At 45.2% G+C, this 67,839-nt stretch overlaps 1 protein-coding gene across 1 annotated transcript; it reads right to left on the reverse strand.

Annotated features, from left to right (window-relative positions):
- Positions 1–2,068: 2,068 nt before the first annotated feature.
- LOC143933711 (uncharacterized) lies at positions 2,069–39,127 on the reverse strand. The gene is made up of 3 exons (XM_077456702.1): positions 39,074–39,127; positions 13,239–13,337; positions 2,069–11,795 (listed from the first exon to the last, which is right to left on the reverse strand). The coding sequence occupies exons 2-3, from the start codon at positions 13,327–13,329 to the stop codon at positions 8,344–8,346; spliced, it is 3,543 nt and encodes a 1,180-aa protein (XP_077312828.1). The 5' UTR covers positions 13,330–13,337; positions 39,074–39,127; the 3' UTR covers positions 2,069–8,343.
- Positions 39,128–67,839: the final 28,712 nt, after the last annotated feature.

The raw sequence follows: 67,839 nt of genomic DNA on the forward strand, positions 1-67,839 counted from the left end.
AAAGGGGGAGGGGGTAACTGGGGGATGGACACTGATGTCATCAGCTTACCATTCTCCTCTTCATGCAATATAGAACCAACCAATTATCGAACCAACCAATTATCGACCACTGCGAGTGGAAGTATCTTGTAAATGGTAAAATTTCATATTATTATTTGCTCATAATCAATTCCAAACCTGGTTAAGGGGCCATATAAGGACATACTGTATACCTTAACTGAACTAATGCTATAGGAATGTCATTACAAACAAAGACGAGGAACCCTTGATGAAAAGGCATCTATAGCGAAGTATTCTTGTTACATTTTATAATCATATTCATTTGTTTATCTGTATCTGTCATTACTTAATGAAATGTTATACCTACAAGTGTTGTATGTGATCTCTCGGAACATTTAAAAAAATGTAAACTATCACGTAACCGCGATAAAACACTTGTGAAGGTCAAATATTGATTTTTTTCAGTCTCTTGTGGAACACATAGCTTACAAACCCTTCTCTAAGCTAAAGCACCTTATAGTTAAGAAGAGTCACAATAAACTCACCAGTGCCCTTGCCGCAGCTTGTGTGTGGGCACCAACATATTATACCAGGCATGTCCATTAACAGGAGGAACTAGTCTGTCACCCATCCCTCCATTTCACTTGCACATGCATGCTCTGTACAGGTGAGTTTTTGCATGTGTTGGATGGGGGTAACAGGGGCAATAGATCATCTAGGGTTCAGAGAGTAACACTGGAGTAAAGCACTTTTAACATGCAGTTATCAGCATTGCTATTCCAACCTACCGCAATGCTAAGGGAAAGGGGTGTGTAGGAGCTCTTGAGTTAATGTGAGATGGAAAGGGTCACCTTAAAATAATACATTTAATTTATTTTTTTTAAAAATAACTACCACCCCATGTCCTTTGGTAACATTCACCATATGGCCAAAAGTATGTGGACACCTTTCCAAATGATTACGTTACCATGTTTTCGGTGAAGGGTATTGTCAATGCTTCATTATACATGGGCACTGTGAGCTTCCAAACTTATGGCAACAGTTTGGGGAAGGATCTTTTCTGTTCCAGGAGGACTGTGCCCCTGTGCACAAAGCCAGCTCCATAAAGACATGGTTTGATGGGTTGGGTGTGGAAGAACTCAAGTAGCCTGCAAAGAGCCCTGACCTCAACCCTACTGAACATCTCTGGAATTAATTTAAACGCCAACTTTAGGCCAGGTCTTCATTGCCAACATTGGCACCGGATGTTACAAATGTTTTTTTTAGCTGAATGGGGAATGCAGAGAGGGAGATTTATCATAGGAAATCACTTAAATTCATTGAAAGAGCACCTTGCTCGATTTCAGCTACTCAGCATTCCCCAGGATCCCGTGTGATGTCATCCTGTCCTAGGGACCACAATTGGATGAGGCAAGTATAAACCTGACCTTTTTACTTTACAGGTAAATTTTACACCTATTAATGGCAGATATGTGAAGGGAGAGGGATCCAGGTAGCGTTAGCCCCTGTACACACGGTCGGAGATTTCGACAACCAAATCCGTCAGATCTTGTCCGTCGGATATATTGCCCGTCTGTTGCATACACACGGTCGGACTAAGTTGTCGAAAAATCCGATCATTCAGAACGTGATGACGTAATTTCGTTACGATGGGACTACGTTCAGGCTAGTAGCCAATAGCTTTGATGTAGGAATTTGATCTGAGCATGCGTGGCACTTGGTCCGATCAAAATTCTCTACACATGATCGGAGTATGTCCGATCGAACCAGTTGGTCGGAAAATATTTCCAACAAGTTGGAAAATTGGGTCCGACGGATATTCCGACGGAATCAGTCCGATGCATACCACACACAGTCGGATTATCCGACAACACGGTCAGAGAATCTGTCGGAGTGTGTCCTATCGGACCGTGTTGTCGGATAGTCCGACTGTGTGTGGTATGCATCGGACTGATTCCGTCGGAATATCCGTCGGACCCAATTTTCCAACTTGTTGGAAATATTTTTTTTAATATGTGTACAAGGGCTAAGTGGACTTTGCAAGGTCCCTTTTAAAGCAACGGGGGGGGGGGGGGGGGGGGGGTGCCATATTAACGCCCATGATTTTGGAATAGGATGTCCAACATGCTCATATAGGTGAGATGGCAACGTTTGGCCACATAGTGTACCAAAGCACACAAAAAGCCCCTCTAAAACTTTTTATGAGAAACTAGTTGTCAAAATTAGGGATAAATATATAAATCTTTCTTTTTCAGAAAACATTTCCAGCATTAACGCACATTAAAAGTGGCAAAATACTTCTTAAATCTTGAGGTGCAAACCGCGCTGTGTACATGTACTGATTCCTATACTATAATACCGATTTTTATAATATTTGAATTTCTTCCGTCTCTGATAGCCTCCATTATATTTTTTGCCCTTTTTCTGTCTACATGTAAAAAAAAATGCTTACTGTCAGATGTAATTTTGCCTTTGTTTTGTATGTAACTTCAGCTTTTATGCTAACATTACATTTATGTGGTCTGCAAACCATGTGACCACACTTTGCTCCTCTAGTATTGCACTGCTTCTCTGCCATTTGCATACGTGCCAACATATTCATCCCAGTTCCCAGGGACACTGTCTCCTCCCTGCCCACAGCCCATGCTTAAAATGCTTCAGAGTGGTCCTGCCCATATGACAAGCACTTTCCAGGTGGTCCTCCCAGATCATGCCAGCTTTCCAGCAGTCTTGACCATAATGATGTGGGTCAGCTTACTTGCAGCCATGATCCCCATGGTTATTACACTCGGGACACAGCATCCTCAGGACATATTACCTAAATGCCGAACTGTCCTACCAAATCTGGGGACAGTTGGCTTCTAAGCACTTTGTGAGCACGCCGCTGATGGCTATTTAAGGATAAGTTAAACTTTTCATTAAAAAATGAAAAGGTGAACTAACTCCAACACCCCTCTATACATAGCGGCCGTGATGCCCCACGTTACCAGTGTAACGGTCCATACACAGCCCTGGAAAGAGTATCCATCATAATGGGAAATGTTCATTGATGAGCGCATCAATGTGACCACGCTGACCAAAGAGTAGGGCATCTGAGGCTGCTACTTCGTCCAGTAAGGAGCCCCCAGAAGAAAGATGCACTTCTCACATGACTGCACTGGCCAATGAGTGCTCGCCATTGCGAACATCATGATAGATACTAACTCCGGGGCTGCGTTTTAGGTTGTAAGGTGAACAGACCAGAGTATCATGACCACTACGTGCAGTACGGGTTCAGAGGGGTGGACAGAATATTTGGAGTTAGTTCACCTTTTTTTTCGTGAAAAGGTGAATTTACCCTTTAATTCCTTCTGTAAGCTAATGCCAGACTTGAAAATTTCGGCAAAGACAGAAGTTGTGCGAAAAGGGGAAAGGAGTTTTGCAAAAAAAGACAGAGTTTGTAATTTAAATTTTATAAAGAACCAGAATCTTACAGTAAAACGATTATGAAATTTACTAAAAGGAGGTATTTATGAAAAAAAAAAAAGGGGGGGGGGAGGGGGTACCAAAAGTGACGCTTAGTTTTTAACAAACACAATACATGAAATATCATCTCTATCTTATTTTTATCACTTCAGATATAGATACAGAGAAATGCATGGACGCTATGCACAGTGTAGGCACGTATTTATAATATTCATTTTCTAAACAAGGGTACCAATACTACAGATGTACTTTCCTCAATCTCTTTATAATGAGAGATGTTCTGCACCTCCGTGGCCACCATCATAGTGGAAAGAAAGATCTAAACAAGCCCAGGTCCATCCAAAACTTTTTATTTAGGTTTTTGATAGAGCAGAAACGTTTTTTTTTTATGTCATCTGGGTTTTGGGGAAACTTCCCATTACTTCAGGACAGGAAGTGGTGAGAAATCTCTGGGATGTAGACCCTTGCAAGGATGTTTTAGTGCTGTCTGAGCCTTCCTGTCACAGTGACAAGCGCCACCTCCACCAATTTGTGGCCTTGGTATCTTGGGGACATGAAGTGAGAGATAATCTTCCTAAGGAGGTCATAGAGAGCAGTTGCTAAGCAAGAAGCAGAGCGAAATCAATGAGAGTTCCCTCTAGTGGCTCATCTACAACTCTCTATGTTTATTGCAATATACAGAGAATAGGGATACGACGTAATAGAAAATCTCCCTAATGGGGTACCAAGCAGGTATTAAAGCTGAACTCTAGCCTTCCCCTTCAGTCATACACAGCTGTACAGGCTCCTCTCCTCTACTAAAGCCTCTCACAGTGTGCACTAGAAGCTGCAAGCCAGTAAGATTTGCTGGCTCAAGGATGCCCAGAATTATCAAGCTTTTTTCCTCCCCATCCAGAATGTCCCTGGTGCACGCCCTTCATGCATTGGATTTAATTTTTTTTAATCATAGAGGCTCAGCATCACACGTGGGCCATGGCAGCCGATCCATATGGGGCGCCCGCCCCCCTAATCCATGTGCCTCACCCTAATCTACATGCAGGGGCCGGACGCAGGGATTCCAAGGGGATTTTTTTTTTAGAAGCACATGTTTAGAGCCTGAGGCTCTAGTTGGCTTAAAAAAAGGGTGGGCTTGGGGTGCCAAGCACCCCGTAAGTGGATGTGGGTGACCTGACTGACTGGGGGGTGGCTGTGAGTGCACTGTTTGCTGCCTCCCCCAATAAAATATATACCCTCGGCCGCCACTGCATTTGGGCATTACTTAAGGGCAGTCTGCATGACAAATGCAGCCTGCTTAGGAACTCCCATGCCTGCAGACCAATATCCACTCGTCAAGGCATTTTTATATTCATAAAACACCTCCCAAGAGCCTCCCCCACCCCCCCATTGCCTGCATCAGGACTGCCTAGGAACGTCCATGCCTGCAGACCGATATCCATCCATCAGGGCTTTTTTATATTCATATAACTCCTCCCAAGAGCCCCCCACTGCCTGCATCAGGACTTAGTTTTGTTGAGAGGAGTACTGAGACAGGGTGCTGTAATGTTTTCAGCAAGCTATGTAAGCTAATCTGCCTGCATTGCACAAAGAAGATCAAAGATCCAGTAATGACTTCACTAGGTCTACAATAAGGAATGTAATGAAAACAGAAAGTTTTTTTTGTTATATAATTTTATTAGGAGGTTGATAGGAGGGAGGGGAGGGAGGAGGAATCAGGGAAGGCAAAATATAAGCAGATTAAACTTCAGCTTTTAAAGCCCAATAAAAACTTCAATACTTTCTTGCTCTATCCAAAACTTAAAAAAAAAAAAGTCTGGAGTTGGGCAGTAAAAGGAACTTGTCAAAATGGCAGCTGCAGTTGCTAGCTTATCTTTGAAGTTGCAGGTTTCACGGCACTGTCAATAGTGCGCCACAGACCCAGAACAAGTATGTGCATGTAGGGTTTTCCAACAAAACACTAAGCGCATGTGTGTCCTGGGTCAGTGACTTTGAAGTAGAAAGGGAAGTGTCAGTATAACAGCCCTGGAGTCTGCACCTTAAAAAACAGATCAGCAATGGCAGCTTCCTTATATCCGATAGGTTCCCTTCAACTTTTTTTTTAGCAGCAATGTAGAAGCATCGCTCATCTTGTCCTTAGGCGGTACAGGGCAGCGAGAGATGATATTATGGTAATGCTACTTTGTCGAGTAATTACTGTAAACTGCAAGTGATCACAAGCAGGAGGCCAATAAGTCTAAGCTCTCAAACTCTTTGTTATCACCTTGGCCCGCCCATAGATGCTAGACGTTGGCTGGGGCCTGCCTACAGACGTGAGATGCTGGGTGGAACTTAACAACTGCCTCACCACCATCCTTCCAAAATGTATGACCATTTTCGCAAAGCTTATCTTATATATATCTATATGGTGAAGAGCACAAATCAGAAGGGACCATTTTGGCCAAATCTTTCAGCACTAGGCAGACACCCCCTGGCCTCCACCTTATATATGATGAAGAACAGAAATCAGAAGGGATCATTTTGGCCAAACCTTTCATCACTGGGCAGACGCAGACACCCCTGGCCCCAATCTTATGTGTTATGAAGAACAGAAGTTAAGAGAGATTATTTTGGCCAAGCCTTTGGGGACTGGGCAGACAACCCTGGTCCCCACCTTATACCTATGGTAAGGAACAGAAATACGAAGGATCATTTGGCCAAGCCTTTTCGGCACTGGTAAGACACCCCTGGCCCCACCTTATATACGATGAAGAATAGAAATCAGGAGAGACAATCCATTTTGGAAGATTGATTCTTCTTTTAGAGATCATCTGACCATGGGGTCATAATAGACCAGGTGAAAATAATCTCATGTCTACAGGCACCTTCAATAACAGCCTGATTAACTAAAATATATGCATACATGTGTATGAACAAACACATGCAGAGGAGCAGTTATTTAAAGGAGAATTCCAGGTAGAACAAAAAATTGCCAGTAACTTGACTTATCGTTGGGTGTAGGGGTATTTGTTTAAGTTACTTTTTAAGACCATCAGCTTTTTTTCTAAAAAACTGTCAGCAAAGTGCCTTTGCTGAAGGTTTCAATGTAGTTTCCAGTAAATAAAGGTGATTTTACAATTCAGCATTTTCTGGATGAGGGTAGAGGCCAATGTTGGGTTGAAGAGTGAAGGCAAAATAGTTTGTTGTCTGTAACAGACAAGCACCAAGTTATCTGAGATAGGGTTCATTGCCTGCTGCAAGCTCAGAACTTTTTGAAGCTATGAGACTTTATTTACAACTGAATATTATGTATGGCCTGGAAGTCCTCTTTCAATTACAAATGTCGATCTATAGTATTGGAAGGCCTTGGTCTACCATTAGCGGTCAAAAAAAGAAGTTGTGAAGGCAACGTGAAAGGTTAAAAGATAGAGCTGCCGATTCATCCCTACGAATGCTAAACAGAATGTAACAAATGCACACAAAAGAATAAATAGTTATATGGTCATTAGCATAAAACAAACACAGAGTATTATAAAAATAAATACCACTTTGAAGTCATTTTCAGTCTATAGACTCAATACAACAGTTGACATTAGGAGTTACAGAAACTGTTGCCAAAGATTAAAGAAATCCTCCAAGTTTGGCTAAACTTGACCCCTGCAGAAGGCCACGCCATGCAGAGAAGCCTTTTGCTTCTCACACAGGCCTGGTTTTTCCTGGATTAGAACCTGCACTCTTGGATTGTGCCTAGAACACCACCTGCTGACAATGCCCCATACTACCGCCAAACCATACTGGTATCATGGACCTTCTATGATCACTACAAGAGAAGGATCAGTGTTATTACTTACGAAGGGTGGTGCCAGGATGGGGATCTCTTCAGTATAAAGTACAGATTAATTTTTAAAGTAGAGAATCCCTTTAAACTTTGTTGGGCACCTAAGTAGCAACAAAGTAGCTATAGTGTGGCATGAGGCAATTGTTCATCCATCCAGCACGAAGTTTAATGGATTAGGAACTAGCGACCTTGCTAGATTCTAATGTCATTCATTTCTTTATTTTGCTGATGACTGGTTCTCTGGCTGCATTCTCTGCTGGGGCAGCGTACAAAATGACTGCCAAATCGAGGACAAAAACTACATTTACTTTCATCGGCCATCCAAATGCTTCCATTCTGTTCCATTCTGTGCAGGCGTGCCTTTAGGCAAGAGCTAAAAAACCACCAAAGTGCTTCTCATTTTATAACACCATTTTGGACTCCATCCCCCCAATGTTCCAAAACAAACCCACCATGGAATCCATGAAAGTGTTAAGATACTTAACCTCTGCTGCCTGAGGTTCTCAGCAACAATGTGCTGAAGTTGCCCCATGATCAGCTGGTGTCAAGCCCTTCAAGATCAGTGGGCTTGATACCGAATCATGTAGCATCCTGCACCAGCTGATCATCAGAGAAGCTTTACAACCGAGATAGGAGAGGCATCACTCTATGTATTTTCTGTTATGTGTATTGTGCGCTCAAAACCTAAAAAATGGTTTTGGGTTGAGGTCTTGCTCAGCTTATCTGCATACCTAGGGCCACAAACTATTTATGGCAACAGCTTGAAAAAAAAATGAAGAACAGGTGGTCCTTTACAGTTTTTTGTATTGGGCCACCTCTTTTCAGAGAATTCTTACTCTTTCTACAGTAATATTGTCCATCACCATTGTAACAGAACACATATATAGCCCATGTTGGCTACCAGTGACGTCAACTGGATTGTTCAGTTACTACCTGAAAAGCACAAAGCACATTTCCTAAGGTAGCATCTTCAGAAACACAATTTTGGAAGGTCTACTACTGGTCAAGTATTGCTCTTTTGCCACATTGTTTGGCCCTACCATATGTGTGGCAGATCTTGTTTGTCACTACTTCTCCTGCTGTGTATATACAGCACTTCTCTCGGGCTCTGTACCTGGGCTTCGAGCATCCATCAACTCATGGTTTGGTCTCCAGCAGAACTGCACTCCATGATGAGGAGTGCTAACCTTGGAGTGCTGCTTCTTGTGGACAGAAAGGTAACCCTGATGAAGGAAGCTGTCTCCACATTCCAAGCAGCTGTACAAAGGCTGTAGGTCATGTGACTTCTGGTGAGCAACCAGATTAGACATAAGGTTATAGCGCCTGGGGCATTCTGTGCACTTGTATGTACGCTTGCCACGGGGTGCAACTCCTTTTTCTCTTGCCGTGTCACTCGAGTCGGTTTTACGGGGACGGCCTCTTGCCCTGGGCACTGCATACTCTGCAGTTTGATCAGCGTCAATGGAAATGCCCTGCCCTACGTGGCTTTTCAAATGATACAAAAGGTTTGACTGCTGGCGAAACCGTTTTCCACAACACTGGCAGGAATAGGGCATTTCCCCAGTATGGGTACGCAAGTGGATCATTAGGCTGGTACGCTGACTGAACTGGCGGTTGCACTCATGGCAGTGGTAAGTACGCTCTCCGGAATGGATCCTCTGGTGAACTAGGAGGTTTGATTGATGAGTAAAAACTTTGTCACAAGCAGGACAGTGGTAATCGGCTTTTCCGACCTCTAATGATGTGGTATCATTTTTAGGACTGGCTTCCAAATGCACCCAGGAAGGTGGAGGGCCGGGGGAAGCCTCCATGTTGGAACTCATACTAGCTTCAACCACTGGCTCCAGCCTAGGAATCATCGGGGAACCTGGCAGATTTTCTGGTGTGCAATTTAGCTGCCCTTGAACTGTGTTTGTCTTTATATGATAAAGCAAATTAGACTGCTGACGGAAACGTCTCCGGCATTGAAGGCAAGAGTACGGCATCTCACCTGTATGAGTTCTTAAATGTACCATCAGGCTGGTGCGCTGGCTAAAGTGCTTGCCACACTCCAGGCAACGGTAAGTCTTATCTCCTGAGTGGATACGCTCATGGACCAAAAGATTGGATTTGTGATTAAATGTTTTAAAGCAGCTGCTGCATTTGTATGTCCTGTCAGCCGATGTTGGGGAGTTACTGCCGTCTAAATTGTTAGATATACACTCTGTACTAGCTGCTATATCACCTAGGTGTATGGTTTGAGGGGCCTCGTAGAGCTGACCGTTGTGATGCATGGGGCTTCTATCGTAAGGAAGGAAACCCAAATGAGGCTGAGGAGAGCCCGAGGCCTGAAGCAAGCCTAAACCCTGAACATTTTTTCCATTTGGATGTTCCTTATTTAAGATTTTCCTTGGACGTGGTATAAGATCGTCTCCAAGAACATCTTCGTGATTCTTGAGGTGCTGAATCAGATTTGACTGCTGTCTAAATCTCTTCTCGCAGAGCCAACACTGAAAAGGTTTTTCCCCAGTATGAATACGCAAGTGAACAATTAAATTTGACTTGTTGTTAAAATAACGAGGGCACTTCCAACACCTGTGTACTGCTTTGCCACCCAAAAATGCTCCCATCTGGCCATGGCCCTGTCCTAGCAATGTGATTTTCCTTGGTCTTCCCCTTCCTAGAACATGGTAAGGACCTTTACCAGATGTTCCCTCTGAACTGTGACTCGTGACTCTCTGAAAACTAGAGCTATGTCCAGTTTGTGGAATAAGGTTGGATTCTAGATTGTTCAATGTCCCCACAACACAGTTGCTTTCTGCTCGGGGAGATAGCTTGAAATGTGATGGATAGCTATCATGCTCTTGGCGAGGAGGTAACAGCAAATTTTCAGTGTAATTATGTGGAAGGCTCCTATTAATAGGACATGGGACCTGTATTTCTCTACGATGCATGACAGTGCTAGGTTGTTCCACATGAAGTTTTTGGTGCAACAGAAGGCTGTGTGAACTCGGGAACCATTTAGCACAGTGGGTACACTGAAAAGCTCTCAGTTGGCTTTCTTCAACTCTCTCCCCACTAGTATTTATTAATTGTGGATTCTCTCGATCTACATACTGTCCAGATGGCCCTATCAGCTGGCCAGAGAGCTTCCCAGGCTGTTCATGTTCTGCAGAGGTGTCCACTTTGGGCTCAACTGACATCACATGACTTTTCATATGGTAGAGGAGATTCGACTGTTGGCGAAAACTTTTTCCACACTGTACACAGGAATAAGGCATCTCTCCTGTATGGCCCCGGAGATGCACCATCAAGCTGGTTCTACGAGTAAAATGTTTGCCACATTCTTGGCAGCGGTAAGATCGGTCTCCTGTGTGAATGCGTTGGTGGACCAGCAGGTTGGACTGATGCGTAAATCGTTTGAAACAATGGCCGCAAACATAGGGCCTTTTACAAGAACCAGGATCTTCTCCCTTATCGTTCTTAATAAAGGGAACCTTGCCGCCCCATACTTCGCTGTTATTGTCATCTGCTTCAGATATCAGATACATGAATGGGATACCAGGAGCTGTGTTCTCTTCGCTCCACTCAGCTCCATCAACATCTTCAGATCTCTGATGACTCTTCATGTGGTGGGTGAGATTGGACTGTTGTCGAAAACTTCTGTTACACCTGTTACAGGGAAATGGTGCCTCCCCTGTATGGGTGCGTAAATGGACAGTGAGGCTTGTACGCTGGTTAAATTTTCGTCTACATACGTGACAAGAAAATGGTTTCTCGCCAGTATGTATGCGTAAGTGTGTGACCAGCGAGGACTGTTTGCAGAAAGTCTTATCGCACACTATGCAGCGGTACCTTCTCCACTCCAACACAGGCTGTTGCTGTTGAGAATCAGGACGGGCCACTTCATTTCCAATGCCTTGGAACTTCTCCTGATTATGGGTTTCTTGATGTTGAAGAAGTTCAGAAAGATCTTGAAAAACAAAATTGCAGAAGGAGCACTGAAAGAGACCCCAGAATCTCTGGTTTGGCTGATCTGCTGGTTCATTATCTTTTCTTCTACCTGTCTCCATGGTCTTGCTTTGATGGCCAACGTTAGACCATCCGTGAGGTCTGGAAGCTACCGCATCTCCTTTTTCAGGTTTACTAAAACTGCTTGGCATTGAAGAAACCCCATGAAGCACCATTGGTGCACTAGCATCCTCTCCTGTTCCAGTAATTTTTGCACCTTGTGCTGCTTGCTCCACAATGTCCTCTTCTCTGCTTCCTGCCTTTTCCATTAGAGGCAGTGATGTCGGTGTACTTTGTTCAGCCGGGAAACTATATGCGACTGGACCACTGTCTGTCTGGCACACTGGTTCATGGGAAATGATTGGATGGACTGTCTTTTCCCTCCAATGGTTGTCTTGGTTGTCTATTTCATTCACAATAAGTGTGGTTTGCTTGTTTTGTGAAGTGGATTGTTCTTCAGGGATCTTTCCAACAAGGGGAGCAAATGATCTTGGTTCTTCTGTCCTTCCACTGGGCCAACATTCTGAAACTAAATGCAAATAATTAGCTATAATTGAAAATGGCTTGCTTCTAACAACAGGCAGATAATACAATAAATAAATTAAAAGTGTTTAGCACTGTCAAGAAGAAATGGTGGATACCCTCTACAATGGTGCAGATTCTAAGCAGTTCATCCTGTCCTTTTCTTCTTGGAAAGAACCAGGAACATCCCCATTAACACAGAGAAGTTCGAACTTCCAATAGCCAAGTTGCTCATTTTTGCCCTCTATGGAGGTCAGGGACAACTCTAATATCCCAAGCAGTGCTCAATGTGTAATCACTACTTCTATTTATTGGGCTTTGTCCACTTTAGGAAGATTATTATGGAAAGATCTCTAAAAGAAAACCCACTTTCATGACAAGCTAGGCTCTTGCCGACCGTATAACATAGATATACGAAGGCAAGGTGGCCCTGCTGACCAGATCACGTACCTAGTATGTGATATGGCACTTCCGGGTAGGGGGGCGCACACACCGCTGGCGACCCGGCTCTGCTGTGATTTTATATTAGATTACCGCCGATCGTCCGGGAACTCGTATAGGACAGAGCTCTGCCTGTGTAAACAAGGCAGAACTCTGTCCTGTCAGCGGGGAAGTAATGGATTTACTTTCCCTGCACAGCAGGGAATTAAATCCTTTACTTCCCCTAGTAAAAGCACCTCGAACTGTACACATAAACACTGGCTAGGCACATATTTAACTCTTTGATCCCCCTAGATGTTTAACTCCTTCCCAGCCATTATCATTCATACAGTGACTGTGCACATTTTTAACACTTATCACTGTATTAGTGTCAAAGGTGTCAGTTAGTGTCCGATTGACCGCCGCAATATCGCAGTCCCGCTATAAGTCGCTGATTGCTGCCATTACTAGTAAAAAAAAAAAATATCCATCAGTTTGTAGATGCTATAACTTTTGCGCAAACCAATCAATATACGCTTTTTGGGATTTTTTTAAATTTTTTATTTTTACCAAAAATATGTAGCAAAATAAATACTGACCTACTTGTATGAAGAAACTTATTTTTTTTTTTTCAATCTAATCAGGATATGTTTTATAGCAGAAAGAAAAAAGATATTGTTTTTTTGTTTTTTTTTCAAAATTCTCTGACTTTTTTCTTTATAGCGCAAAAAATAAAAAAAACACAGAGGTGGTCAAATACCACCAAAATAAAAGCTCTATTTATGGGGGAAAAAAGGATATAAATGTTAATTGGGTACAGCGTCGCACGAGCACGCAATTATGAATTTAAAGTTACACAGTGCCGTATCACAAAAAATGGCCTGGTATTAAAGCGTGCGCGTGTGTGTGTGTGTGTGTGTATGTGTGGGGGGGGGGTAAATCTTCCAGAGATCAAGTGGTTAAAAACAGCATTACATATTAACATAGGAAACACAGGACATTTTTATAACTTTTTAGGAGAAATCCTTACTTTCCACACGACTTGCTCTAGCTTGATTGTTTTCCTGACCGAACGGCTCATCTACATTTTCCATTATCGATAAAACATCCGGTTTAGACATCTGGAAACCTGAGGGACAAGTAACACAAGCTGGGTAAGTTAGGAACTGTTCCTCAAGGGAGTATTTGGCTTTGACTTTTTCTTCTATTTTAGTCTGTTAGCAGCGCATTGTAGTAAATTATTTTTGCCCTATACAGATGACAGACAACAGCACATTAGATCTGTATGGATCGAGAACAGCTGTGTAGCTCAAACGCAAAAGTCCACCCAAAAATGATATTGGTTAAAGATGGTGGTGGAGAAGAGTAATGAAGAAAGTACTTAAGCTTCAAGCAAGACCACACTTGACTCCATGGTCTAGTACAGTGATGGAGAACCTTGGCACCCCAGATGTTTTGGAACTACATTTCCCATGATGCTCCTGCACTCTGCAGGGTAGTTGAGCATCATGGGAAATGGAGTTTCAATGCATGTGGGGTGCCAAGGTTCACCATCACTGGTCTAGTAGGTATGTTTTGGGAGAAGTTTAGGTCGGGTTAAAAAACATGTTCTATTTCTAGGTCCGTCAGAATTTCCGAAAGAAAAAGTCAGATGCAGCCAACACACGATCAAACTATCCGATGGAATGATTCCGTCTGACCTTTTCTGCCGGAAAGTCCGATCGTGTGTGTACACGGCATTAGGGATGGGAGAAGGTTAGGCCTGGTTAAAGTGACTATAAACTATATTCTTCTTCTCCAAAAATAGTCCATACACATCCACTACTTAAAGTAAACCTCAGACATGAAATATGAACAAAGCATATCCCTCTATAGTGTTGTCTCAATGCTATCAGCATAAGTCATTTCTGACATGTTTTCCTGACACCAAGAGATAAAAAGGTGACAGGGGGCGGGACCTCCAGCTGATTGACAGCCTTAGCTCTGTTCTTGTATGAAGGAGGGGGGTCACTTTCATCCAATCAGAACTCAGAGCTCATGCTTTCATGCTGTTAGAAATGGCACCACATGGAAGAGAAATGTCGCCAGGCCTGAAAAAAAAAAAAATTCTTAACACAAGAAAGGTGAAGGCTACAAGAAGATCAGCATCAGATCCGGCTTTACTTATTAGTCAGAATACTGTAGCAAAAGTGATACAAAAATGTAACAAAGATGGAACTGCAACCATCTCACAGAGACGTCCAGGCCGTCCACGGAAGTTATCACCTCTGAGAGGAGTCATCTCTCGCCTCAACTACTACAACTCCCTCCTCGTTGGATTACCTTTACATAGACTATCCCTCCTTCAGTCCATAATGAATGCCGCTGCCAGACTCATCCACCTTACCAGCCATTCAGTGTCCTCCACCCCTCTCTGCCAATCCCTCCACTGGCTTCCACTCAACCAACGAATAAAATTCAAAGTACTAACAATAATTTACAAAGCCATCCATAACTCTTCCCCCAGCTACATCACTAACCTAGTCCCAAAATACCAACCAAGCCGCTCTCTTCGGTCATCCCAAGACCTCCTGCTCTCTAGCTCCCTTGTCACCTCCTCCCATGCTCGCCTACAGGATTTCTGCAGAGCTTCTCCCATCCTTTGGAACTCCCTACCCCAATCTGTGGTTTCAATATCCTGACTGGACGTCATCAGGATATCAAGCCGCTGCGCGCCCCCGGGGTCAGTCTGACAAACCGCAACTCTGATCTAGGTAAAGATGCTCTGATGGAGACTCTTTACCACGTGATCAGCCGTGTTCAATCACGGCTAATCATGGTGTAGACAAGAAGAGCCATTGATCGGCTTTTCCTCACTAGAGGAGGGCCGATCGGCTGCTCTCCTGACGGGGGGGGACTGTGCTGATTATCAGCGCAGCCCTCCAGAAGATGCCCACACTGGACCACCAGGGATGCCACTAGGACCACTGGGGAAGTCACAGCCAGGTATGCCACCCTAGACCACCAGGGATGCCAATCAGTGCCCACAATGGATGGCAATCAGTGCCCACAATGGGCATCACTGCTTGGCAGACATTGTTTGGCACTGATTGGCATCCACCCGTACCATCAATTAGTGTACTTCAGTGCCACCTATCAGTGCCCATCCATGTCCATCCGTGTCATCTATCAGTGCCCATCCGTGCCGCCTATCAGTGCCACCTATGTGTACCCATCAGTGCTGCATATCAGTGCCACCTCTTAGTGCCACCTCATCGGTGCCCATCAGTGCAGCCGAAAACATACTTAATTACAACGTTTTGTAACAGAAGCAACAGAAAAATGTTTTCCCAATTTTTTTTTTTTTTTTAAATTTGCTTAGCAGAAAATAAAAATCCCAGAGGTCATCAAATTCCACCAAAATAAAGCTCTATTTGTGGGAACAAAATTATGTAGTTTGGATAAAGTGTTGCATGACCGCGCAATTGTCATTCAAAGTGCGACGGTGCTGAAAGCTGAAAATTGGACTGGGCAGGAAGGTGTATAAGTGGCCCGGTATTGAAGTTAAAATCTTACTTTTCAAAAGAGGTGTACTTATTTATGCTGAGCACTGTATGTAAGAGTTTATAATCACTTTAATGACCTGTAATATATATATTTTTAAATAGTTTATTACTGTGTTTCTCTGCCTCCTTGTAATGTCCACCATGAACCTCTCCCTTTCTCCTGCACTTGTTTGGAAGGAGCAGTGTACATTATTTTCTGTCACGTGTCCTGTGCGCACTACACATCCCATCATCCATATTCCATCTCAGGAGCGAGCAAGAGAGGATGGCTACAATGTAACATTGGGACTGGGGTTGCACCGATACCAAGTATTTAACTAAGTACTTGTATTGGGCAAATGCTCCGAAGCTTAATGCTAATTAGGGCTGAAACGATTAATCAATATTATCGATAATGAAAATCTTTTTCATTATCGATTAGTTGGTCCGCACCTTCCTCCCTATCAGTCCCGCCTCCACTCCCTCCCACTGTTAGAATCCTCCTGTGTACAAGGCGGCGGCGCCAGCGTATTCTCATGAGAATACAGTGGCGCTCATGTGACCAGGCACGCCCACGCCTCTCCTCCTCGCGGACGTCAGCTCCCCCCCTGATATTCTCAGCCCCGCTCGCTGTTGCCTCGAGGGAATAGACAGAGAGAGGCGAGAAGCAGCCATGAGAGCTGAATGAGTGATAAGTGAACGATAAGGTAGCGGCTAATGGCTATACAATACTCAGTCAGTACAGTACATTCATTTCTGTGATGACAAGTGCCCCATCATCCTAAGTATTTCTGGGGGGGAGGGGGGGCGTGTCCCATCATTGGTGTTCCCACAAGGAATAGTGCCCCATCATTGGTGTTCCTGGGAGGAACAGTGCTGTCCCATTATTGGTGTTCCCATGAGGAATAGCCCCCCATCATTGGTGTTCCCTGGAGGAATAGTGCTGCCCCATCATTGGTGTCCCCAGGAGGACTAGTGCTACCCCATCATTGGTGTCCCCAGGAGGATTAGTGCTACCCCATCATTGGTGTTCCCAGGAGGACTAGTGCTACCCCATCATTGGTGTTCCCGGAAGGAATAGCGCCCCATCATTGGTGTTCCTGGGAGGAACAGTGCTGCCCCATCGTTGGTGTTCCCACGAGGAATAGTGCCCCATCGTTTGTGTTCCCTGGAGGAATAGTGCCCCATCATTGGTGTTCCCGGGAGGAACAGTGCTGTCCCATTATTGGTGTTCCCATGAGGAATAGTGCCCCATCGTTTGTGTTCCCTGGAGGAATAGTGCTGCCCCATCATTGGTGTCCCCAGGAGGACTAGTGCTACCCCATCATTGGTGTTCCCGGGAGGAATAGTGCCCCATCATTGGTGTTCCCAGAAGGAATAGTGCCCCATCATTGGTGTTCCTGGGAGGAATAGTGCCGCATCATTGGTTTTCATGGGAGGAATATTGCCCCATCATTGGTGTTCCTGGGAGGAATAGTGCCCCATCATTGATGTTCCCAGGAGGAATAGTGCTGCCCTATCATTGGTATTCCCGGGAGGAATAGTGCCCCATCATTGGTTTTCACTGGAGGAATAGTGCTGCCTCATCATTGGCATTCCCGGGAGGAATAGTGCACCCATCATTGGTTTTCATGGGAGGAATATTGCCCCATCATTGATGTCCCCGAGAGGAATAGTGCCCCATCATTGGTGTTCCCGTGAGGAATAGTGCCCCATTATTGGTTTTCACAGGAGGAATATTGCCCCATCATTGATGTTCCCGGGAGGAATATTGCCCCATAATTGGCGTTCCCGTGAGGAATAGTGCTGCCCCATCATTGGCGTTCCTGGGAGGAGTAGTGCCCCATCATTGGTGTTTCCGGGAGGAATAGTGCTGCCCCATCATTGGTGTTCCCGGGAGGAATAGCGTCCCATCATCGGTGTTCCCGGGAGGAATAGTGCCCCATCATCGGTGTTCCCGGGAGGAATAGCGTCCCATCATCGGTGTTCCCGGGAGGAATAGTGCCCCATCATCGGTGTTCCCGGGAGGAATAGTGTCCCATCATCGGTGTTCCCGGGAGGAATAGTGCCCCATCATCGGTGTTCCCGGGAGGAATAGTGCCCCATCATCGGTGTTCCTGGGAGGAATAGTGCCCCATGATTGGTGTTCCCGGGAGGAATAGTGCCCCATCATCGGTGTTCCCGGGAGGAATAGTGCCCCATGATTGGTGTTCCCGGGAGGAATAGTGCCCCATCATCGGTGTTCCCGGGAGGAATAGTGCCCCATCATTGGTGTTCCCGGGAGGAATAGTGCCCCATCATTGGTGTTCCCGGGAGGAATAGTGCCCCATCATTGGTGTTCCCGGGAGGAATAGTGCCCCATCATTGGTGTTCCCGGGAGGAATAGTGCCCCGTCATTGGTGTTCCCGGGAGGAATAGTGCCCCGTCATTTTCATTATTACTTTAAATAAACGAAAAAATTGCATATTATGTTTTTTTATGATTTTATGCGATTAATCGAAACAATAATCGGCCAACTAATCGATTATGAAAATAATCGTTAGTTGCAGCCCTAATCCTAATCGTGGTCATTCAGGGACTTTAAGTTCAGTTTCTAAGAGATATATAAAGATAAAGTATAAATTATTTGGTTTCACAAAAACTGATCAGTCAGCAAAACATGGACCAGCAATGGAGGCCCCTCCCCCAAGCCATGTATTCCATTTACATTTGCAGTCTTAACCTCTCTTCAATACGGAACTCATTCAAAAGAAAAACAAACCCAAAAAAAAAAAAAGCAGTTTCTGTAATATTCAAAGAAGGCGTCATATTGAATTAAAGCCATACTCATGTAATATTATCTAAGCGCTGAAACATATGCTTGCAATTAGTCTCTTTTTGTAGAATATCCCTCCGCCTCGCCAATTCCTAGAGGCCAAAATCTGAAACGGGTTTTTATTTGGGTTCTCATGTTTCCGTCCTTTTGATTTTTGGATTCGCTTTCATTTGTGCCGGAACAGATGATCATTTTGAGTCTATCGCGTGGCTAATGGGAGACGGGGCCTTAAGTATGGAGGAGAACCAAAGAATAGGTAAAAACATTACCGCAGTATCTGGACTTGTGTTGTTGTCCACTGTCACCCTCTAAAAGAGCGAAACTCGCTTATATATTATTAATGGTTCCAAAAATGTGTCCAAACTGTCCAATTTGTCCGCAGCAATATCGCAGTTCCAATACAAAATCGCAGATCACCGCCATCACTAGTTAACCACTTCCCATCAAGGCCAATTCTGACATTTCTCTCCTACATGTAAAATTCATCATTTTTTTTTGCTAGAAAATGACATAGAACCCCCAAACATTATATATGTTTTTTTTAGCAAAGACCCTAGAGAATGCAATGGCGGTTGTTGCAACTTTTTATCTCGCACGGTATTTGCGCAGCAATTTTTCGAACGCTTAAATGCTTTTTTTTTCGAACGTTTCATGCTTAAAAAAAAAAAAACTGTAAAGTTAGCCCAATTTTTTTACATAATGTGATAGATGAAGATACGCCGAGTAAATAGATACCCAACATGTCACGCTTCAAAATTGCATGCACTTATTATTTTAAAATGTAAAAATCCCCATAGGCGACGCTTTAAATTTTCTTTACTGGTTACATGTTTTGCGTTACAGAGGAGGTCTAGTGTTAGAATTATTGCTCTCGCTCTAACGTTCGCGGCGATACCTCACATGTGTGGTTTGCACACCGTTTTCATATGTGGGCGGGACTTGTACATATGGGTGCGCATATGTGCGAGCACGGAGGGATGGGGCGCTTTACATTTTTTTTTCTTATTTATTTGACTTTTTATTTTTACACTTTCCCTTTTTTTATCACTTTAAAGCTCAGTTCACATTGGTGCAATGTGGGAAACCCTGCAAATCCACTGCGAGTTCCCGCATCGCACCTGACTCACAGGCAATTCACACTGACCGTGACCATGCCCCGTGGAACCGGCTTCAAAATTGCATGCGCTCGTGGAATGGCGCCAAACTTTGGTATTTAAAAATCCCCATAGGCGACGCTTTAATTTTTTTTACTGGTTACATGTTTTGCGTTAGAGGAGGTCTAGTGCTAGAATTATTGCTCTCACTCTAACGTTCGCGGCGATACCTCACGTGTGGTTTGCACACCGTTTTCATATGTGGGCGGGACTTGCGTATGCATTCGCTTCTGCGTACGAGCTCACGGGGACAGGGGCGCTTTATTTTTTTTTATTTTTTTATTGTTCATTTTACTTTTTTTTTTTTTGTTTGATACTTAAAAAAAAATAATAATAATTGATTACTTTCATTCTTATTACAAGGAATGTAAACATCCCTTGTAATAGAAATATGGCACGATCAGACCTATTTACAGTGAGATCTCACCTCTAGGCTGGGAAGCCTAAAATAAAAAAAAATAAAAAAAACGATCCTGGCTTCCTAGCCAAATCGGCGCCGTTATTTTGAATGCAGAGGCCGGGCGTGACGTCATAACATCACACCCGGCCTCCGAACAATCATAGAGACTCCGGGGACGATCTGGTCCGCTGGAAATCTCTATGGCAGGGCTTGACAAATTTGCTTGGAATCTAGGAGCCAGCTTAAAAAGTTAGGAGCCAGGTCGGTAACGGCGATCCGGACCTGTCCCTGGCCTGACATGGAGACGAGTGAGGGGAAGATAGCGCCGCAGCCCCCCCCCCCCCTTTTTTTTCCTTAATTAAAATAATTTTTTTTTTTTACTTTTTACAAAAAAAAATTATATATATATATATATATATATATATATATATATATATATATATATATATATATATATATAATTAAATTAATAAATAAATAAATTAATAATATATATATAATATAATGAGAAGCCATTTACCAGCCACCACACTCACCGTTGGGCAAAAGGCGCCAGATGACGCCCGCAATCACTTCCTTCTCTTCACTTTGGGAAGGAAATGGGCGGGCAGGGGAGCTTCACTCCATTAGGAATTAGCATTATTGGAATAGGGTGTAATTTCTACATCCACCACAAGATGGCGCCAGACTACCGAAAGATTTTAGAAGGCCGCAAAGCCGCGGCCTCAATTACTGGCCGGCGCGGCCCGATGCAATTGCGCGGCGGAGTTCGGGGTCCAAATGGAGACGGGATACCCCAGCAGCTTTGCCCCAGTCGCCAGGACACGAATTCTAGGCGCAAATGCGACCAGGCGCCCGGGGTTTGTCGAGCCCTGCTCTATGGTATTATCCGGGGCCCGGCGGATCCTGTGACCGACTCACCGATGGAAGCGGTGAGTCGGTAGAAGCACCGGAGGGCGGCGGGAGGGGGGGGATGTCCCCTCCTGCAAGAACGATCAAGTGGTGGAACAGCTGCTATGATTGTTCTTATGGTGCAGGGAATCGCCGGCTGAAAACGCAGATATCTGAATGATGTCTGTGGCCTCAGGCATCATCCAGATATACCCCCAGAAAGTCAAGGACGTCCCTGGACGTACCTTGGGCGGGAAGTGGTTAAAAAAAAAAAATATATATATATATATATATATATATATATATATATATATATATATATATATATATATATATAAAACAATAAAAATGCCATCTATCCCCTATTTTGTAGACGCTATAACTTTTGCGCAAACCAATCAATATACGCTTATTGCAATTTTATTTTACCAAAAATACGTGGAAGAATATATATCGGCCTAAACTGAGAAAAAAAATAGTTTTTTTTATATATTTTTGGGGGGATATTTATTATAGCAAAAAGTAAAAAATATAGCTTTTTTTTTTTTCAAACTTGTCACTGCTTTTTTGTTTATAGAGCAAAAAAATAAAAATCGCAGAGGGGATCAAATACCACCAAAAGAAAGCTCTATTTGTGGGAAAAAAAAGGACGTCAATTTTGTTTGGGTGCCATGTCGCGAGACCGCACAATTGTCAGTTAAAGCGACGCAGTGCCGTATCGCAAAAAGTGCTCTGGTCAGAGAGGGGGTAAATCCTTCCGGGGCTGAAGTGGTTAAAGTTTGACATGTTAGGTATCTATTTACTTGCCGCAGCATCATGTTTCACATTATACAAAAAAACTGCGCTCTCTTTAGTGTTTTTTTTCTTCTTTTTTTTTAATTCATGAAAGTGTTAAATACTGCGTGACATACAAAAAATTGCAACACCCATTTTATTTAGCCTCTGCTAAAATATATATATATACACACACACACATATATATATATATATATATATATATATATATTAGAGCTGCCACGACGAGTCGTCGTAATCGATTACGTCGACGTGCGTGCATGGCGTCGATGCGTCACACAGTGAGAGTTGCAGGTCCACACCCCCACCACGGCTTTCAGCACAGTGCTTCTCTCATCCTGCTCCGTGTCTCCCGCTCTCCTCCGTGCTGCCGCCCCCCTCTCTTCTCCTCCTCCGTGCTGCCGTCCCTCTCTCTTCTCCCCCTCCGTGCTGCCGTCCCCCTCTCTTCTCCCCCTCCGTGCTGCCGTCCCCCTCTCTTCCCCCCCTCCGTGCTGCCGCCCCCCTCTCTTCTCCCCCTCCGTGCTGCCGTCCCCCTCTCTTCCCCCCCTCCGTGCTGCCGTCCCCCTCTCTTCTCCCCCTCCGTGCTGCCGTCCCCCTCTCTTCTCCCCCTCCGTGCTGCCGTCCCCCTCTCTTCTCCCCCTCCGTGCTGCCGTCCCCTTCTCTTCTCCCCCTCCGTGCTGCCGTCCCCCTCTCTTCTCCCTCTCCGTGCTGCCGTCCCCCTCTCTTCTCCCCCTCCGTGCTGCCGTCCCCCTCCGTGCTGCCGTCCCCCTCTCTTCTCCCTCTCCGTGCTGCCGTCCCCCTCTCTTCTCCCCCTCCGTGCTGCCGTCCCCCTCTCTTCTCCTCCTCCGTGCTGCCGTCCCTCTCTCTTCTCCCCCTCCGTGCTGCCGCCCCCCTCTCTTCTCCCCCTCCGTGCTGCCGCCCCCCTCTCTTCTCCCCCTCCGTGCTGTCGTCCCCCTCTCTTCTCCCCCTCTGTGCTGCCATCCCCCTCTCTTCTCCCCCTCCGTGCTTCCGTCCCCCTCCGTGCATCTGCCCCCCTCTCTTCTTCCCCTCCGTGCTGCCGTCCCCCTCTCCTTTTATCTTAACTTTACAAAAAATAAAAAAAAAGGTAAGATAAAAGAATATAACTACATACTTATATATATATATATATATATATATATGTACTAGTTTTATTCTTTTATCTTACTTTCCCGGCCCCTTACCATGTGATGAGCTGTCAGCCAATGAGAGTTGATCACATGATCTAAACAAAAGCTCGATAATCGTTCTTTTTTTCTCCTAATGCTGACAGCGTGAGGAGAAAAAAAAGCCGGTCACTGTCTTATCTGCAAGGGACATCGGTCCCGAAGACGAAGAAGCAATTCTGCCTCATCTGTGCCACCCGTACCCCCTGCCAGTGCCACCTGACAGTGCCGCCTATCAATGCCCACAAGTGCCATCTATCAATGCCCACCAGTGGTGCCAATCAGTGCCACCTAGCAGTGCTTGCCTATTATTGTAACCAACCAGTGCCGATCAGTGCCCATTATTGACCCCATCAGTGCCCATCACTGGCACCTATCGGTGCCCATCACTGCCGCCTCATCAGTGTACATCAACGAAGGAGAAAAATAACGTGTTTGCAAAATTTTATAACAAAATATAAAAAAAAATTTAAAAAACATTTGGTCTTTTTAAATAAAAAAAAATACAGCAGAGGTGATCAAATACCACCAAAATAAAGCTCTATTTGTGGGGAAAAAATGATAAAAATTTCATTTGGGTACAGTGTTGTATGACTGCGCAATTGTCATTCAAAGTGCATCAGCGCTGAAAATTGGTCTGGACAGGAGGGGGGTTTAAGTGCCCAGTAAGCAAGTGGTTAAAGAATCAGTGCACTGTCAGGCAAATGATGCGAAAAGGCCGGCTGGGTGCCGTGTCCCTGCTAAGTATAGAAGAAGATTTGTTACACCAAAGACTTTGAAATAAAAACAAAAAAGGTAAACTTTTTAAAATTGAAATAAATGTTGAGCCATACGGTAAAGTCAATAATATGCTGCTGGGGACGAGTGAAAAACGATTAACATCAAGGTGAGAATTTTTGGAATTTTAACTTTTTTGTTAACATGAAAGTACGAATTTCTGAACATCAAAGTCAGAGTGAAAACAAATATACAGTAAAAGAAAAATTCTTTATCAATCAAAGAGATTATTTCCATCACCATTTATAAATAAAAGGCTTCTATTCTGATGTTTGATTTTGATCCAAGTCCGGTAAATTAATAAAATATAAAGATATTTCTACTATATGATTGTTGGCTCCGGCTTGGCAGAAAACTGAAGAAAGTTTCAGTATCATTTTTTTTTTTACTTTTATTTCACTTTTAATCCAAGGACTCGCTCCCATGCGTAGCCAGGAAAGTGGTAAACGCACGTGGTTGAGCTGTGGATTTACTGCCCCTCCCACTGACCGCCCACCTAAACTAGGGGCATGCAGCCGCTCAGGGGAAAAAAAATTAAGTGGCATATCGAATTTGGCAATGCTGCCGCCAAATGTGACCCATACGAGTAAATGGGGGGCATGGCTGTGGTGTGGTAGGTTGGCATTTTAATGGCTCAAACAGATGGTGGGGAGGCGAAATATCAGTAACTGAACTGTGCCACTACTTTTAATATTAAATATATATATTTTTTTTATTTTATGGTACTTTACATAGTTAGTAGGTTTAAAAAAAGACACAAATCCATCAAGTGCAACCAAAAAAAATAAAAAAATGCTCCCGTATACCCAATCCAATACCCACAGTTGATCCAGAGGAAGGTGAAAAACGCCAGCAGAGCATGATCCAATTTGCTACAGCAGGGGAGAAAATTCCTTCCTGATCCCCCGAGAGGCAATCATATTTTCCCCGGATCAACTTTACCTATAAATGTCAGTATCCAGTTATATTTTGTACATTTAGGAAATAATCCAGGCCTTTCTTAAAGCAATCCACTGAGCTGGCCAGAACCACCTCTGGAGGGAGTCTAGTCCACATTTTCACAGCTCTTATGCCCTATACGCGCAGTCGGACTTTCCGATGGAAAATGTGCGATCGGATCGCGTTGTCGGAAAATCCAATCGTGTGTGGGCTCCATCTGACTTTCCGACACACAAAGTAAGAGAGCAGGATCTAAAATATTCCGACAACAAAATCCAATCGTTTAAATTCCGATCGTGTGTAGACAATTCCGACGGACAAAGTGCCACGCATGCTCAGCATAAATTACGAGACAAAAGCTATTGGCTACCGGCCTCTTTATAGTCCCGTCGTACGTGATTTATGTCACCAAGTTCTGAACGTTGTCGGATTTTCCGACAACCTTGTGCGACCGTGTGCACAAGTCTGGGCCAAAATCCGTCGGAAAAAAATCAGACGGATTTTGTCGTCGGAGTGTCCGACCGCGTGTACGGGGCATCACTGTGAAGACACCTTTCCATATTTGGAAACCTCTCTTTTCCTCTAGACGTAAAGTAGGGGGTGCAGCGGATCGTCACCGATCCGTGATCCGAACGAGTCACCCCGCTCGGATCGGAACATGCCGCGATCTGCGGTCTCGGCCTTAGGAAAGGCCGTGGCTTCGGCCTAGCTCCGAAGCGGCGGCCATCTTTCTAGCCCATTATGTTGCACTTACCTGCAAATGAAGCCTGCAATGTCCCCGCTGGTGGCGGCATCCATCTTCGCTCCTCTTCCTTCCGGGGCCGCGGACTCTGGCTCTACGACTAGCCAGGGGCCGCGGACTCCGGCTCTATGACTAGCCAGGGGCCACGTGGGAGTCATCAGTCATGGCACTTGTGAGTAAAGAAATGGCACAGAGGCCCGTTTCTTCACAGCGCATTCACGCCAACTACATAATCGGCGCACTACAAGGTAAATATTGCCACTTTTACCTATAGGTAAGCCTAGAATAGGACTTACCTATAGGTAGTGGAAATACACGTTTAGGAGATATTTCCACTACCTATAGGTAAGTCCTATTCTAGGCTTACCTATAGGTAAAAGTGGTAATCAGAGGTTTACAACCATCTAAGGGCACTTTCGCACTGAGGCGCGGAGGTGTCATCTTAGCAGCGCTTTTCGGCCGCTAGTGGGGGTGCGTTTAACCCCCGTTAGCTGCCGTATAAAGGGTTAAAAGCGGCGCTTCCAGGCGCTGCACATTGATTTCAATGGCAGGGGCGCTTTAGGAGCGGGGTAATGGTCAGGAAGGGGGTAAATCCTTCCAGGGCTGAAGTGGTTAAAACAAGGCACAGCAGCGCACTCATACCATGCACATGCTTTATGCGCACAGCAATGCACGCTGTATGGTGACATACGTGTATTCTTTCCCCCAAAAAGCAATTTTTTCTTCTCAAACCACATTCACTTCCAACCTTTATACTGCATATACAGTATATAAATAAAACATTTTAAAAAAAGGGCAGACTTAATGGATCACTTGGTCTTTTTTTTCTGCCCTCACTTTTCTCTCTATATTTTTCTGGGTAAATAATAAGCATTATTATTATTTATTTATTTTTGCAAAGCCATCTCTTTAATTTTTTTAGCTTGCTCCAGATTTATGTTTAAAAAAAAAATAAATAAATAAAAAAAAGAAAAAAAAAAAAAAGGGCAGACTCGATGGATCACTTGGTCTTTTTCTCTGCCCTTTTCTGTTTCTATTTTTCTGGGTAAACATTAAGCATTTTTCAATTTTTTTTGCAAAGCCATCTCCTGATTTTTTTAGCTTGGTCTTTTTTTCTGCCCTCACTTTCTTCTGTTTCTGTTTTTCTGGGTAAATAATAAGCATTATTATTATTATTTTGCAAAGCCATCTCTTGAATTTTTTAGCTTGCTCCAGATTTATGTTTAAAAAAAAAAAAAAAGAAAAATAAATAAAAAAATGAAAAAAAAAAAAAGGGGCAAACTTAATGGATCACTTGGCCTTTTTCTCTGCCCTTTTCTGTTTCTATTTTTCTGGGTAAACATTAAGCATTTTTCAATTTTTTTTGCAAAGCCATCTCCTGATTTTTTTAGCTTGGTCTTTTTTTCTGCCCTCACTTTCTTCTGTTTCTGTTTTTCTGGGTAAATAATAAGCATTATTATTATTATTTTGCAAAGCCATCTCTTCAATTGTTTAGCTTGCTCCAGATTTATGTTTAAAAAAAAAAAAAAAAAAAAAAAAAGAAGAAAAAAAAAATGAAAAATAAATAAAAAAAAGGGCAGACTCAATGGATCACTTGGCCTTTTTTTCTGCCCTCACTTTTCTGTTTCTATTTTTCTGGGAAAATATTAAGCATTTTTCTATTTTTTTGCAAAGCCATCCCTTAATTTTTTTAGCTTGGTCTTTTTTTCTGCCCTCACTTTTCTCTGTTTCTATTTTACTGGGTAAATAATAAGCATTATTATTTTTATTTTTTTTTGCAAAGCCATCTCTTGAATTTTTTAGCTTGCTCCAGATTTATGTTTAAAAAAAAAAGAAAGAAAAAATAGAAATAAATTAAAAAAAGAAAAAAAGGGCAGACTCATTGGATCACTTGGTCTTTTTTTCTGCCCTTTTCTGTTTCTATTTTTCTGGGTAAACATTAAGCATTTTTAATTATTTTTTTTTTGCAAAGCCATCTCGTGAATTTTTTAGCTTGCTCCAAAATTATGTTTAAAAAATAAAATAAAAAAAGAAAGAGAAATAAATAAAAAAAAAAAGAAAAAGGGCAGACTCATTGGATCACTTGGTCTTTTTTCTGCCCTTTTCTGTTTCTATTTTTCTGGGTAAACATTAAGCATTTGCAATTTTTTTGCAAAGCCATCTCTTGAATTTTTTAGCTTGCTCCAAAATTATGTTTAAAAAAGAAAATAAAAAAAGAAAGAGAAATAAATAAAAAAAAAAGAAAAAGGGCAGACTCATTGGATCACTTGGTCTTTTTTCTGCCCTTTTCTGTTTCTATTTTTCTGGGTAAACATTAAGCATTTGCAATTTTTTTGCAAAGCCATCTCTTGAATTTTTTAGCTTGCTCCAGATTTAAAAAACAAAACAAAAAAAAAAACAACCTCCTTTGTGCTGCATTATTGTGGCCTAAAAGACAAACAGCCGCTACACTGGGAACGCATTGGTATGTTAAAAAAAAACAAAAAAAAAAAACAACATCTAAATAAAACATAAGCCTAAATCAAATGATATTAGAGCTGCAAAAATAAATGAGCGGCGGCAGTTTGTCCCACGTCTGAGGCTCGGAGAGGGATATTTACGGCCTCAATATAAAAATAACACTTCCACACCATAACACATTGCACATCCCACAGCCTTTTTAACTGCTTCGCTCCCAAATTTCCTCCGGCAGCCCACTTTAATCAATGACAGATCCAGACCCCCAGGCTGGAGCTCTTCCTGTCTCTGTTAGGTTTCTCTTGTTTAATGGAAAAACATTTTTTTTTTTCTTTCCCTTTTTCTGAGGCCGGGCTGAAATATTAAGGGTCCAACAGGTCAAAATGGATTCTCTCCCAAAGCCCAGGCCCAGCTAGGGTTGCCGCAGCAACGCGAGTCACGTGAACATAAGAAAACAATGGTTTTAATGCTAGCAAAACAAATAAAAAAAGCAAAGCAGGAAGTTTGCGAAGTAGATACTGGGGCTGCTATGGAGAAAATCCGCCTGAAAATGTGTTGTGGAAGAACAATGCGTGTTTTGTATAGATTGTGGTAAAAATAGGAACGTGAAAAGCATCGCTCGACAAATGCTTAAAGCGACTGCTTCGAAAAACAAAAAATAAATCCAAAAAATAAAAATAAAAAAAAGCAAAAATATGTTTGAAAATCCTGCTCCCGGGGGACTCCTTTGCACCATGTATATTGAGCTGCATAAAATAAATCAACACAAGGGCATATAGAAAACAATTGCTTCCTAGGAGTCCTGTTCACAGCATAACACTGCATTGAGGTGCACAGCATGCCTGCATATTTACCCAGAGCAACGCATGGCACTGCAACGCCTATGGATGTTTCTTTGTTTTTTTTTTAAAATTCTATTGGTTAAACTAGACGGATTTGTGCCTTTAGGTCTATTTTGTGACATTTGAATAAAGTTAAAAAGAATAAAAAAAAAAAAGAAAAACAATATGATGTTTTGTCAAAACCCATTGTACTGCCCTACACTGCTCTCTTGCAAAGTTGGAATGGTCTGGAGCACCCTTTACCAACATTTTACCCAATGGAACTCGGGTAGATCAGAAAACAAATTCATCAACGTTCAATGGGAAGAATGGCCCTTACATTGGTGGTCAGTGAGAAGAATGCTCCTTACATTTACGGCCAGTGGGAAGAATGCTTACATTGGTGGACAGTGGAAAGAATGCCCCTGGTGGTTAGTGACAAGAATGCTCCTTACATTGGCAGCCAGTTGGAAGAATGCACCTTATATTGGCAGCCAGTTGGAAGAATGCTCCTTACATTGGCGGGAAGAATGCGCCTTACATTGGTGACCATGGAAAGAATGCTCCTTACATTGGCAGCCAGTTGGAAGAATGCTCCTTACATTGGTGGCCAATGGGAAGAATGCGCCTTACATTGGTGGCCAATGGGAAGAATGCGCCTTACATTGGTGGCCAATGGGAAGAATGCGCCTTACATTGGCGACCATGGAAAGAATGCTCCTTACATTGGCAGCCAGTTGGAAGAATTCTCCTTACATTTACGGCCAGTGGAAAGAATTCCCCTGGTGGTCAGTAACAAAAATGCTCCTTACATTGGCGACCAGTTGGAAGAATGCTCCCTACATTGGTGGCCAGTTTGAAGAGTGCTCCTTACACTGGCGACCAGTTGAAAGAATGCTCCTTACATTGGCGGCCATTTGAAAGAATGCTCCTTACATTGGCGGCCAATGGGAAGAATGCTCCTTACATTAGCAGCCAATGGGAAGAATGCTCCTTACATTGAGGGCCAGTTGGAAGAATGCTCCCTACACTGGTGGTCAGTGGGAAGAATATCCCTCTTACAACAGTGGTCATTATAAGAATGCCCCCTTTACATTAATGGTCAATAGGAAGAATGCCCCTCTTATAGTGGTGATCAGAATGCCCACCTTATAGTGGTAATCAGAAGGCCCTCCTTACAGACAGCTAAAAAGATTGTTGGTGTCATGTTGCTGGCTCTCCAAGTAGAGCCAGGCCCAGAACTACTCAGGCACCATCAGATGGGAGGTCAATCAACCAAAGTTTAAGAAACCCCTAGACATCTCTGGAAGAAACCTAGGGTTTCATGGAACCTTGGTCGAGAATGACTGGTCTAGAGAATTTCAGCCTCCAAATCTTCTGAGTGTGTGAGATTCCCGTGTCACCCACCGGTGCTGCATCTTTAACGTATCTGCAGAGCCACATGGACACAGCAGGAATGTAGCTGTAAGCCTGATTTCAGATTTAAGGCCGTTTTGCGCTCATGTTTTTGAATGTTCCGCATGGCACATTTTTGACAGCCTATACATATCAGTGGGCTACCAACCATGTGGGAATGTTTTAAAAGTACAACAGGCAAGACTTTTTAAATCATGCCCCACCAAATCGCCTGTTACTTTGGTGGCCACAAACATGTGCACGTTTTGGGTACCATTAACAATTATTGGGACCCAGGAATGTCTAAAAAGGGCGGCACGTTCCATGGGCCCTCACTCTTGACTGGAGAGACTGTTAGCCCGGGTTCACACTGCTGCGATCTCAGAGATCGCATGTGATTCGCACCCGCACTGCAGGTGCCGATCACATGCGATCTCTGAGCAATGCGAGTTCGACTCGCATTGGACTCGCACAGAAAATAGTGCAGGGACTTGTTTTTCCACACACTAGAATCGGATCGCATGGGTGTTCTCACCTATGCGATCTGATTCCTGTGCGAGTTCACAGTTCGCACTGCGATCTGTGAATTAAACTGGGGGTGTCATTAACCACTTAAGGTCTGAGACTCTTTTTGAGATTTGTTGTTTACAAGTTAAAAACAGTTTTTTTTTTGCTAGAAAATTACTTAGAACCCCCAAACATTATACATTTATTTTTTCTAACACCCTAGAGAATAAAATGTCGTTGCAATACTTTGTCACAGCATATTTGTGCAGCAGTCTTACAAGCGCACTTTTTTTGGAAAAAAATATACTTTTTTTTTAAATTAAAAAGTAAGACAACAGTTAAATTAGACCAATTATTTTTATATTGTGAAAGATAATGTTACGCCGAGTAAACTGATACCCAACATATCACACTTTAAAATTGCGCCCGCTCGTGGAATGGCAACAAATTTTAACCTTATAAATCTCCATAGGCGATGTTTAAAAAATTCTACAGGTTGCATGTTTTGAGCTGCAGAGGAGGTCTAGAGCTAGAATTATTGCTCTCGCTCTACCGATACCTCACGTGTGGTTTGAACACCGTTTTCATAGGCGGTCGCTAGTCACGTATGTGTTCGCCTTCTGCACGCGAGCTCGGCGGGACGGGGCGTGTTAAAAAGAATATTTTTTTTCTTATTTATTTTACCTTTTATTTTTACACTGTTCTTTTTATAAAAAAAAATGTGTCATGTTTATTTATAATGTAAACATCCCTTGTAATAGAAAAAAAGCACGACAGGACCTCTTAAATATGAGATCTGGGGTCAAAAAGACCTCACATCTCACATTTACATTTACAAATTGTCATTTCAAATTTTTTTTTTTTTTAATGGCCCTTTAAGAGTTATGGGCGGAAGTGATGTTTTGAAGTCGCTTTCGCCCTGCAATGATATGGAGACAGGTGGGGGCCATCTTGCCCTCACTCGTCTTCATGTCACACAAGAGACACCATCCGATCATTCAGCAGCTGCCAACGGCTCCGATAAGTGGCAGAGGGCACCAGAGAGAAGCAGGAGTGGCCTTCTCCGACCACCAATAAAAGCAATCTTGCGGCGAATCTGCTGCAAAGACCACTATGATTGTAAACTGGACCGCCGGCTGAAGAAGAGGATACCGGCGTTATGGCAGCTAGCTGCTGCCATAACAACGATATTCCTCTTGAAAGTTAAGACGTATATCTGCGTGCGGCGGTCCGGAAGTGGTTAACTTTGTTAATGCCACCCGCAGCAATTTACACAAGGCGGTGTGAACTGCCTGCGGGAGAGGAGCGATGTGTGAGCCGGCGCTGTAATCGCGCTGCTTCCCGCATCGCTCTAGTGTGAACCCAGGATAAGAGATCACTGTCAATAACCACTTTAGCTCCAGGCCTTTTCTGGCACTCTTTGTTTACATGTAACAATCAGTATTTTTTGCAAGAAAATTTCTTAGAAACCTCCAAACATTATTTTTTTTTAAACAGAGGCCCTAGACCAGTGATGGTGAACCTTGGCACCCCAGATGTTTTGGAACTACATTTCCCATGATGCTCCACTACACTGCAGGAGTACATGAGCATCATGGGAAATGTAGTTCCAAAACATCTGGGGTGCCAAGGTTTCGCCATCACTGCCCTAGAGAATAAATTGGTGGGTTTTGCAATTTATTTATTACATAACATTTTCACAGTGGTTTTTCAAATGCAATTTTTTGGTAAATAATACACTTTTTTTGAATTTTAATGCATAAAAACACAACACATAACCCAATTTTTGGTCAAATATAAAAGATGATGTTACGCCAAGTAAATATAGATACCTCATATGTCACGCTTTAAAATTGCGCATGCCCGTGCACAACGTAAATCTTACTATCCATAGGCGATGATTTAAAAGCCTTTACAGGTTACCACTTTAGATTTACACAGCAGGTCTGGCACTAGAATTACTGCCTATGACCTGGCGTTCGCTGTGATACCCCACATGTGCGTGAAAATTGCTGTTTGCGTGCGTGCAGGACCGTTGTGTGTGGTGGAGGCTCTTTGATTTCTTTTTTTTTTTTTTTTTTACATGGTTCCTTTACATTTTTTTATTATTATCATTTAATGCTGTCACAAGGAATGTAAACATCCTTTGTGACAGCAATAGACACGTGACAGGTGCTCTTTATGGAGAAATCTGGGGTCTACAAGACCCCAGATCCCTCCTCTCCCCTTAACAGCATTTGATCACACCAAGATCGGTGTGTTTGAATGCTTTAGATTTTTGAAAATGGTGCCGTTTACGCCTGAGTGAACAGGAAATGATGTCATTGCTTCTGGGTTACCATAGCCCAGAGCCAAACAAAGCTGATCCGGTCTTTATTTGGCTCTCCGATCAGCCAGCCAAAAAGCACCAGCTGGTCTATGGGGACTCCTGATGGGAGAGGGAGAGACGTTCTCTTACCACTGCTTATAAAAGCAATCCAACAGCTAGTTAGCCGATAGGATTGCTTTCACAAGGGAGCTGACCGTTGGCTCTAAAAAAAAAACGGTAACGGGGTGATGCCTGCAGCTTTCATCCTGGTATAACCACCCGAAGTCCAGCGACATATCAGGTACATGACTGGTCCACAAGTGGTTAATGCCTCTTTCTTTCTCTTCTTGCAACCACTTCCCATTTACATTGCACTCCAGTGATGGCAGCACTGAGCACACCATTCTTCAGAAAGGGTTTCCCGATGGTGACAACAGTGGACCATGCCTTTGAAATGAGTGTTCGGGTTTAAAGGGGTGAGTTGGCAACTCCAACCAAGAGGCCCACAGCAATTCTAAAGCAGTTGCAGGAATTTATGGCAAAGAGTGGTCATTGTGTGCATGTGACAACAATATCACAAATTCTCCACAAGTGTGGCTTGTGTCCTCATGGAAGGCCACATGAAGTCACCACTGAGCTTTGCTAAAATGCACCTTGAAGACCCCGAGACCACATAGAAAAAGGTGTTAGGGCCGGTTCACACAGCGAGGCGATGCGAGGCGACACGACTCGCCTCGCTCCCGCAAGTCGCCCCCGTTCTGTACAATGGAACCGTTCTGAGAGGAGCGACTCGAGTCGCTCCGACTCAGAAAAAAGGTTCCTGTACTACTTCTGGGCGACTTCGGGGGCGACTTGCATTGACTTCTATACAGAAGTCCTCTGCAAGTCGCCGCTGAGGTCCCCGCAGGTCGCGGCGAGGCAAGTCGGAGACGCCTCGCCGCGCCTCGCTGTGTGAACCGGCCCTTATGGTCAGATGAGACTAAAATTGTATTATTTGACCTCAACACCAAACGATATGTCTGGCAGAAATCCAAATAACGCCATTCCTACAGTAAAGCACGGAGGCGGTAATATCCTGTTATGGAGGCGTTTCTCTGCAGAAGGGACTGAAGCACTTGTCAGGATAGAAGGAAAAAATAGATGGGGGCAAAATACCGTCAAATTCTTGAGGAAAATTCACTGCCCTCTGCCAGAAAGTTGTCAATGGGAAGAAGGTTTACCTTCCAACATAATGACCCAAAGCACACAGCAAAAATGACCACACAGTGGTTGAAGGAGAAAGAGATGAATGTCCACGCATGGCCTAATCAGAGCCCAGACTTAAACCCCATTGCAAATCTGTGGAGTATTTCGAAGACTGCAGTCCACAAACGGTCACCATCAAATTTAACTAAACTTGAGCAGTTCTGCAAAGAAGAATGGGAAAATATTGCAAAGTCTAGCTGAGCAAAGATAGTAGAGACAAATCCCAACAGACGAAAGGCTGGAATTAAAGCAAAAGGTGGTTTTCTGACATGTTGGGTTTATATCTCTCACTTGGATGTTATCGGTTGTGCTGAGCAAATACAGCTGAATAAAACAAACAAAAAAATGGTGTCTGTCTTTATTTCAGTCTGCAAAGCATCAAAATGTCATAATTTTAAAGGGGAGACGATTCTTTTCTCTACCCACTACATAAGAGCAAGAGACTCTTTGGACTTGATAAAACACAGTGGACCAACACCAGCAGGTGACACGGCTCCCCAAATCATCACTGACTGTGGAAGCGGCACACTGGACCTCATGCAACTTGGATTCTGTTCCTCTCCACTCTTCCTCCAGACTCTGGGACCTTGATTTCCAAATTAAATGAAAACTGTTCCTCAGTCAGTGATGATTTGGGGAGCCACGTCATCTGCTGGTGGTTGTCCACTGTGTTTTATCAAGTCCAAAGTCAGTGCAGCCGTCTACCAGGAAATTCTCGAGCACTTCATGCTTCCCTCTGCTGACCAGCTTTATGGAGATGCTGATTTCATTTTCCAGAAGGACTTGGCACCTGCCCACCCTGCCAAAAGTACCAATACCTGGTTTAATGATCGTGGTATCACTGTGCTTGATTGGCCATCAAACTAGCCTGACCTAAACCCCATAGAGAATCTGTGGGGTATTGCCAAGAGCAGGGTTTCTCATCCAGGGTTCCATGGAACCTTAGAGTTCCTCCAGAGGTTGCTTAACCAACGAGCAATTTCTATCCCTCAGATAAGTTCCCACTGATACCATTGATCTTTTTTACTATCTGTTAGCCCATGTACACACGGTCGGAGATTTCGACAACCAAATCCGTCGGATTTTGTCCGAAACTGTTGCATACACACGGTCGGACTAAGTTGTCCAAAAATCCGATCATTCAGAACGTGATGACGTAATTTCGTTACGATGGGACTACGTTCAGGCTAGTAGCCAATAGCTTTGATGTAGGAATTTTGATCTGCGTGGCACTTGGTCCGATCAAAATTCTCTACACATGATCGGAGTATGTCCGATCGAACCAGTTGGTCGGAAAATATTTCCAACAAGTTGGAAAATTGGGTCCGACGAATATTCCGACAGAATCAGTCCAATGCATACCGCATCCAACAACACGGTCCGATAGGACACATTCCGACGGATTCTCCGACCGTGTGTACAAGGGCTAAGGCCCCTTTCACACGGACGGCTGTTCTGCCGCAGTTTAGCATGTTTATTTTTTTCTGTGAAATTCAAGACTCCAGGCACAGCGATCAGCTGCATTTGTACAGTGCAATTACCTGCGTTTATGTGCGTTTCTGTGCAGTTGCGTTCAGCTGCAGTTATCAAACATAGTCGTTACCATAGCAACCCTTTTATTTTATTTTATTTTTTTGGTCCCTTGAATCCCTTCTCACGCTAATGTATCATCTGTTTTAGATATAGTCATTTTTAACAGGGGTTCCCTGAGACTGTAAAGTTATTTCAAGGGTCCCTCCATGTTGAAAAGGTTGAGAAAGGCTTGTCAAGAGGAAGATAAGAGACACCAGACCCAACAATGCGGACGAGCTGAAGGCCGCTATTAAAGCAACCTGGGCTCCCATAACACCTCAGCAGTGCCACAGGGTGATCGCCTCCATGCCACGCCGCATTGATGCAGTAATTAATGCAAAAGGAGCCCCGACCAAATACTGAGTGCATACTATACTCTACATGGACATAGTTTTCAGTTAAAAAAGTCTGTATTAAAAATCCTTTTTTTTTCATTGGTCTTATGTAATATTTCAATTTTCTGAGATACTGAATTTTGGGTTTTCATTAGCTGTAAGCCATAATCATCAAAATTACAAGAAAGAAATGCTTGAAATAGATCACTCTGTGTGTAACGCGTCTATATAAAATATACGAGTTTCACTTCTTGAATTGAAATACTGAAATAAATTTACTTTTTGATGCTATTCTAATTCTATGAGATGCACCTGTATATACACACACACACACACACACACACACACACACACACACTCCTTCGGCCTGCAAAGGGTGAAGGGGTAGTAAGGGGTGGGCGCAGAGGGTGAAGGGGTAGTAAAGGGTGGGTGTAGAGGGGGGACGGATGGGGTACAGGGGTGATAAAAGGGGTCAGAGATGCAGGTAAGGTGTGAAGGACTGACGGGATGGGAGGGGAACAGAATGCAGAGTGCATTACCAGGGTGACAGAAGTGTTATATGGGCAGACAGGCAGGGTGATGTAGGTAGTACGGTGTGAGCAGATGGGATGAAGGAAGTGGTATGGGTGCAAGCTGGATGACAGTGATTGTAGAATGGGCAGGTAGGCAGGATGAAGGAGCTGGTTGGGCTGCAAGCAGGATAACAGAGGTGGCCGGGGTGCAGACAGGATGACGGAGGGGGTTGGGGTGAAAGCAGTAAGGATTACGGAGGTGGTCGGGGTGCATACAGGATGACGGAGGGGGTTCAGGATGCAAGCAGGCAGGATAACAGAGGTGGTTGGGGTGCAGGCAGGATAACTGAGGTGGTCGGGTGCAGGCAGGATAACGGAGGTGGTCGGGGTGCAGGCAGGATAACGGAGGTGGTCGGGGTGCAGGCAGGATAACGGAGGTGGTCGGGGTGCAGGCAGGATAACGGAGGTGGTCGGGGTGCAGGCAGGATAACAGAGGTAGTCGGGTGCAGGTAGGATAACGGAGGGGGTCGGGTGACAGCAGGCAAGATTACGGAGGTGGTTGGGGTGCATACAAGATGACAGAGGGGGGTCAGGGTACAAGCAGGCAGGATTACGGAGGGGGTTGGGGTGCATACAGGATGACAGATGGGGTCAAGGTTCAGGCATAATGATGGAGGGGGTTGGGGTGCAGGCAAGATAATGGAGGTGGTCGGGGTGCAGGCAGGATGACGGAAAAGGTCAGGGTGTAAACAGGCAGGATTACGGAGGTGGTTGGGGTGCAAGCTGGCAGGATTACGGGGGTGGTCAGGGTGCAAGCAGGCAGGATTACGGGGGTGGTCGGGGTGCATACAGAATGACGGGGGGGGGGGGCGGGGTGCAAGCAGGCAGACTTACGGAGGTGGTCGGGGTGCATACAGGATTACGGAGGTGGTCGGGTGCATACAGGATTACGGAGGTGGTCGGGTGCATACAGGATTACGGTTACGGAGGTAGTCGGGTGCATACAGGATGATGGAGGGGGCCGGGGAGCAGGAAGAATGACGGAGGGGGTCGGGGAGCAGGAAGAATGACGGAGTGGTCGGGGTGCAGGCAGGATGATGGAGGGGGTCAAAGTGCAAGCAGGCAGGATTATGGAGGTGGTCGGGTGCATGCAGGATGATGGAGGGGGTCGGGTGCATACAGGATGATGGAGGGGTCGGGGTGCAGGCAGGATGACGGAGGGGGTCAAAGTGCAAGCAGGCAGGATTACGGAGGTGGTCGGGTGCATGCAGGATGACAGGGGGGTCGGGTGCATACAGGATGATGGAGGGGGTCGGGGTGCATACAGGATGACGGAGGGGCTCGAGGTGCAAGCAGGATGATGGAGGGGTTTAAGCAGGCAGGATTACAGAGATGGTCGGGGTGCATACAGGATGATGGAGGGGGTCGGGGTGCAGGCAGAATGATGGAGGGGGTTGGGGTGCAGGCAGGATGATGGAGGGGTCAGGGTGCAGGCAGGATGATGGAGGGGGTCAGGGTGCAGGCAGGATGACGGAGGGGGTCTGGGTGAAGGCAGGGCTTGGTAGCAGGATGCTGGGGCCCATGTATGAGGTGATAGGGGTGCAGGCAGGGTGTTGGGGTCCATGTATGAGGTGATAGGGGTGCAGGTAGGGTGTCTGGGGGAATGTATGAGGTGATAGGGGTGCAGACAGGGTGTTGGGGTCCAGATATGAGGTGATAGGGGTGCAGGCAGGGTGTTGGGGTGCACGTATGAGGTGATAGGGGTGCAGGCAGGGTGTCTGGGGGAATGTATGAGGTGATAGGGGTGCAGACAGGGTGTTGGGGTCCAGATATGAGGTGATAGGGGTGCAGGCAGGGTGTCGGGTGCATGTATGAGGTGATAGGGGTGTAGGCAGGGTGTCAGGGTGCATGTATGAGGTGATAGGGGTGCAGGCAGGGTGTCGGGGTGCATGTATGAGGTGATAGGGGTGCAGGCAGGGTGTCGGGGTGCATGTATGAGGTGATAGGGGTGCAGGCAGGGTGTCTGGGTGCATGTATGAGGTGATAGGGGTGCAGGCAGGGTGTCGGGGTGCATGTATGAGGTGATAGGGGTGCAGGCAGGGTGTCGGGGTGCATGTATGAGGTGATGGGGTGCAGGCAGGGTGTTGGGGTGCATGTATGAGGTGATAGGGGTGCAGGTAGGGTGTTGGGGTGCATGTATGAGGTGATAGGGGTGCAGGCAGGGTGTTGGGGTGCATGTATGAGGTGATAGGGGTGCAGGCAGGGAGTGGTGTGGAAGAATAAAAGCCTGTGTATAGGGTGTTGGGGTACATGCATGTCGGGGTGCAGGTAGGGGTAGTATAGGGGGTGCAGGCTGAGGGTAATAATCATCAGAACACTGGGCACCATGACGTCACTTGGCGTCCGGCCTCTTAACCCTTCCCCTGCCAGAGAGCGGCCTAGGTGCTCCGTCCGGCACGCAGGGAGTTAATCGGGGCCCGCCGGGGACTCACCTGGCTCCGGGCTGACCGGACATCGGTGGGGGCAGAAGACACGGGGGAGGGGCCACAGCGCCGCTGCTCGGGGGGGCGGGGGGGAGACGGAACTGCCCTACACTGACTACGGCATCCCGGGCGGACCACACTGCCTGAGATCGCGATCCTGAGAGAGGAGGGGGAGAGTGTATATAGTACAGTATATAGTGATCCTGAGAGAGGAGGAGGGGTGTATATAGTACAGTATATAGTGATCCTGAGAGAGGGGAAGGGGTGTATATAGTACAGTATATAGTGATCCTGAGAGAGGGGAAGGGGTGTATATAGTACAGTATATAGTGATCCTGAGAGAGGGGAAGGGGTGTATATAGTACAGTATATAGTGATCCTGAGAGAGGAGGAGGGGTGTATATAGTACAGTATATAGTGATCCTGAGAGAGGAGGAGGGGTGTATATAGTACAGTATATAGTGATCCTGAGAGAGGAGAAGGGGTGTATATAGTACAGTATATAGTGATCCTGAGAGAGGGGGGGTGTATATAGTACAGTATATAGTGATCCTGAGAGAGGAGAAGGGGTGTATATAGTACAGTATATAGTGATCCTGAGAGAGGAGAAGGGGTGTATATAGTACAGTATATAGTGATCCTGAGAGAGGAGGAGGGGTGTATATAGTACAGTATATAGTGATCCTGAGAGAGGAGGTTGTATATAGTACAGTATATAGTGATCCTGAGAGAGGAGGGGTGTATATAGTACAGTATATAGATAGTATATAGTGTGCAGATCATAGAGAAGACTCATCCATATACACTGCAGTAGATTTCTTTCCATGTGTCCTGCCTGCAGACTCCCATCCTTCTGTGCCCCATGTGATGGGAGGGGGAGATCTGCTATAATAAATGTATACTGTCTATAAAAGTTTTTAAAAAGTAATAAATAAAAGGAATTAATAAATAAAAGTACACTCTCTATAGTGGGGCTTATTCACTAAACCCAATAAGGAGGGGAGAATTTGCGGCCGTACGCTTGCATCAGAAAACAACGTAAGTGTCTCTGAATCTGAGCGACCGAAGGGGGGGGGGGGCAATTCAAATCTAGGACCTGTGCTTTTTTATCTTCTATCCTTAGGCTATATGCACACAGGCGTAAAAAAAACGCTGCTTTGATTGGCCCTCCTTTACACAGGCACACTACAGCGCACACCTCCCGTCCACGGGCCGTTCCCATGCATTCCTATGCAGGCAGTCCCATTCATGTCAGTTGTGATGCAGCGGCTGCATGGACACAGCTGCTGCTCCCAATCCAGCATCCATACGGGTACATGGCCCCAAACGCACATTTGGAAGTCATGCACCTGCACTCAAATCGGGAGCAGCAGCCGTGTCCGTGCAGCCGCTGCTTCCCAATTGACAGCAATGGGCCTGCCTGTATGGGAATGCATGGAACACCTGTGTATCCCCATGCAAGTGAATACAAAGCTCGTACAGGTGTGCACTCTACTACGCTGTAATACGCCGGGAGGACTATCCAAACGCAAAAACGTTCGTACTATTTTCGGTTTAATCAGTACAGATGTGGTCTGAAAATACAATAGAAATACACCACAACACATGACATCGCTTATGATTTTTTATTCTGTCGTACGAAAATTTTCATAACTTTAGTAACCTCTCCATTTTCGACATGCGACTAGCATGCAAAAAATAAATGGACGATCTGTCATCCAATTTTCAGATCGTGTGTATGGCCATTAGCAATCACATTCAAATTTGTGTTAAATAGGAGTCAGTACACACCGGCCATCATTTAACCACTTCAATACCGGGCACTTAGACACCTTCTTGCCTGGGCCAATTTTCAGCTTTCAGCGCTGTAGCAATTTGAATGACAATTGTTCGGTCATACAACACTGTACCCAAACAAATTTTTTATCATTTTGTTCCCACAAATAGAGCTTTCTTTTGGTGGCACTGACGGGTACTGATAGGTATTAATGATGGTCACTGATAGGTGGCACTGATAGGTGGCACTCATAGGCAGCATCGATTGGTACTTATGGGTGGCACTGATGGGTACTTAGGGGTGGCACTGATAGGTGGCGCTGCTGGACACTGATGGGTGGCACTGATGACACTGATGGGTGGCATTGCAGGGCATCATTGATTTTATTTTGTACATGATGGTGCCAGTTAGTGCCCATTTGTGGGCTGTCATTTGCACATGTGGATGGCCTTTGGTTACATACCTGGCCATCCACATGTAACCCATATCCCTGGTGGTCCTGGGGGCTTCCCTGGTGGTCCAGTGTGGGCATCCAAGGGGGGGCTGCACTGATAAGCAATCAGCGTAGACCCCCCTGTCAGGAGAGCCACCGAACGGCTCTCCTCTACTTGCATCTATCAGACGCGAGTGAGGAAAAGCCGATCAGCGGCTTTTCCTGTTTACATCGCGATTAGCCGTGATTGGACACGGCTGATCACGTGGTAAAGAGCCTCTGCCGGAGACTCTTTACCGAGATCGGTGTAGCGGTGTGTCAGACTGACACACCGCACCACCGATCGCCGCGATGTGCGGCCCCACGGGCACAAGGCAGCATGTTATCCTGAAGCATATCATATGACGCCCAGTCAGGATAACAGAACCACTTCCCGGACGTCAATCTGCTATTGGCCTGTGCCAAAGGTTAAAGGGCCTCTGATTAACCCCATATAAAGTTCAGCTGTTCTAGTAGGTCTTTCCTGACATTTTCTTAGGCTGGCCATACATGGTCAAATTTCAAAAGAATTTTCTTTTGAAAATCAGAAGTTTTGTGCTCCGTTGATGCCACCATTGATTTAGAAATTCGGCCAACCAAGCCTTCAATTTCACCTCATGTTGCAACAGAAAATTATTTTCGTGGCTGGGAATCTTCTTTTCTTTCTGGGAAATTTCTTTTCTTGCATTTCTTTTTCAAATACATTTCTCGCACGATTCTCCTATCATTGATTACAAAATCGTTTGTTTTTCAAAAAGTTTCCAACATGTCCAATTACTCAAATTTGATTGCCGGCACGACACTTGGCTGTTGCTGCAGCCCACCAATGGTGCGAAATCGAACAAAAATTCTTATATAAGACTTTCGAGAGAAATTTCTTTTGAAATTCGACCCATGTATGGCCTGCCTAAGTCGCTTCCTACAGCAAAAGCCATGGTCCTCAGAGAGCTTCCAAAGCATCAGAGGGATCTCATTGTTAAAAGGTATCAGTCAGAAGGGTACAAAAGAATTTCCAAGGCATTATATCTACCATGGAACGCGGTGAAGACAGTCATCATCAAGTGGAGATGGAAATATGTGGAAATATGGCACAACGGTCACATTACCAAGAACTGGACGTCCCTTCAAATCTGATGAAAAGACGAGAAGACATTTGGTCAGGGAGGCTTCCAAGATGCCTACAGCAGCATTAAAGGAGCGGCAGGAATATCTGGAAAGTACTAACTGTGTAGTACATAGTTTCATAGTTTCATAATTAGTTAGGTTGAATAAAGACACCAGTCCATCCAGTTTAACCCGAGTGAGTGTCTACAATTGTCCCTGTCCCTGTACATTGCACACTCTCCTTGGTCCCTACCCTCAAGGAGCCCACAATCCAAGGTCCCCATTCATATATTAGGGCCAATTTTGGACAGAAGCCAATTAACCTACCTACATGTGACAACAATCTCCTGTATTCTTCATATATCTAGGCTATGGAGTAGAGTGGCAAGAAGGAAGCCTTTTCCTACCAAGAAAAACATCCAAGCCCAGCTAAATTTTTCAGAAACACATCTGAAGTCTTCCAAGAGCATGTGGGAAAATGTGTTATGGTCTAATGAAACCAAGGTTGAACTTTTTGGCCATAATTCCAAAAGATATGTTTGGTGCAAAAACAACACTGAACATCACCAAAAGTTCCCCATACCCACTGTGAAGCATGGTGGTGGCATCATCATGCTTTAGGGCTGTTTTTCTTCCACTGGAACAGGGTCTTAGTCAAGGTAGAGGGAATTATGAACAGTTGCACGAGCGTGGTGTCTTCAGCCAGACAAGTAGATATTGTTGGATTTGTTTTTTTTTTCATTTAGGGCTTGTCTTGCCAGGCGACACACAGGGCAGTTTGAAGGGCAGTTTTACTGCCCCTGAAATGCCCAATGATTACCTCGCAACAGTGCAGTGGATAGGTGCATTTATAGCAGCGATGTAGAGGACCTTCCTAACCCAAGGGCAGTCACACGTGTTCTAAAACGGCTTGCAAATGATTAATAAATGTATAAAATTCACATTTTCAAAACTTTTGCAAGCATTAAATATGGGGAGCTAAAAGCTCTGCTTTATGCGCCAGGGCAAAACACGCATGGCAGCACGCCCATGTGTGTTGTGCGCATTGGGGTACCAGAATTCACAATGCCACAGCGTGAATCCAGCCTAAAGAAAACCTTGGGGGACTCCTGCAGGGTCTGTGTTGCGTTAACACATGCACATTAATGCTACGTGTTTTCAGGCCTTAGGGCACACTCCATTAGACAGCTCTTTTGTTTTGAATGAGCGGACATGGCACCGTATCGCAGTAAGGCTGCATTCACTCCTGAGCGTCGTGTTTTGTAGCGTTTTTTTTCTGGCATTTTTTTGAGCATTTGTGGACAGCATTTTTTAAAGCATTTTTGAGCTTTGACCTTTTTTAATTACAGGCAGTTCTCGAGTTACGAACAGGTTAGGGACTGCCTGTTTGATCTTAAGTCGCCATTTTCCGCTATTTTCCAATGTCGTTTTTACGATGTTTTCCGATGTGCCCGCCGGCGCCACCTGCCGTTTGGAAGTAGGAGTTCGTAAGTCGGAGGTTTGTAACTCGGGGACCTCCTGTAGCCAACAGAGAAAAATAACCTCTGTTTCATCACCTATTGTTATGTTTTCCAGCTTTTTCATCCGCATTTATTCATTATTTGCTAAGGGTTTTAGGGTTAGGGTTTAAAGCCGAGGGCCAACCTAAAATAAATAAATAAATAAATAAATAAATGACATAAAATTGTTCCTAAAAATCTGAAAAAAAAGAAAATGAAAAAAAAATTATTTTTTTTAACTTACCAGAAATGGCTGTTGCTAGGCAGATCATCCTAATCTGCCACTTCCTACACCGCGGTGATTTCCAGTCTTCTCTTCCACGCGTTGTCTTCTGGGGAATGGGGCGCGCTGTGTTCTGGGAACTGTGTGTGTCCCAGAACACAGCCGGCCATTCACAAAGCTCTGCGCGATTTGCACATGCGCGGTAGGAAACGTTTCCCTTAGTTAGAATGGGGGTGCCGGGACCCAAAAGCCAAGGGACGGGTCGGCCTCGGGTGGACAGGACCTGGACAGGTAAGTGTGCTTATTAAAAGTCAGCAGCTACAGTGTTTGTAGCTGCTGACTTTTAAAAAATGTATTTTTCAGCTGGCCCACCGCTTTAACCACTTCCCGCCAGCAGGGCATACATGGACGTCCTGCCGTTTCAGTGGTTATACCGGGAAGATGTCTGAACCTACAGGCATCAATCCGGTACTGTTCTCTTTAGCCGGCGATTCCCTTCATAGTAAGAACAATCACAGCAGCAGTTCAGCAGATTTGGAAGTCCCCCTCACTTCCGCCACCCTCCGGTGCTTCTCCCGGTGCGATCCGCGAGCCTGAGAAGGAATCCACCGGCGCCGGAAGTTGACCATAGAGATTTCCGGGAAACAGATGGTTCCCGGTCTTGGAGGCCCGGGCACAACGTTATGACGTCATGCCCAGCCTAACATTTGTAAATACTGCCATATACTTGGCTGGAAAGCCAAGATCGTCCTGTTTTTTTTTTTTCTTTTTAATCTTAGGCTTTCCAGCCTGGAGGAGAGATGTGGGGTCTTATTGACCCCCCATCTCTCCATAAAGAGGACCTGTCACGCATTTTTCCTATTACAAGGAATAGAGCGAGAGCAATAATTCTATATCAAGACCTCCTGTGTACCTCTAAACATGTAACCTGTACAATTTTTGAAAGAGTTGCCTGTGGAGAAGTTTGGCACCATTCCACAAGTGTGCGCAATTTTCAAACATGATAGGTTAGGTATATATTTACTCAACGTAACATCATCTTTCACATTATACAAAATTATTGGGCTAACTTAAAGCGGAGGTCCACCCTAAAGTGGACCTTCCGCTTATTGGAATCCTCCCCCCCCTCCGGCGCCACAATTGGCACCTTTCAGGGGGGAGAGGGGTGCAGGTACCTGTACAGTACAGGTATCTGCACCCACTTCCGGGATAGCTCTCTGCGGAAAGGGGCGTAGATTACGCCCCTTTCCGAAAGTCCCCCGCTGCCTGCTGGGAAACACACAGATCCCAGAGGCAGCGGGTCCATCCTTATTGCGCAGCGCGACTCGCGCATGCGCAGTAGGGAACCGGGAAATGAAGCCGAAAGGCTCCACTTCCTGATTCCCATACCCAAGATGGCGGCGGCAGCACCCGAGAGACGATCGAGAGATCGGCTTCGGGTGCCGACATCGCGGGCGCGCTGGACAGGTAAGTGTCACTATTTTAAAAGTCAGCAGCTGCAGTATTTGTAGCTGCTGGCTTTAAATTAAAAAAAAAACGCGGACTCCCGGCGGACTCCCTCTTTAACCACTTTCAGACCGGACCATTTTGCTGGTAAATGACCAGAGGTCTTTTTACACTTTGGCACTGCGCTGCTTTAACTGGTAATTGCGCGGTCATGCAATGTTGTACCCAAACAAAATTTGCGTCCTTTTCTTCCCACAAATAGAGCTTTCTTTTGATGGTATTTGATGGCCTCTGCGATTTTTATTTTTTGCGATATAAACGTAAAAAGACCGCAAATTTTGAAAAAAAATGATATTTTCTACTTTTTGTTATTAGAAAAATCCAATAAACTCAATTTTAGTCATACATTTAGGCCAAAATGTATTCAGCCACATGTCTTTGGTAAAAAAAAAGTCAATAATTGTATATTTATTGGTTTGCGCAAAAGTTGTCACATCTACAAACTAAGGTACGTTTTCTGCAATTTACGCAGCTTTTAGTTTACGACTGCCTATCTCATTTCTTGAGGTGCTAAAATGGCAGGGCAGTACAAAACCCCCCCAAATGACCCCATTTTGGAAAGTAGACCCCCTAAGGAAATTGATAAGAGGCATGTTGAGCCCATTGAATATTTTATTTTTTTGCCTCAAGCGATTGAATAATGACAAAAAAAAAAATTTTTTTTTTTTTTTACACAAAGTTGTCACTAAATGATATATTGCTCACACATGCTATGGGCGTATGTGAAATAACACCCCAAAATAAATTCTGCTGCTTCTCCTGAGTACGGGGATACCACATATGTGGGACTTTTTGGGAGCCTAGCCGCGTACGGGGCCCCGAAAACCAAGCACCGCCTTCAGGCTTTCTAAGGGCGTACATTTTTGAGTTCACTTCTCACTACCTATTACAGTTTTGAAGGCCATAAAATGCCAAGATGGCACAAAACCCCCACAAATGACCCCATTTTAGAAAGTAGACACCCCAAGCTATTTGCTGAGAGGCATGTTGAGTTCATGGAATATTTTATATTTTGCCACAAGTTGCGGGAAAATTACAAACTTTTTTTTTTTTTTTTTTTTTTCACAAAGTTGTCACTAAATGATATATTGCTCACACATGCCATGGGCATATGTGAAATGACACCCCAAAATAAATTCTGCTGCTTCTCCTGAGTACGGGGATACCACATATGTGGGACTTTTTGGGAGCCTAGCCGCGTACGGGGCCCCGAAAACCAAGCACCGCCTTCAGGCTTTCTAAGGGCGTAAATTTTTGAGTTCACTTCTCACTACCTATTACAGTTTTGAAGGCCATAAAATGCCAAGATGGCACAAAACCCCCACAAATGACCCCATTTTAGAAAGTAGACACCCCAAGCTATTTGCTGAGAGGCATGTTGAGTCCATGGAATATTTTATATTTTGCCACAAGTTGCGGGAAAATTACAAACTTTTATTTTTTTTTTTTTTTTTTCACAAAGTTGTCACTAAATGATATATTGCTCACGCATGCCATGGGCATATGTGAAATGACACCCCAAAATAAATTCTGCTGCTTCTCCTGAGTACGGGGATACCACATATGTGGGACTTTTTGGGAGCCTAGCCGCGTACGGGGCCCCGAAAACCAAGCACCGCCTTCAGGCTTTCTAAGGGCGTTACAGTTTTGAAGGCCATAAAATGCCAAGATGGCACAAACCCCCCCCCAAATGACCCCATTTTGGAAAGTAGACACCCCTAAATTTAGGGGTACACTAGTGAGACTAGGTAATAAATGGCGGGTGCCCTGAAACTATAAAAAAATAACTAACCAACCAGCGTCACCTGTAACAGTTATATGGTGATCACTGGTGAAAGGGTTAACTAGGGGGCAATCAGGGGGCTTTATGCGGTAGTATATGGGGGTCCCTGGCGCTATAAAAAGCTGCGGCGAACCTAAATACCTACCTGCCTAACTAGCGTCACCTGTGACACTAATACAGCGATCAGAAAAACGATCGCTTATTAGGCTGGGTTCACACTGGAGCGATGCGGGAACGCCACGAATGCGCGGCGGGTTCCCGCATCGCATGCCTCCCGGCGGCAGTTCACACTGCCCTATGCGAACTGCTGGGAGTGTCAGTGAAATGTTACTGACACCCCCAGATCAGTTCGCATATCGCAGTGCGATCTGCAAACTCGGATCGCATGGTGTGAACACCCATGCGATCCGATTCTGCTGCGGGCCAAAAAAAGGGTCCCGTGCGAATTTGCGGCGGGTGCGGCGGGTGCGGCGGGTGCGGCGAATGGCTGAACTCGAATCGCACAGAGATCGGATGTGATTTGCACTGCAGTGCGGTGCGAATCACATCCGTTCTCATAAACCGCTGCAATGTGAACCCAGCCTTAGTGACACTGGCGACGGGGGGTGATCACGGGGTTAAACCTTTATTGGGGGGGTTAGGGGGGTACCTTAGAACTAAAGGGGGCTAACCCTAACTGCCCTAACAGTTATTAGTCACAAATGACACCCGCCGGGTGATCAGGGGGTTAAACCTTTATTAGGTAATAAATGGCGGGTGCCCTGAAACTATAAAAAATAACTAACCAACCAGCGTCACCTGTAACAGTTATATGGTGATCACTGGTGAAAGGGTTAACTAGGGGGCAATCAGGGGGCTTTATGCGGTAGTATATGGGGGTCCCTGGCGCTATAAAAAGCTGCGGCGAACCTAAATACCTACCTGCCTAACTAGCGTCACCTGTGACACTAATACGGCGATCAGAAAAATGATCGCTTATTAGGCTGGGTTCACACTGGAGCGATGCGGAAACGCCACGAATGCGCGGCGGGTTCCCGCATCGCATGCCTCCCGGCGGCAGTTCACACTGCCCTATGCGAACTGCTGGGAGTGTCAGTGAAATGTTACTGACACCCCCAGATCAGTTCGCATATCGCAGTGCGATCTGCAAACTCGGATCGCATGGTGTGAACACCCATGCGATCCGATTCTGCTGCGGGCCAAAAAAAGGGTCCCGTGCGAATTTGCGGTGGGTGCGGCGGGTGTGGCGGGTGCGGCGGGTGCGGCGAATGGCTGAACTCGAATCGCACAGAGATCGGATGTGATTTGCACTGCAGTGCGGTGCGAATCACATTCGTTCTCATAAACCGCTGCAATGTGAACCCAGCCTTAGTGACACTGGCGACGGGGGGTGATCACGGGGTTAAACCTTTATTGGGGGGGTTAGGGGGGTACATTAGAACTAAAGGGGGCTAACTCTAACTGCCCTAACAGTTATTACAGTCACAAATGACACCAATGCAAAAAAAAAAAAAAAAAAAAAAAAAAATGACATTGGTGTCACTGTGACTGGGGGGCAGGGGTAATTGGGGGGGTGATCGGGGGGTAAAGGGGGGGTGTGAGTGTGCCTGGCATGTTCTACTGTGTGTGTAGAGTGTTGGTGCAACTCACCGATCCGCTCTCCTCCGTGTCGGAACGAAAAATACCGACACGGAGGAGAGAATACATCACTTCCTCTCCTGTGTTTACATTACAGGAGAGGAAGTGATGTCACGGGGGATTCCTATTCGTCGGGAGCGATCGCGAGGGGGTGGCCATGAACGAATGGCCGTCCCCTCGTCCGGGATCGCTCCCGCACGAATACCGACCGCCGCAGGCACCGGGCGGGGGCCCGATCGGGCCCCCGACCCGCGGGAGGCAAGGGACGTACATGTACGCCAATATGCCTGCCCGTGCCATGCTATCGACGTACATCGTCGTGCGGCGGTCGGCAACTGGTTAAGTGTTTTTTTTTAAATTCATTAAACTGTTTTGTTTTTTCCAAAAAAAAGGCGTTTGTTGCATACGACGGGACTACGTAGAGGCTAGTAGCCTCATGGTCTCATAATTTAATCTGCGCATGCGTGGCACTTTGTCTGTTGGAATTCTCTACAAAACGATCGGAAAAAGTCCGATCGGATTTTGTTGTCGAAAAATTTTAGATCCAGCACTCAAACTTTTCCCGTTGGAATTTCTGACAGAAAAAGTCCAATAGAGTCCACGCACGATTGGATTTTCTAACAACATAATCCGATCGGACCTGTTCCGTCGGAAATTTCCGACTGTGTGTACAGGGCATAAAACCACTTGAGTCAAGCGTCTCCATGCATTTCTATGGAACAAAAAAAGCTTTTAAAAAACGCACCAATATGCACCCCGTCAAATTCTGCAACCCTAGTTCAATTGGCTGCAAGCTTTTGTACAACCCTATTAGGCTTTAATATTAGAATTTCAGTGTGGCAAAGGGGGGAGGGGGGGGGACAGGGGTTGGAGTAAAACCACAGCTCAGCTGCCTGTTTTTACTGTCACCCCCGGCCATTAGAGTAAGAGCCTTTAAGAACAGACCCGACCCTTTACTTAACACAATCACAACATATGGCATGCAGAATTCAAATGTGCTAAAATAAATAAAAATGAACCTCTTTCCGACCACCCGCCGTAATTTTACTGTGGCAGGTTGGCACGATCCCACGATCTGTCCTAGCTATACGTCGGCTCGTGGCGCACGGTTATGAGCGATCACAAGCACGAGAGCACACAAATCCCTGTTCTGTTCTGAGAGCAGTGACAGATAGTGTGTTCCTAATAGCCAGGAACCACGATCCATCACTTTCTCTAGTCAGTACCCTTCCCCTTCAGTTAGAAACACGTACCAGGGAACACAATTAACCCCTTGATCCCCCCCCCCGTGTTAACCCCTTCCCTGCCAGTGACATTTTTACAGTAATCAGTGCATTTTTATAGCACTGATTGCTGTATAACTGCCAATCGTCCCAAAAATGTGTCTGATGTGTCCGCCATAATGTCGCAGTCCTGATAAAAATCTCAGATCGCCGCCATTACTAGTAAAGAAAAATAAAATTAAAAAAATCATAAATATTCTATAAATCTATCCCTTATTTTGCAGACGCTATAACTTTTGAGCAAACCAATCAGTATATACGATTATTGAGATTTTTTTTGCCAAAAACATGGAGAAGAATACATATCGGTCTAAACTGCAAAAAAAAGTGCTATTTAAAAAAAATGATGGGGTTATTTATTATCGCAAAAAGTACAAAATATTGCGCTTTCTTTCAAATTTTCGCTCTTTTTTTTGTTTATAGCGCTAAAAATAAAAACCACAGAGGCGATTAAATACCACCAAGAGAACGCTCTATTTGTGGGAAAAAAATAACGTAAATTTTGTTTGGGTGCAATGTCGCACGACTGCACAATTGTCTGTTAAAGCGCCGCACTGCCAAATCGTGAAAAATGGCCCGGTCATTCAGTAGCCAAATCTTCCGGGGCTGAAGTGCTTAAAAGGCACCACAGTTTGCATGTTATTGTGCATAGCAGTAAAACGCACATTTTAGGCTTTGATCATATGAGCCCGCACATTAAAATGCAAAGTTTTACTGTTCGGGCAACTGCAGAATGAGCTCCGGCAGAGCCGTGTGATGCACATTTGTGCGCATCGCACTGCTTCCATTTTGTAACTTTATTTGAAGCTTCAAATAGTGACACTTCCTCCATGCTGCCACGCAGCAGCGTGGTGCATTGTGCTGCAGTGCGATGACGCATTTCGGCATCCAGTGCGCTACAAAAAATTGCAAACATGCTGCACCACACATCACACCAGCATAGAATGAATGAATGAATGAAATATTTGTATAGCGCACAATGCGAACTGAATCGCATCAAGGCGATTCATAGGGTTGCCACCTCCCCTTCAAGCCAAACCCGAACACTCTTGGGTGCCCCAAGAAGAGTAATGCCCTATATACACGGTCGGACTTTCAGACGGAAAATGCGCGATCGGATCATGTTGTCGGCTCCATCTGACTTTTTCCGTCAAATTTCCCGACACACAAAGTTTGAGGCCAGGATCTAAAATTTTCCGATAACAAAATCCGATCGCATAAATTCCGAATGTGTGTAGACAATTCCAATGGACAAAGTGTCACGCATGCTCAGAATAAACTAAGAGACGAAAGCTATTGGCTACTGGCCCGTTTATAGACCCGACGTACGTGTTAGACGCCACCTCGTTCCGAACGATCAGATTTTCCGACAACTTTGTGCGACCGTGTGTATGCAACACAAGTTTGGGCCAAAATCCGTTGGAAAAAAATCTGACGGATTTTGTGGTCGGAATGTCCGAACCGCGTGTACGGGGCATTATTATTCGGTGCTTATAGTGTGCCGAATTGAACAGTGGGTGTGGCCAAGTTTACTTTGCTGACATCATCACCCTGCTCCCCAGTGTTGCCGAACCTGCCCCCAGACAGCCGCCCGCTGCTCCCTGACGGCAGCAGATTTGTGTATGACTATCTTGGTTACTTGGGGAGCCACAGCCCGGTCTGAATAATTTGTCCGGGTTTTAGCCTGCCTGAAACCCGGACACATGATTCAAAACCTGGACTGTCCGGGTGAATCCCAGACAAGTGGCAACCCTACACCAGCATTGTGGTATGAATGGGGCACAACTGTTGTCTATGTGGCCTACATGCGTTTATCCAGTGAAGAAAAATGACCCACTTACTGCAGCGCAAAAAATGAATGCTGTATTCCAAATCACTAAGCGAGGAAGTCCTCCGACCAGCATTAGGACGACTAGGATAGCTGCATATTTCTCTCAGTACAGGTTTGCTTTAAGTGCAGGGATGCAGCAAGACCGTAATAATAAAAGGTAATCGCGGTCCGCGCGTCAGCTCAAGCCGCTGTTTATAAATAAGTGAATGTCATCCGAGACGCAGTGTCAGAGTACTCGGCTCCTTTGTTAATAGATAGCAGGTCTTCTCCTGTGTGGCCGGCGGATCTATAGAACGTTATGGATCGTCATTGTGCGCTTGGCGGTGCCTTTCCATTATTAAACAAAAGAACGCGCCGAGCTCCCAAACCTGTATGGCCACATTTTTTGAGGGATGCACGCATGCCTGATATATTGGCTTCAGCTGGGGATTATTGTCCTTACATCGCTCCTCCGAGTGTCAACACGTTGTGTTATTCCTGCTTTAGGCATATAATGCGCTGCGAAGTGTATCTGTCGCAGGGTCATTTAGCAACACATTAACTGCTTCAGCCCCGGACCATTTGGCTGGCCAAAGACTAGAGCGTTTTTTTGCGATTCGGCACTGCATCGCTTTAACTGACAATTGCGCGGTCGGGCGACGTGGCTCCCGAACAAAGCTGACGTCCCTTTCTTCCCGCATATAGAGCTTTCTTTTGGTGGTATTTGATCACCTCTTCGGTTTTTATTTTTTGCGCTATAAACAAAAAAATAGCGACAATTTTGAAAAAGAAACGCATTATTTTTTACTTTTTGCTATAATAAATATCCCCCAAAAATATATAAAAAAACTTTTTTTTTCCCTCAGTTTAGGCCGATGCGTATTCTTCGACATATTTTTGGTAAACAAAATCGCAATAGGCGTTTATTGATTGGTTCGAGCAAAAGTTATTGCATCTGCAAAATAGGGGATCGTTTTATGGCATTATTATTAATAACCTTCTAGATTGTAAGCTCTAACGAGCAGGGCACCCGTCTAGTCCCTCCTGTATTGATTTGTATTGTAAGTGTACAGTCTGCCCTCATGTTGTAAAGCGCTGCACAAACTGTTGGCGCTATATAAATCCTTTATAATAATAATAATATATATATATATATATATATATATATATATATTTTTTTTTTTTTTTTTCCAAGTACTGCCGGCGATCATCGATTTTTATCATGACTGCGACATTATGGCGGACACATAGGACAATTTTGACACATTTTTGGGACCATTCACATTTATACAGCAATCAGTGTGATAAAAAATGCATTTATTACTGTGTAAATGTGACTGGCAGTGAAGGGGTTAACACTAGGTGGTGCTGTAGGGGTTAAGTGTGTCCTAGGGAGTGATTCTAACTGTGGGGAGGGAGGGAGGGGACATGTGTGACACGACACTGATCACCTCTGCGGTTTTTATTTTTTGCGCTATAAACCAAAAAATAGCGACAATTTTGAAAAAAAAAACGCATTTTTTTTCCTTTTGCTATAATAAATATCCGCAAAAAATATATAAACAATTTTTTTTTCCTCAGTTTAGGCCGATACGTATTCTTCTACATATTTTTGGTTAAAAAAAATCGCAATAAGCGTTTATTGATTGGTTTGCGCAAAAGTTATAGCATCTGCAAAATAAGGGATAGTTTTATGGTATTTTTATTAATCATTTTTTTTTTTACTAGTAATGGCGGCAATCAGCGATTTTTATCGTGACTGAGACATTATGGTGGACACATCGGACAAGTTTGACACATTTTTGGGACCATTGTCATTTATAAAGCGATCAGTGCAATTAAAAATTTATTGATTACTGTGTAAATGTGACTGGCAGTATAGGGGTTAACACTAGGTGGCGTTGTAGGGGTCAAGTGTGTCCTAGGGAGTGATTCTAACTGTAGGGGGGAGGGTCTACATGTGACACATCACTGATCACCGCTCCTGATTACAGGGAGCTGTGATCAGCGACAGTGTCACTAGGCAGAATGGGGACATGCTTGTTTACATTAGCATTTCCCTGTTCTCCTCTCCGTGAGAAGATCACGGGACCTGCGATCCTACTCACGGAGCTTGCAGCGGGGGCGCACATGATGGCACGGCAGCAAATTCAAAGGGACGTACAGGTACTCCCATTTGCGCAGCCGTGCCATTCTGACGACGTACATCTACAGGTGGCGGTCGGGAACTGGTTATAAAGAGCAATCAAGATGTGCAATGGGTAATAATGCAAAGAAAACATTGCAGCCATTAAAGTGGTTGTATAGTCCTTTTTTGGGATTTTTACCTACAGGAAAGCCTATAATAAGGCTTACCTGTAGGTAAAAAAAATATCTCCTAAACCTGTACGGTTTAGGAGATATTCCCCTCGCAATGCGCCGCTGACTGCAGCGGCATGCGCACAGGGGATTCCCGGCTGAAAGCCCGGCCGACTACGGACGCTGCCGGGAAGAAATATCCCACGCGCATGTGCGGGAGTGACAATATCGCGGCTCTGGCCACTCACAGCGCCAGAGCCACGATACCCGGAAGAAACGCAGAGGGAGCATGTCAGCTCCCTCGGTGTGGATCGGACCAGATGTCGGGGCCTCGTTCTAAGGTAAGTATTTCATAATGAGCTAGTATGTGGTGCATACTAGCTCATTATGCCTTTTCCTTTGAAGGTAGAAAAAAAAAACATCTGCGGGTTTACTCCCGCTTTAACTAAAATCTGATCGATCATTATAGATCACTTTGCTGCATTTGCAGTGCCTTGAAAAAGTAGTCATACCCCTTGACATTTTCCACATTTTGTCATGTTACAACCAAAAAACATAAATGTATTTTATTGGGATTTTATGTGATAGATCAACACAAAGTGTTTTTTCAATTTTTTTTTACAAATAAATATCTTAAAAAGTGTGGGGGGGGGGGGCATTTGTATTCAGCCCCCTTTACTCTGACACCCCTAATTAAAATCTAGTGGAACCAATTGCCTTCAGAAGTCACCTTATTAGTAAATAGAGTCCATTTGTGTGCAATTTAATCTCAGTATAAATACAGCTGTTCTGTGAAGCCCTCACAGGTTTTTTAGAGAACATTAGTGAACAAACAGCATCATGAAAGCCAAGGAACACACCAGACAGGTCAGGGATAAAGTTGTGTAAAAGTTTAAAGCAGGGTTAGGTTGTACAAAAAATATACCAAGCTTTGAACATCTCACGGAGCACTGTTCAATCCATCATCCGAAAATGGAGTATAGCACAACTACAAACCTAACAAGACATGGCCGTCCACCTAAACTGACAGGCCGGGCAAGGAGAGCATTCATCAGAGAAGCAGCCAAGAGGTCCATGGTTACTCTGGAGGAGCTGCAGAGATCCACAGCTCAGGTGGGAGAATCTGTCCACAGGACAAATATTAGTCGTGCTCTCCACAAATCTGCCCTTTATGGAAGAGTGGCAAGAAGAAAGCCATTGTTGAAAGGACGCCATAAGAAGGCCTGTTTGCAGTTTGCAAGAAGCCATGTGGGGAACACAGCAAACATGTGGAAGAAGGTGCTCTGGTCAGACGAGACCAAAATGAAACTTTTTGGCCTAAAAGCAAAACATTTTGGCAGAAAACTGACACTGAACTAAAAAATATTGTGCTGGGTCTATTCAAAAAAAGTGAGGCAACTATTTGCATCAGCTTTTTAAGTACTGTCAGCCAAACTTATTTTTGTCTGACTCATTAGACTTCTTTTTATGTTGTCAACTTTGTTGTTTTTAGTAAAGCTAACTCAATTTTTTCAGTTTATAGACCATAGTGTTTTAAGTTAGGAATACATAACTTAACTTGTCAGGAACTATAGGTTTAAGTAAAGCCAACTGAATTTTTCCAGTTTATACACCATAGGTTTAAGTAAAGCCAACTCAATTTTTCCAGTTTATAGACCATAGGTTCAAGTAAAGCCAAATCAATTTTTCCAGTTTCTAAAAAAGTTTATGTTAGGAACACATACATTAAAGTGGAGCTCTACCCATATAAAAGTCAGCAGCTACAAAAATTGTAGCTGCTGGCTTTTATTAATCGGACACTCACCTGTCCCACAGTCCAACGATGCGGGCGAACGAAGCCCCCCTCCTCTCTGCGGCGTGCCGGCATTGTCGCTGTGGGTGTCCGGCTTTGGCTTGACAGCTGAGTACGCATTGCGCATACTGTGCACTGTAACTGCCCAGGAAATCTGGGACCTGTGACGTGTCCCAAATGATTGCCGAGAGGGAGGGGGGAGAGGTGAACTTCCGTCCGGCGCCGCAGTGCTCCGGGAGGAAGTGGAAGCTGGAACCCTCTAAAAAGAGGGTCTCCGCTCCCCCTCTTTATTTCAAGTACTTATCTAGCACTGTCCATTTTCAAAGAGCTTTACATCTACATTGTACATTCACATCAGTCCCTGCCCTCAAAGAGCTTACAATCTAAGATTCCTAACTCACATTCATACATACATATACTAGGGCCCATTTACAAATTACCCTACCATCATGTTTTTGGAGTGTGGGAGGAAACCTATGCAGGCACAGGGTAGAACATGCAAACTGCAAGTGGGTAGGGTCATGGTTGGAATTCGAACCAGCGACCCTTTTGCTACTAGGTGAAAGTGCTAACCACTACAACCACTACACCACTGTGTACAATAGTTTTTAAGCTTAACAGCTGGCGGCCCCTCACCCTTCATCTTGCTTGCGTTCTGAGAAATACAGTAAGTGCAAACTTTGCGTGTGCACAAGTAAGTTGTCCCAATAGGTGTATACCACGGACGTATGTCCATTTATTATAAATATATTAATATGCAAATAAAATAAACATTGTGGATGGTATGTTAAGCAACATTTAAAGCATGTGAACGACAATTTGTTCAATATTCATTTTTACCTTTCAATGGCATTGCATGGCTTTGTAGTGATATTGAAAAAAAATTCTTGTCACTGGTGGAGCACTTTTGTCCTGATGGCCCTCCAACATATGGGCACTGCCTTGTGCAGGCTTTAAAAGTTCCAAAAGATGTCAAACTCTTTAAAATATATAGTATCAAAACTCATGCGATTGCACATTTGGCAAACATATGTGTCCCGCAATTTCAGTCAAATGAAAAGATACCCGTATTTATCAGCGTATAACACGCACCGTGTATAACACGCGCCCCAATTTAAGAGGGAAGTTTCAGGAATTTTTTTTTTGTGTGCCCATCCTCGGCCTGTTGTGTGCCCATCTGCAGCCTGTTGTGCTCCCATCTGCCCCCTCAATGCAGCTCACCATTTCTCGGATGAAAGCACCGAGTCGTCATCTGTTTCCTCGCTCTCAGTCGGCAGTCACATACACAGTCCCGCCTCCACCATCGGCATTGGACCAGCTCCTGCGATAGACAGAACACTGGTCCAATGCCTGTAGAGGAAGCAGGACTGTGTGTCGGAGAGACAAGTGAAGAGGAGATAACCGCTTGGCACTCGTCTCGTCCCCCTCCTTCCCCAGGTACGCTGAAGGTGTAGAACATGCCCCCACGCGATTTCCCCCCTTTTTTCAGGGGGAAAAGGTGCGTGTTATACCCTGATAAATATGGTAATTTTTAAGTAAATATATAAGTAAATATAACTCAATTAGAATATGGAAATGTACATACCTTTAAAGTTTTGTCTAGATTACTCAATATTATACATTCTTTTTCTAAATGTAAAAGGTGTGTTTTAAGAACTAATGAAAATTATGCAAGGTACTTAAAATATCAAAGTAAATTAATTAACATTTATTTTTATGTTAAAAATTATAACATTTTTATGCAAAAATTACAAGCCAACAGAATCATTTTTATCAGTGTGCACATCACCCTGAACACACCACCCCCACCGCGAAACCTGGTGGTGGCAGCATTATGTTATGGGGATGCTTTTCTTCGACAGGGAAGCTGGTCAGTTGATGGGAAGATTGATGGAGCCAAATACAGGGCAATCTTATGCCGCTTACACACAATCGGAATTTCGGCCAGCAAAAGACCGATAAGAGATTTTCATCGGAAAATGTGGCCGTGTGTATGCTCCATCGGAAATTAGCTGGCCGAATTCCCGCCAGCAAAAATTTGATAGCATGTTCTCAATTTTCCCGATGGAAAAACTTTCTATCGGAAATTCAAATCGTGTGTATGCAATTTCGACATGCAAAAACTCACGCATGCTCAGATTCAACTACGAGATGGAAGCTATTGGCTACTAGGTATTGAACTTCCTTTTTCTAGTCCCGTCGTACGTGTTGTACACTGTGTTCTTGGCGGTCGAAATTTGGTGTGTAGGCAAGACCGCTTGAGTGGAATTCCGTCAGAATTCCGACGGGAAAACCATCAGAGCTTTTTCTGACAAGAATTCCGATCGTGTGCACGTGGCATTAGAAGAAAATCTGTGAGGCTACTTTCACACTGAGGCGCTTTGCAGACGCTATAGTGCTAAAAAAAGCGCCCTGAAAGAGCTGCTCAATTCACTCCAATGTGAAAGCCGCATCTTTGCAGCGCTATGGGAGTGGTGTATTCACCGCTCCTAAAGCGCCCCTTCTCATTGAAAACAATGGGGCAGCGCTGCAAACCCGGCATTTTAACCCTTTTTCGGCAACTAGCGGGGGTTAAAACTGCCCCGCTAGCGACCAAATAGTGCCGCTAAAATGACGGTAAAGAGGCAATAAATATAGTGATGTTTTACCGCCGGCACCCACCCATCCTAGTGTGAAGGTAGCCTTAAAGTCTGAAAAAGACTTGAGACTGGGTCGGAGGTTTACCTTCCAGCAGGACAATGACCCTAAACATACAGCCAGAGCTACAATGGAATGGTTTAGATCAAAGCATATTCATGTGTTAGAATGGCCCAGTCAAAGTCCAGACCTAAATCCAATAGAGAATCTGTGGCAAGACTTGAAAATTGCTGTTCACAGACGCTCTCCATTCAATCTGACAGAGCTTAAGATATTTTGCAAAGAAGAATGGGCAAAAATGTCCCTCTCTAGATGTGCAGACATGTGAAGACATCCCCAAAAAGACTTGCAGCTGTAATTGCAGTTAAAGGCGGTTCTACAAAGTATTGACTCCGGGAGGCTGAATACAAATGCACACCACACTTTCCACATGTTTATTTGTAAAAAAAAATTAAAAAACATTTATCATTTTCCTTCCACTTCACAATTATGTGCCACTTTGTGTCTATACCAGTAATGGCGAACCTTGGCACCCCAGCTGTTTTGGAACTACATTCCCTGTGATGCTCATGCACTCTGCATTGTAGTTAAGTATGATGGGAAATGTAGTTCCAAAACATCTGGGGTGCCAAGGTTCGCCATCACTGGTCTATACCATAAAATCTATGTGATAGATTGCTATGGGTTACAGCATTGTCTATCACCGTCACTCTTTGCGCTGGCTGATATGACAGTTGTAAACAGAAAGCTGATGCCGCATACACACGACCGGACTTTCCGGCAGAAAAGGTCTGGCGGTCTTCCCGATGGACATTTTCGACTGAGTTACGACGGACTTCAGAATGAACGGACTTGCCCACACACGAACGGACTAAAGTCTGTTTGAAAGTCCGTTAGTTTTGAATGTGATGACGTGAAAGAGGACTAGAAAAGGATGTTCAATAGCCAGTAGCTAGGGATGGCCGAACGGTTCGCCCGGCGGTCGTTTTGCGGCGAATTTCGGCTGTTCGCGGTCCGCCCGATCGGCGAACTATTGGCGCCGCTCGCCCGGTGGACTTCCGTGTTTACTGTGTAAAAGAACTTTGACCTATGATGACACATCCATCATGGGGTACAGGACAGCCAATTGAGACAATACAGCACATGGACACTTGGACATTCCCCCTAACTTATAAATAGACCCGATCCGGCGGCCATTTTACATTCTTCCTCTGTCACTATAGGGAGAGGTTGCTCTGTGGAGCAGGGAGAGATTGCAGTGACCCAAATCGCTAGCTATTTGGTACACAAAAGTTCTTTTCAGGACTGGTATAGGTGTTAGGTGTAGTTCAGGATAGGCAGTGCTGTGCTAGTGATTGTTGCAGCAGCCTGAGTGTCTTTTGTCAGTTTAGAGAAAGGGACAGGACGGTGTGTCTGCTGTAGGGACAGTCAGTTTAGTCATTAGCTGTTACTATCAGGTCCACAAAAGTGCTATTCCAGTTATTGTTCCAGTAGCCTCTGTTTTGTCAGTTTATATAGGGACAGGCAGGAAGCAGTGTGTGAGGCAGTGAGGGTCAGTTTAATCAGTAGCTGTTACTATTAGTTCCACAAAGGTTCTTTTCAGGACTGGTATGGTAATAGGCTTGTACACGTATAATATTCTTTCTTCCAAGTATAGAAAGAATATTATACTTGACTGCTGCCCTTCTGCTGCAGTCTGCTAATCAGTCACACACAACCTACTTGTTCCACAAAGGTCCTTATAAGGACTGGTAACTTGGTCTGTCTAGGGTGCTACAGTACATAGGGTTGAGTGAGGTACAGTCTGCTATTCTATAAGGACTGGTATAGGTCCACAATACATAGGGTTGAGGTGCACTACTGCTGACCGCTGCCCTATACTGCAGCAGTCCTTCATCGGTATAGGGACTGACGTACAGTCTGCTAATCAGTCACACACAACCTACTTGTTCCACAAAGGTCCTTATAAGGACTGGTAACTTGGTCTGTCTAGGGTGCTACAGTACATAGGGTTGAGTGAGGTACAGTCTGCCATTCTATAAGGACTGGTATAGGTCCACAATACAATACATAGGGTTGAGGTGCACTACTGCTGACCGCTGCCCTATACTGCAGCAGTCCTTCATCGGTATAGGGACTGAGAGTTTTGTCACAGGGTCATTTAAAAAATGACAGGCAGAGGAAGAGGCAGGCCCTTCCACAGGGGTGGTAGGGGTAGGGCAGGAGCAACAGGCTTGAGCCAAAGTGGGAAGTTGCAGAAGGTGCGTTCAATTACTTTAAAGGATGCACCAGACTTGGTTGAGTGGCTCACTCAGCCTTACTCTTCTGCACCCTCCTCATCCTCTCGATCTGCACCCTCTTCTTCACTCTCTGCTATGTGCACCCCCAAAGACACTACCACCAACACCACCACCACCACCACCACCACCACATACCTTCTGCTTGAGTCACTGGAATTATTTTCCGATCCATATCAAGACATTTCTGATGCGCAGCCACTCTTGGTATTGGATCAGGAAGAGGAGGTAGCAACAACCACTACTCAGCAGTCTGACGACAGTACCCAGATCAGCCCAAGGAGGAGGTTGGTCCCGGTGTTGCTGCCTACTCCGAGATCTCTACTTATAGCGGTGGGGAAGGTGACGTCGATGATGACGTGTCTAGTGATGTCACGTGGGTGCCCACAAGAGAGGAAGAGGAGGGGAGTTCAGAGGGAGATATGGACCAGCAGATAGGGAGGAGAAGCAGGAATAACTTACATTGCACAGGAGGGACAAAGCAGACTGCAAATGTATCAGGAGCGAGTCATCGACCATGTACGGTCACATCTGGCGCTCCCAGGACACCGGCACATGGCTCAGCAGTGTGGGCTTTTTTTAACGTGTCCGCTGCTGACAATAGCGTTGCCATCTGCAATCTTTGCAGTCAACGCATTAGTCGCGGTAAGCCCAACACTCACCTAGGGACGACCGCCTTAAGAAGGCACATGAGCAGCCATCACCAAGCCCAGTGGGAGCAACGGAACACACAAAGCCACACTCCAGGCTCTCACCGTCCAGCCTCGTCTTCTACTTCTCCTTCTCCTCTCTCCTCACAATTGTCCTCCACTCCACCTTCCATCACGCCAAGCTCACGTTTTTCTGCAAAAAGGCAGGCTTCCGTGGGCCTAATGTTCGAGCGTAAAAAGATGATGATGCTGGATAACCCTCTTGCCCAACGGTTGACGGCTGGCTTGTCAGAACTCATAGCCCGCCAACTACTGCCATATAAACTGGTGGACTCGGAGGCCTTTCGCAAATTTGTGGCCATTGGAACACCACAATTGGAGGTCCCAGGAAGGAAGTATTTCTCAGAGAAGGGCATCCCAGAGCTATATGGCCATGTTCAGCGGCAAGTGAATGTATCTCTTGCACACAGTGTAGGTGCCAAGATACATCTGACCACAGACACGTGGTCTAGCAAACACGGGCAGGAAAGGTATATCACTTTTACTGCCCACTGGGTGAACCTTCTGACGGCCGTCAAGCATGTAACCCGTGGCACCCGTGTAGATTTGGTTTTACCGCCACGGATTGCATGCAGGCCTGACTCTTCTTCTCCTCCTTCTCCTACTCCATCCTCCTCCCTCTCCTCCTCGGCTGACTCCTCCTTTTCCGCTGCTAGCGTCTCTTCCGCTGCGCCGCCCAAGCTCCCCAGAACCTATTCGACATGCCAGGTGAGACGTTGCCATGCCGTGCTGGGTCTGTTGTGCCTGGAAGCCAAGAGCCACACTGGCCCGGCACTCCTTTCAGCTTTGCGTTCACAGGCAGATCAGTGGCTAACACTGCTCAATTTGACAGTTGGTAAAGTGGTGTGTGACAACGGTGCCAATCTGCTTAGCGCATTGAAACAGGGCAAAATCACGCATGTGCCATGCATGGCACACGTCTTAAACTTGGTCGTGCAGCGATTCGTTGTCAAAGACCCTGGGGTCCAGGACATCTTGCGGCAGGCAAGGAAAATCTCGGCCCATTTCAGAAGATCTTACACGGCCATGGCTCGCCTTGCTGGCATTCAGCGGCGACACAATCTGCCGGTCAGACGTCTTATTTGCGATTGCCCGACGCAATTGAACTCAACCTTCTATATGCTTGATAGGCTGCTCCAGCAGAAACGTGCAGTTAACGTCTACCTGTATGAACTCTGCGGCAGAACAGGTTCTGGGGAGCTGGGGGGTTTTTCACCACGCCAGTGGCTGCTCATGCGCGACGCATGCAGACTTCTGTGGCCATTTGAGGAGATCACCAAACTGGTCAGTCGCAGCCATGGCGCCATCAGTGACATGGTACCTTATGCCTTCTTTATGGAGCGTGCATTGCGTCGTGTCATTGATCAAACTGTGGAGGAGCAGGAGCGGGAAGATGAGGAAGTCGCAATGCTGGATGAATTCCCAGGGGGGGCTACTCTATCTGAGACAAGTCAACAACAGGAGTCTGAAGAGGAGTCAGAGGAGGATGGTGCCGGGGCGGATGAGGAGGAGCAAGAAGAGCATGCTTTAAACCTTTCTGGGATCCCTGTTGTGCGTGGATGGGGAGAGGAGAATGAAGAGGACGACATTATCCTGGATGATGAGCAGGAGCCAGGCCACCACATCGCTTCCAGTTTAGTGCAAATGGGGGGCTTCATGCTCCAGTGTTTTAATAGGGACCCCCGTATAAAAAGCATAAGGGTCAAGGACGAGTACTGGGTGGCAATGTACTTAGAGCCCCGGTACAAACACAAAATGGCGGAAATGTTACCGCCGTCACAGAGGGCTGGCAGAATGGAGCACTTCCAGGCCTTGCTTCGAGAAATGCTGCATTCTGCCTTTGCGTGCGCTGGCAGAGGAGCAATTCCCACTCCCAGAGAAAGTTGCGGGTACCAATCCAACAGCGCCTGCAAGAAGAGGCCGGTTTGAAGATGTATTGGTGACTTCGGATATGAGGTCATTCTTTCAGCCGACCCATCGACAGGTGTCATCCGGATCCAGCATCAGGGAACGCCTAGACCATCAGGTGTCCGACTACATCGGGTTAACGGCCGATGTGGAAGCTCTGAGGAGTGATGAACCCCTGGACTACTTGCTGGGCAGGCTTGACCTCTGGCCAGAGCTTGCCCAATTTGCAATCGAACTGTTGGCTTGCCCCTCGTCCATTGTCCTGTCCGAAAGGACGTTCAGCACAGCAGGGGGGATCGTGACCGATAAGCGTACTCGCCTAGCTCACGACAGTGTTAACTACCTCACATTTCTAAAAATGAATAAGACATGGATCTCGGAGGAATTCAACACATGTGACCAGTAGACCATGTATATGTCTATAAACATTTTTTTTTAATCGAGCACAGAGACCTTCTTTCTTCATTTGACTCACTTCCTTGTCCAAAAAAAGCACACCGTACTATATGCCTGTACCCTCCTGTTTGAAGAGGTTGAGCGGTGTCATATTTCTACTGGGGCTGCTTATTATGAGGGGCTCCCACCATCCCTGTGCTGTGCTGACTTCCTCCTGGGGCTGTACCTCTGCTGTGCATATTTTGAGGTGTTCCCACCATCCCTGTGCTATGCTCATTATGAGGGGCTCCCACCATCCCTGTGCTGTGCTGACTTCCTCCTGGGGCTGCTTATTATGAGGGGCTCCCACCATCCCTGTGCTATGCTGACATCCTCCTGGGGCTGCTTATTATGAGGGGCTCCCACCATCCCTGTGCTATGCTGACATCCTCCTGGGGCTGCTTATTATGAGGGGCTCCCACCATCCCTGTGCTGTGCTGACTTCCTCCTGGGGCTGTACCTCTGCTGTGCATATTATGAGGGGCTCCCACCATCCCTGTGCTATGCTCATTATGAGGGGCTCCCACCATCCCTGTGCTATGCTCATTATGAGGGGCTCCCACCATCCCTGTGCTATGCTGACTTCCTCCTGGGTCTGCTTACGGTGCAGGTGTCAGTGCTGTATATCATGGTGCTGATGTCAGTACTCTCTATCACGGTGCTGCTGTCAGTGCTGTATATCACGGTGCTGGTGTTAGTGCTTTATGTCACACTGCTGATGTCAGTGCTCTCTATCACGGTGCTGTTGTCAGATGACTCTATCACGGTGCAGGTGTCATTGCTGTATGTCACGCTGCTGACGTCAGTGCTCTCTATCACGGTGCTGGTGTCAAATGACTCTATCACGGTGCAGGTGTCATTGCTGTATGTCACGCTGCTGGTGATCATCTCCTGCACCCTCTTCTTTGCCTTCCCTGACCTTCCCTCTCCTCCATTGCCTTCATGCGCTCCACAGTCCTGAATTGTCACAACAATTTCCCATATAAAAATAGAATGCTTGTAGTTGTCGATCCCAGATTCACCTCATACATGTGTTATGTCATTGGCCATGTGGTGGGACTATGTTTGCACAGCTATTAATTATTTTGTGGCTTCAAATTTGACCTGTAGGTTTGCAAAGTTCGCCTCCGATTGAAGTCAATGGGGCCCCCGCCGCGAACGTTCCGGTTCGCGAACTATCGGCCGCGTTCACGGTCCGCGTTCGCGAAACGTCCCGTCGGAAGTTCGTCCATCACTACCAGTAGCCAATAGCTGCCCTTGTGTCGTTTTTGGTCTGTTGGACCAGCATACAGACGAATGGTTTTCCCGATAGAAATTGAGTACGGCGGACAGATTTGAAACATGTTCTATTTCTAGGTCCGTCTGAATTTTTTAAAGAGAAACAATAGGACTATCCCACACACGATTGGACTATCCGACGGAATGATTCCGTCGGACCTATTCTGCCGGAAAGTCCAGTCGTGTGTACGCGGCATGATTGTTTGCTATGGGTTTTTTGCTCTGTGTCCATTATCATCACTCATATTTGGACTAACTAATATGACAACTATAAACAGGATTCTGGTTGCTATGAGTTACAGAGCTGTCTCTTATCGTCGCTCTTTGCGCTGGCTGATATGACAGTTGTAAACGAAAATCTGATTGGTTGCTATGGGCAACTGCACCCATGGTCCATGACCATCACTCTGCACTAGATGCTATGAAAGCTATAAACTGAAACCTGATTGGTTGCCTGAGTTACTGTGCATGTTAACATTGCGCTTTACACTGATATGACAATTGTAAACTCAAAGCTAATTGGTTGTTATAAATTACTGCGCACACTTTGCACTATTTGGGCATAGTAAAAACAGCCATATTATGTGGTAGGCCCATGTTTACATGTCTTTAAAATGAATTTATAATGTTTTGGTGTAGATATTATTTCTTCAATTATTGTGGGGGGAACAACAAACAGGCCACAGGCTCATTTTCACTTTCAGTAAAGGTTCACTAACTATTTTAGCTGCCTATTTACCTCAGAGGAGACAAACGAGGCCTACACCTAATAAAGCCTTTGTTTACATCCTCTGGCCTCTGCTATCTTGGCTTCCCATCAGGCCCATTTTTTATTTCTGACCAGGTCAGAAACAATGGGATTTTTTCCTTCTTGAGCCATTGTTGATTTGTGTAGGGTCCTCACCTTAGAGTAAGGGCACTCATAAAATTACCCTAAGGCCCCAGTCACACATGAGCGGAGAGGGAATGCATGCTCCCGCTCGTTTTTTTTCTGCGCTTTTCACACGTTAACACACATCATGCCTTCGGCAGCACATTCACTTGAATGGGCTGCCCTACATGTGACAAACGCCCCCAAGTCAATCCAGAACCTTTTCGGAGTGTCAGGATGTTTTTTCATTGCGTGTTTTGGCATGTTTGTAGCAGGTTTTGACGCATGTCTGGTATCCGTACTTGGAGTGCCATTACAAATTAATGGCACTGTAAACATGACCAGCGATTGCAGGGCGTTTGAAGCGTGTTTTGGGGAAAAAAACACACCTTTGTGCGGTTTGTTACGCGTTTAGGAAACCCACAGGTGTGAATGCAGCCTAAGGGGCATGTTTACATTAGCAGTGCCTTCTGAGGAGCAGTCTGCGGTGGATCACTCTTCATAGGGCATTTAAAAGGTTTGTTTACCTTTAGAACATATAACACACTTATCACATAGCTCCCAACTATCCCTGATTTCGAGGGACTGTCCCTGATTTGGAACAATGTCCTTCTGTCCCTCTTTCCCCCTCGTTTGTCCCTCATTTTGGTCTGATCTATATAGATGCATATAAAATGCACTTTTTCTTTTTCAAAAAGTGTTTTCCAGCGCTAAACCTTTCATCTAATTTCTAAATTGTTGCATTTGTAAATTCCAAAAGCTAATATAAAAGGAATAGTAGTGTTAAAAAGGCACTTGTGGGTTTAACCAATCTTATATTTTTTTGTACAATTCTTCTTTATGGGGGCGTGACAAGGGTTGTGTCCTATGCCTGTATACTTTTGCTGGTAGTTGTCCCTCATTCCCATCTCAAAAAGTTGGGTCTATGTTATCATGATCACCCCAACAGCGGGAGTCCTCTCCCCCCGCAGCCGCTGTCTTCTGTCTTGAGCAGCTGCGTCATTCATTCGTAGTAATCTGAGAATGAATAAACTACAAGGCCCATCTTCCAGTGTAGCAGACGGCTTGCAGTTCTCAGTGGATTATGAGTGAGATAATCAGCACACTCATAATCCACTGATACTTCCTTTAACTTTTGAACTGAAAGCCCGTATGGAGGTACAGGCTGAAAGCTGGAGGGACAGTCTGCAGGAGCCTAACGTTGCACCCCCAACCACTGATCTCAGGTGCAATTCATTGCAGACTTCTATGGGAAACAATAATTAATTCAAATTTTTTTTTCCTGCAGAAACAAGTGTATTTATTTATTTTTTCCTACAACAGAAATGCACTCCAGATGCGTTTCTGCATGCATGTTTTTGATGCTTCCCCCCCCCTTTTCCCCCCCCCCAATGTTTCCTGGGTATTTTCTTGTAGCAAAACAAAGGCGAAAAAGCCTACAGCCCCATACACAT

Source organism: Lithobates pipiens, unplaced genomic scaffold, assembly GCF_037356315.1.
Source record: "Lithobates pipiens isolate NorthernLeopardFrog02 unplaced genomic scaffold, aLitPip1_a1.2 Scaffold_27, whole genome shotgun sequence".
Classification (NCBI taxonomy): domain Eukaryota; kingdom Metazoa; phylum Chordata; class Amphibia; order Anura; family Ranidae; genus Lithobates; species Lithobates pipiens.

Bases quoted from the DNA above. Each gene is read 5' to 3' on its own strand.
- LOC143933711 (XM_077456702.1), bottom strand. From the start codon at position 13,329: ATGTCTAAACCGGATGTTTTATCGATAATGGAAAATGTAGATGAGCCG. The intron at 11,796-13,238 runs GTAAGGATTTCT...ATTTGCATTTAG, and splicing joins TAGAGCAAGTCGTGTGGAAA to TTTCAGAATGTTGGCCCAGT.